Source organism: Narcine bancroftii, chromosome 2 (assembly GCF_036971445.1).
Source record: "Narcine bancroftii isolate sNarBan1 chromosome 2, sNarBan1.hap1, whole genome shotgun sequence".
NCBI classification, from domain to species: domain Eukaryota; kingdom Metazoa; phylum Chordata; class Chondrichthyes; order Torpediniformes; family Narcinidae; genus Narcine; species Narcine bancroftii.
In genome coordinates, this window is record NC_091470.1 from 371,636,661 (window position 1) to 371,707,788 (window position 71,128).

The following is a 71,128-nucleotide window of genomic DNA, read 5'->3' on the forward strand; positions in this document are numbered from 1 at the left end:
AATGAAATTATTGGTACTCAAGGTAAAATTTTGGCTAAAACTCTGTTTCAAAATAAGCTTTCTCCTATTACACTTACTAATCAACTTTTGAAGTTGTGGGATCAGAAAGGTATTAAATTGGTAGAAGATTATTATAAAGCAGGATATTTTATTTTGTTTCAAAGAATGAAAGAGAAATATGAAACATCTCCAAAAACTCTTTCTTTCTTATTATCAAATTAAAGCCTTATTGTTGGATAATTTTGGGCGTACGTTACGGCTACCCAGGCAGTCTAAATTTGAAAGTCTACTTACTGATGGTGGTAAGAAGGGATTTATATCTGAGATGTATGCTTTATTACAGAATAAAATTCTCAAGCCGGATATTTATAAATCTAGATTCAAATGGGAAAAAGATTTGTCTGTATCTATTTCTCAAGATGATTGGATGACTTTATGTGAGGATTGTGTGACTAAAATTGTAAATGTAAAATTGGTTCATGATCATTTTCTTCATCAGTTATACTTAACTCCAGAGAAATTGAGGAAATATAAGTTTATTTCTTTTGATTTATGTTTTAGATGTTGTAAGGAAATTGGTTCTTCCTTATATTCTACTGGGTCATGTGAGACAGTGAGGCCTTTTTGGAATAGAATTAAGAAACTTTTGGAAGCTATTTTTAAATTTAAAATTTCACTTAACCCTTTGGTATTTTTATTGGGTTATATTAAGAAATTGAGCTTGGAGTTGAAATTGAATAAATTTCAAATTGCTTTTTTGCGATTGGCTCGAGTTGTGGCTAGAAAATATTTGTCAATTACTTGGAAAAATTAGACTAACTTGAGTATTCAGAGATGGCATTTGGAAATAAAATCTTGTATTCCATTGGAAAAGGTAACATAATTTAGTAATAATTAATCTTGTTTTGTTAAAAAATTGGAATATATGTGGTTGAATCATTAATTTTCTTCCCATGCGTTGTTGGTGGTGCCCCAAACCATGGCAAAGAACTGAAGGGAGTTATATTAATTGATTTCCTCTTTCCTCCTTCTTCTTTCTTTTTTAGGGTAGTTAGAGGGGGGTTGGGAGGGTGGGGTGGGTTAGGGTAGGGGGTGGGGGGTTGTAAGGGGTAAAAAATATTATGTACTTGTTTGTATCTTTATTGTATGATTTATTATGATTAATAAATAATTTTTTTAAAAAAAGATTAGTTAAACATGACCTATCATGCACAAAGCCATGCTGATTGTCCTTAATCAGCCCATGACTGTCCAAATATATATATATCCTATCTTTCTCAGAACTCCTTCCAATAATTTACCCACTACTGTCTTCAGGGTCACCAGCCTATAATTAACTAGTTTACTTTTGGAGCCTTTTTTAAACAACAGGACAACATGAGCTACCCTCCAATCCTCCGGCACCTCACCCATGGCTAAGGACATTTTGAATATATCTGCCAGGGCCCCTGCAATTTCTACACTCGTCTCCTTCAAGGTCCAAGGGAATATCATATCCAGCCTGGGGATTGTCTTTCTTTATTCAATGTAAGGCAGCAAGAATTTCTTTCCCTGATGAGTAACGCCACTCCTCTCCTTTTCATCCCTCCCTGACTATCACGTCTGAAACAGTGCAACCCCAGAACATTGAGCTGCCAATCTGACCCTGCAACCAAGTCTCACCAATAACAATAGTGTCATAATCCCATTCGCCAATTCACGCCCTAAGTCATAATCTTTTCTGACAATACTCTTTGCATTAAAATAAATATACCTGAGAAAATTTCTATCACATACAACCCTTTGATTTCTGTCTCTACTGTAAGGTAAAACATCATGAGATGGGAATGTGTAAGGAGTTACCCTGTGCAGGGCTGTAACAAGATGTGAATGCATCCTTGTACTTACAAGATAAGAGAGACATTGATGGATTGAGAGGCAGGAAGCTAGCAGGGAAAGGATAGCAACAGTTTTAGTCATTGGACAAGTAATGATATGATGATGTTCTAAGCACGTATCCAAGGGTATAAAAAATCACCATTTTGCTGATAACGGCAGAATGCATTCTCCGACTAACATTGTTAGTTGCAAGTGTTACAATCCGGTAATAAAGAACAAAGAACCCTGATTTCGACTCAGTCTGGTGTTTGTCTCACTCATTCATGAACAAAGCAGACCTAACACTACATGCAGTCCTCACATGACCTTTACCCTCCTCCTTCTCATTAACCCCTCAAACACTCTGGTTCCCCTCCTCTGCAACCCATCAGGACCAGACCAACAAATCTACCTGCAAGGATATTAACCCTCTTCCAGTTCAAATACAATCTGTCCTGTCAGTACAGATCTAACCTTCCCTGTAATAGACCCCAGTGATCCAGAAACCTGAACCCCTCCTTCCTGCACCATATCTCCAGCCACATGTTAAGCTACATCATCCTCCTATTTCTAATCTCTCCAGCACATGGCATGGGAAGAAATCCTGAGATCACAACACTGGATTTCCTCTTCAACCTAGCACCAAACTCCCTGAACTCTCCTTGCAGGACCTCCTCACCCTTCCTACCCATGTCATGGGTCCTTACATGGACCACTACATCTGGCTGATCACCCTCCCACCTAAGAATGCTGTGAACTCAATCTGAGATATCACGGACCCTGGCACCAGGGAGGCAACATAGAACCTCCTCCACAGAATCTCTCATCTGTCCTCCCATCCCTTCTTAGCCACAGCACCAGACTCCATGCCAGATCGCTGTGGCTTGTACCCTCAAAATGTATGGGGTTATTAAGTTAATTGGTGTATTTTTGTGGGGGGGAGGGTAACAAACTTGTGGGCCAGAAGGGCCTCTTACCGTCCTGTATGTCTACATTTAAAATTTAATATACTGCACTTTGTCTCTGTAACACTAGCCTGAACTCTTTGACTTACTTTAACACCTCACCCCACCCTGATCTCCCATAGCCAACCATTTCAATTCTGGGTCACAGTCCCGCGCTCACATGTCTGTCCATGGCCTGTGTACAGTCCCTCCCTGACCACCCGCAGATTGGAGGAACAACACCTGATTTTCTGTCTGGGCCCCCTCCAGCCAGATGGCATTAACATCGACTTCTCTGCTTTCTGCTAAACCTGCTCACCTTCTCTTACCCTTCCCCCTTTCCAGTTCTCCTCTCCCTTCCCCCTTACCCACCCAGCCATCATCCCTCCTCCCCCTCATTGCTGCTGTTCCCTCCCTCCCTTCTCCATCTATCATCTCCTGCCTTTACCACCCCCACCCCCCTCTATTGTTCAGATGCCTGTTGGTTTTCTCTCATACCTTGATGAAGGGCTCAAGCCCAAAACGTGGGTTCAATATCTTTATCTTTGCTACATGACAGGCACTGTTTGACCTGCTGAGTTTCTCCAGCATTTTGTGTTTTTACCTCCACAATAATTGTTTAATTCCGTCACGTCTCCAGAATGGAGGACCATCGCCTTCCCAAGATCGTGTTATATGGCGAGCTCTCCACTGGCCACCGTGACAGAGGTGCACCAAAGAAAAGGTACAAGGACTGCCTAAAGAAATCTCTTGGTGCCTGCCACATTGACTACCGCCAGTGGGCTGATATCGCCTCAAACCGTGCATCTTGGCGCCTCACAGTTTGGCGGGCAGCAACCTCCTTTGAAGAAGACCGCAGAGCCCACCTCACTGACAAAAGGCAAAGGAGGAAAAACCCAACACCCAACCTCAACCAACCAATTTTCCCCTGCAGCCGCTGCAACCGTGTCTGCCTGTCCCGCATCGGACTTGTCAGCCACAAACGAGCCTGCAGCTGACGTGGACTTTTACCCCCTCCATAAATCTTCGTCCGCGAAGCCAAGCCAAAGAAGAAAAGAAGAATTGTTTAATTATTGTGCGACCTGCTGTACTTAAGTTGATTTGCCTGGCGGGCAGGGAAAATAAAGATTTTCTCTGCATCCCAGTACGTGGCGATAAACAATTCAATTGAAACCCAATGAAAGTGACTGCAGGAAACAGAGGCCAGAACCCAATTATTACCGCCCATTTTAGCAGGGATAACTGGAAATGTGTGTTTGCTCTCAGAATGAGAATTGGTCATGAAATTTGGTGTTTTGTGGCATCACCACAGTTAGACACTCGTGCACCATCTTACTTCAACATCACTGTGAGAAAATAACAATAATGTACAAGAGTAAAACAGTGTCTTTGGTTCATAACATTACTGATTATTCGAGAATCTGATACACAATCAGCAAACAAATTCCGTCAACAACTGATTGCGGTAATCGCCTCATGAGGAAATAATGCACTTTGAGCCTTATTTTGCAGCAAGAACCCCAGCACTGGTGAGAGAGGGAAAGAGGGGACGTGACAGAAGAGGGATCTAGAGAGGGTAGATTGTGGGACACGTCTGCCTATCAGGGAGAGATAAAACTAGAGCACAGAGATTCTAAGTGAAGGCAAAGAGAGTTGGAGCCGAACTCCTTCACCCGGAGGGTGGTAAGTACTGAAGGTGAGGGGAGGTGGGTCCCTGACAGAAGTGTCCAGACCAGCCTATGAGTCAGCAAAGTTTAAAGGATGATGGGCCAAGTGTCGGGCAGTGGGAATTAATACAGTTGGTCAGCAGGGATGGATCAGGCTGAGTGGCCTGTTTCCATGCGATACAATTCCATGGGTTCCAGTGAGGTTGCAGTAATGTGCTTGCTCTGTGTTCGAAGGGTTGAGGTAACTTGCCTGCAATCCCTTCACCAGAAACCAGTGTTTGGAAGCAGTGCGTAATGAGGCTTTTTCTCTGGTGTGCAGGTACCATGGGCAAACTTATACAGCTCTTGTTCCTTCTCCTGGATGCAGGGCTGCTGATCGCTTGTCCCCAGAAATGTTCCTGTTACTTGAAAATTGTTGACTGTCGCAGCGTCTCTCTGCAGAACCTACCAACTGACATTGACAAGGGAACAGAAACATTATTCCTGGATGGAAATGCTTTGGTCAGAATCCCTCCAAGTGCCTTTGAAAATTTAAAAAACCTGAGCTATCTTGGTTTATCGCAAAATCGCCTTGACCTGCACAACTACACATTTGATCTGCTGGTCTCCCTCCAAGCTCTGGACCTGTCTTCCAACCACTTGTCAGAGCTGCAGAAGGATATGTTGGCAAACCTTCCAAACCTCACCTGGTTAGTCCTGTCAAACAACAACTTTAAAACTCTACCCATGATGAGGTTTCACGAGAACCTGAGCTATTTAGATTTGTCCAACAACAAGCTCATGGAGCTCCAGGGAACATTCAACCAACTGCCTCGGCTGGACACACTCCTCCTCAGCAACAACTGTCTGGAAACGTTCCCAGCAACACTGGTTGACCGGTTACTTCTCCTCGATGTTCTAGACTTGTCTCACAACCAGCTGAGTTCCCTGCCTCTCCAACTCTTCAAGAACCATCGTAAGCTGACTGACTTGCGGCTGGACCACAACAGACTAAGGAACCTCACAGCTTCTTTGTTTGACCATCAGAGTAACTTACGGTACCTGACACTCTCTGGAAACCTCATCACTGATTTCCATCCTAACATTTTTGTAAACTTGACTAAACTCTCAATGCTCGACATATCTAACAATTCTCTGAAGTGTCTGCCCAATAATCTCTTCTCCACTCTCAAGGAACTGCAAACTGTGAAACTGTCTGACAACTTCATCCACGATTTGGCGAGTGAAACATTTCGACATAATCCGAACATGATGTTCTTGCACCTGGACAACAACCAGCTCAGCATTCTTCCTGTGTTTGAGGGACTTTCACAGCTGGAAGAACTGACGTGTTCCTTCAACAGACTCGAAGGTTTGCCTCGAGGATTTGCTGGCAATCTCCTCATGCTGAAATGCCTGCAGATCACTAATAACATCATTAGACGGTGGGACCCGGAGGTGGTGTTCCAAAACATCACATCGGTCCTCCTGAGCCACAATCCAATATGTTCAACTGTGGTGAAGGGGGCACCGGTGCGATCAACACACATTGACTGCACAAAGCAGCGGTGTTCCTGAAAGAATTTTCCTTTCGTTTAGAGAAGGTGATGGGAAGGTACAAACAACTGGAACTAACTGGGTGGGTTTTTAATGCTGGAAGATTTCAGCATCCATAGGAGGTAAAGAAATGTAACCAATGTTTCGGGTCTGAGCCCTTCTTTTCCCTCCTTTTATTGCCACGTGGTGATACATTAAAAAGGTCATTTACATGACAACTTCTGCCTGCCATAAGTATATCATAACATCACATGAGCATTGCCCAGCATCCCTAAAAATAGAAGGGAGTCCGTTCAGAGCCAGAATTTCCGTGGATTCACCTCCAGGGCCCCTTCAGCCTCTGAAGCCACAGACCCCCGTTCGATCCATTGGCCACCTGAGCTTCAGATCCAAACCTCCGAGATTACCATCACCCAAGGCCTTTTGGAAGACTTTCTTGCCCTCAGCACCCTCACGAATCCTTGAGTTCCTCCAGCATTTTAATGTGTTCACTACAATCACAGCTTCTGCACAGTTTTGCTTTTCACCTTCTGGACGAGTTTTTAAATGGGTCAGATTAAAGAGCAGCCATTACATTCCGTGTCGAAGTTCTGTTTGTTCCCCATGTATCTATCCCCGTCGTTGTGTTAGAATTAAACAGGTAATAGGTCAGTCTGCATTGCAAGAGACCATCCAAAGTCAGCAAGACCCCAATTCCTGTAGAACAACACACATGGTAAAGAATCCCCACAAACGGTAATGTTTTATCAACCAGATGATCCAGTCCGTGATGGTGTTGGGGATAAAGCTGGCCATGTTAATTTGCCTGTTCCTTGAAGTGGAGCAGTTGGGCAACACAGCAAACCCTTGCCCAGTGGTCCTTTACAGGAGCAGGTTTAAGGACCACATTTCAGGAGGCAGAGCGAAGATGATAGAAAGGTCAGAGTTGGAGGAGCGAAATCTCGAAGGGTCGTGGGTGCCTGGAGCTCACAAGGTCCAATGTGCCCTGCAAACCTCACATTCCCGAAGCCTTTTCTTTCAACACTGGACAAATACTGAACAACGTGAAAGAGTCTAATATGTGTGTCTAGGGTCACGTACAGGAGGGGTGGAAGGTGACATAGGCAATTGGGGAGTCAGCAGATTGGTTGGAAGGGTGCCAGAGGATCAGCGGGGGCTGCAAACAGCTCAGGTGGTGGGATAAAGGGCTGTATGCCTTGGGACGAGACTCCGCTGCATCTACCTTGTGACTGTGTCCTGGAACTTTATAGAATGAATTAAACTCCCAGTGCTGCATTGTTCCCTCTCACTCTGCCATGTTTATGATTCTGGGGCATCCCCCCCCCCCCCCCCCTCAAGCAGAAAAATTGGTGAGTAGGAGAGCTTCAGGGGCCAGCCACCTCAGCACGTGGGCCCAATCCCAGGCTCTGCATTTGTGTGTCCAGTGGGCAGAGCTGGTGACAAAACAGTGGAGGAACCTAGCGTCCATGGAGGGAAATGGTCAGTCCACGTTTCAGTTAAAACATTTTATTGAGACTAAAGTAGGAAAGGATGAGATTCAAAATTCCTTTATTGTCATGTAACAGTACAGAACATGTAATATTACATCAAATTGCCTTCTGCCTGTTGTAAAGAGTCACCACGAGTGTCGCTCAGTGCCCCAACAGAAAGAGAGCCAAAAGGGAGTCCCATCAGAGACACTGAGTGTCCGTGGATTCGCCTCAGCGCAGCCGCGCAGACTCCTGATCCATCCATTGGCCACCCCGAAATCCAGATCCACACCTCCAACATGATCAGTGCCCAAGGCCCTTCGGGAGCCCTTCTTGCCCTCTGCAACCTCTCAAATCCGGCTCCGATACCTGGTTCCCACGAGCCAGTCTCCAGCAGCCCGTGCGGGTCACCCAACTGCAAATCGCCCTCAGCCGGCATGGGCCCCTCAGTCACTGTGACCCTTGCTGGTCTGCTGCTGTGGTCACTTTCCTGTGGCATCATCTGCTTTGCTTCTCCTTTCCTACCAGGAGGGGTGCTCTCTGTAATACAGGTGACCTGCAACTGTCTGCTGCTTGCCCGGAGTCTGCAACCCCACATGGCCACCGCGGTTGCAGGATTTTACTTATTAATACCATAGGCTCCTTTAACAGGCTGTTTAAATCCTGAATGAAGCTGCCAGTGTTCGGACTGGGCAGTTGAACCCCTCGGAGCAGCGCTATGTCTCCGTGCTGCAAGTGTACAAGGTGGGTGGGTGGGGAGTGGTAGGGAATGAAAAATGATCTGGAAGAAGCTGAGGAGCTACGAGGTGATCAGGTATTGAATGAAAGGTGGGAGAGGTGGAGATGTGGAGAGGGAGAGACCGCTGGAGGGAGGAGAATGCTAGAATTATGAACGAATAGAATAAAAGACATAGTGGAAACTAGAACCAGAGGGATGCTGGAGAAACTCAGCAGGTCACGCAACATCCATGGGAAGTGAAGGGTAACCAATGTTTCGGGCCTGGGCCCTATGTCAGAAACATCGTTTCCCTTTTACTCTCCACAGACACTGCGTAACCTGCTGAGTTTCTCCAGCAGATTTGTGTGTTGTACACGACCCCAGCAGATGTAAACTTTTTTATTTACCTCCAACCAGATGGAGGTGTAACCTAAAATAAGGAGGTGATGTTTGTCCCATTAAGTTGAAGGCAGACAGAAGGAACATGATGTGTTGTTCCACTGTGGAGAGTCCACGCTCAATGCTGTTCCCATCAGCTCCAGGGCAGATCCCACGCCACGTGTGATGGTTAAGCCCATCTCCTGAACAAACAGTCTCAGGTACCCAGCTGTTGTGGATCATTTAATGGAAAGAACCCGTGCATCCCAATTTAAATATCACATTGCACAACCCCAGGGAGTCCCATAGCGCCCAACCAATGAGAACCCGTCCAGAAACTCCCATTCTCCATGGAAACGGTGCCAGCGCTGATGGAGGCGATAGCTTAGTGCAGGCCCCTTAGCAACACTTCCCCCACAGCGCTGAGATCCCTCGACTCTCCCCCCAGAGCACTGGTCCCTCAACACCCCCCCACAGCACTGATCCCTCAACACTCCCCCCCCTCAGCGCTGATGCCTCAACACTCCCCCCCCCCCCCCACAGCGCTGAGCTCCCTCAACACTGTGTTGAGTGTGGAACTGGATCCTGGGAGATCTCTGGAAGGCCCAACCCAGTGACCATCCACTGAAGTCTCTGTTCCTCAGGCACCACCCTCAGGAATCACCGCGGGGCCCATGGATCCACCTCCTCAGACCTGGCCTCCTGCTTGAAGTCGGGAGCGCCGTGAGTTGGCCTCCAGCTCCTCCATTCCCTCTCCAATCCGTTGTATCAGCATGTCATCGCCCTTCGCCTGTGCCTGCTTCAGGGCCTCCTCGTACACCTTCCTGGCCTCAGCGTAGTTCCCTGTTGGAAGAACAGGAGCCATGGGTGAAGAAACAGGGTCACACAACACAGAACAGGACCTTCGGCCCGACATCCATGCTGGCCCAGTTGACATTCTGGGCCAGTTCCATTTTCCTGCATTTGGTCCATATCCTTCCAAACCCTTCCTCTCTATATGTCTGTCCAAATGTCTTTTGAACATTGTGATCATACCCACTTCTACAGCTTCCTCTGGCAGCTCGTTCGAGATACAGACCCCAGTCTGAGTGAGATCCCCCTGAAATCTCTCTCCTCTCTCCTTTAAACCCACACCCCCTAGTTAGAGAATCCTGTTCTGCAGAAACAGACTGAGGACATTCACGCTATCTGTGCCCTATGGGCTTTTATAAACCTCCACAAGATCACGCCCCCTACCCCCAGCCTCCTTCGCTCCAGGGAATACAGACCCTGCCTATCGCTCTACCTCAAGTGTTGCAGTCCCAGCGACATATTGGCTCATCTCTTCTGTGCCCTTTCCTCCTTTGTGGAGGCTGCCTGTTGGTTGGGGAATATTGAAAATGACAACGAATATAATGTCGTACACATTGTACAACGTACGCATGCACCAAGATTCTTACTTGCTGCAGCCGAACAGTTTAAATTTAATTAAAACTTTTTTAATTTAGACAGACAGCAAGGTAACAGGCCACTTCGGCCCATGAGCCCATGCTGCACAATTTACACCCAATTAACCTACAACCCCTGGTACGTTTCAAATGGTGGGAGGAAACTGGAGCCCCCGGGGAAAACCGATGCAGATGCAGGGAGAGCAAACAAACTCCTTACAGACAGCGCAGGATTCGAACCCTTGTCCTGATCGCTGGCGCCGTAAAGGCGATGCACTAACTGCTACCCCAACCGTGTTAAAATGAAAGTCTGCAATAGTATCAATGAAATGAATTTAAAGAGACCATAAGACACAAGAGTACAAACAGGCCATTCAGCCCATTAATGCCACCCTGCCAGTTAATCATGAGCTGATCCATGTTCTCACTCAGCCCCACTGCCCGGCTGGTGGTCCTTCCTGAGGCAGCGACTCACAGAGATGTGTTTTATGGAGCCCGAGGTGGACCTGGCTAGGTTTGCTACCTTAATAGTAACCTCAGGACACAAAAGAAATCCCTTGTATCTTCAAGAAATAGTCTAATTGGATATCTGTGGCCTCTCTCCGGACAGTGCAGTTTTGTGCTGGGAATATGTTAGAGAAGACTCCAGTGGCTGTCATTCAGAACAGGGGTGTGTACCAAGAAATCTATATATAATTACAGCACAGAAACTGGCCAGTTTGGCCCTTCTAGTCCATGCTGAACACCTTTTCCCACCTAGTCCCATTGACCTGCACCCGGTCCATAAAGCCTCCACATCTAGGCATGAGACAGAGGCACTGATGCCGATGAACGGCTGTGACCGTGATGCAGAGTGCAACAGGCTCACAGGGTGAGATGGCTGTCACCTGCCACTCATTCTTAATCCCATGCCCCTTGTGAACGCAGACAGTCTAAGATCTGACCAGCTTGGAGAGGTGTGACTGGTTTTACCCCTGGGAAAGATCCAACAACTGACTCCCTCCCCCACCGTCTGCCTGGCCCTGCTCCCAGGAGTACAAGTGGCTTCAGGGCTCAGCCAGCCACCACACCCCCACCCCTGGTGCTGAGGTTACCTCTATGGGTGAGGATCCCGGCCAGATTACTGAGGATCAAGTACTCATCAGCATGGCCAGTCTCTCGTGCTAGGCTGGACGCCCTCTTCACGTACTCGTAGGCTTGGTCATGGCAGCCCTTCAAGTCCAGCACGGTGGCTAGGTCATTCATCAGCACCACGGTCTGTCAGATGGGGCAAGACATGGGGAGAGGGTCAGGACAAGGATCACCGGCCAAGTGGTGTACACACAGATACTTACATGGCACAGGAACAGCTGAACTGCCCTTCACGACAGAGCTGACAACCTCAGCTTCCTGCACCAGACCAGGAGCTGCCGGAGGAACGGGGTGATTCAGGCAGCCTCCGTGTTCTCAAGACTAGGACGGGAAGGGGGAATACAGCAAGCACAAAAGGATGTTGAGGGGGAACCACCAAGGACCAGGACGCTGGAGATAGGAAGGTGGGAGCGATGGAAAGAGAGGAACCGGTTTGTGCTGAAATTGGGAAATTCAACAATCGTGCCATTGGGTTCTAGGCCGCCCAGGCAGAACACATGAAGATATGGAGGACAGGCAGGTCAAGGGCATGGAAATGGTGGGGAATGGAATTCCAGCTAGGCCCTGCAGATGGAAAGTGTAGGGGCTTGGTGAAATAGCCCCCAATCTGCCAAGATCTGAAGTTGTTTTAGTCCGAGTTCGAGAGCTTCCCTGAGACATCTCATCCCCTGCTTTTTCCCAAAGTCCTTGAACCTTCAGGAAGGGTGGACGGCCAGCACCTTTTCTCCAGGGCAACAATGGCAAATACCAGAGCATATTTGTATAAGATGAGGGGAGGAAAGTTTAGAGGCGACGTCAGGATGTGGTGCTGCAAATATAACCTATTTAATGGTCTAAATCTTTCCTATCTCACACCCATAGCACTATTTTTCTTGCATTTATGTGTCTAAGAGTCTTTTAAATATCCCTATTCCACAACTCCTGGTAATGCATTCCAGGCACCCACAACCTTCTGAGTAAAATCCTACACCTGATGTCTCCCCTCCCCTCCCCTCACCCCCAGAATTTGCTATTGTCACCTTGGGAAACAGGTGCTGGCTGTCCACTCTATGCCTCTCATAATCTTGTAAACCTCTATTAAGCCCCCTCTCATCCTCCTTCACTCCAAAAAGAAAAGTCCCAGCTCTGTTAACCTTGACTCATAAGTCAAGATCTCCAGTCCAACCCACATTCTGGTAAATCTCCTCTACACCCTCTCCATAGCTTCCACATCTTTCTTGTAATGAGGTGACCAGAATTGAACACAAATTCCAAGTGTGGTTTAACAGAGATTTATAGAGCTCCAACATCACCTCACAACTCCTGAACTCAATTCCCGACTAATGAAGCCCAGCATCCCATAAGCCTTCTTCACTGGCCTATCAACTTGCATGGCAACCTTGAGAGATTCATGGATTTCGACCCCAAGGTCCCTCTGTTCTTCCACACTGTTAACAATCCTGCTGTTAACCAAGCTTGGCCCTCCAAAATCCATCACTTCACTCCATTGAACTCCATCTGCTACTTCTCTGCCCAACTCTGCATCCTGTCTTTATCCCGTGGTAACCTTCGACAACCTTCAACACTATCCACAACACCTTGAACTTTCATGTCATTCAAAAACTTACTGACTCATCCCTCCACTTCTTTCCCCAGGTCATTTGTCCCAGAACAGATCCCTGAGGAACTCCACTAGTCACTGACCTCCAGACAGATTATGTACCTTCTCCTGATACCCTCTGCTTTCTGCAGGTCAGCCAATTCAGAATCCAAGGTTCCATGGATTTCATGACTTTTTGAACAAATCTCTTAAGGGGGAATGCGTACTAAAATCCATATAGACTCCATCTACTGCCTTAACCTCATCAATTGTTACTTTCTCAAAAAAAGACTCAATTAGGCTCTTGAAGTATGATCTTCCCCTCACAAAGCCATGCTGACTATCCCCAAGACTATGCTTCTCTAAATGCTTGTAAACCCTGTGAAGGAATCCTCTCCAATAGTCTGCACACCACTAATTTAACTCCCAGGATCCTCCCATTACCTTTTGTTAAACAAGGGGAACCACATTTGCCATTCTCCAATCTCCAGCACCTCCCCTGTGGCCATGGATGATGCAAACATCATTGGTAAAGCCCCAGAAATCTCTTTCCTCCCTTCCCACAGGAACCTGGGGTTGATTGCCTCCAGTCCGAGGGACTTATCAAACAAATGTTCTTAAGATCCAGCATTTCCTTTCTTAACCTCAACATGGTCCAACACATAAGCTTGTTCTAGCCTGACCTCACCTTGACCAAGGTCCTTTTCTCTGGTAAACACTGAAGCAAAATATTCATTTAGGACCTTCCCAACCTTCTCCGCCTCCAGGCACATGTTGCCTCCTTTATCCTTTAGCGCCCCCACCTTCACTCTCGTCATCCTTCTGCTCTTCACGTACGCATAGAACATCTTGGGGTTCTCCTGAATCCTACATGGCCCCTTCAAGCCACGTTCTTACCTAAGTTCCTTCCTGGTTAGCGTATCATTTTCATGAACCGTTCCTGTTTCCTAAATCTAATGCGTACTTCCTTTTCTCTTAATTAGCTGCCTCACTTCTTTTGTCAACCACGGTTCCCTTTTCCAACCTTCTTTTCCCTGTCTCAGTGAGACAAACCTTTCCTGAACCCCATGTAAGTGGTCCCTAAACATCCTCCACATTACTTCTGTGCTTTTCCCCCGAGAACACCTGTTCCCAATTGTACCCTGTTGTAACCTGTGACAACTTTCTACACTATCCACAACACTTCCAACCTTTGTGTGATATGCAAACTTACTTGCCTATACTTCTTCCAGATCACTGATAAAGAGCAGGGGCCTCTACAGGAGGCCTGGTGCTTGCTGGTGGGGAGAAGAACGAGGATGTGTCCAAGAGCTGTTGTTTGGCCTCTGCAAGGAGAGGGCAAGTCCAGAGGATGACACTGGTGCCACCCTGTCTATGGTGTTGAAGATAAAGGAGGGATTGGTGTAAAGTGAGTGGGATGCTGTGTGTCTGGACAGGACGAGGGTGGAGGGGGTGAGAGGAGAGTGCAAGGGCTGGCTGGAGAGAGCACTGAGGGATCCGTGGAGCAGCAGCGGGGAGCCCCCTCACCTGTGGATGTGTTTCCCCGTGCACCTCCTCGGCGATGGCCAGTGCCTTCTGGTACATGCTGCCAGCCAGCTCCAGCTGCGCTCGGCTCACAAGATAGCGGGCACAACAGTCCAGGCTCATCCCCAACAGCAGCCGAGTATTCTCCTTCTCCTCCACTGCACACACAGAGCAAACACAGTGGTGATCCTCCACAAGGCCCAGCACCTCTTCACCACATCACTGGACAGGGTAGATGCAGTGAAAATGTTCCCAACGCTGGGTCTAGTCTTAGCCATTTCGGACAGAGATGAAGAGAACTTCTTCACAGAGCTATGAAGGCAATCGTATGGAGGAGCAGAAGGCCATTCCATCCATCAGTTCTGCCCCACCATTCCTTCATGAGCAGATGCATTGTCCAACTCAGCCCCAACTCCCCTGCCTTTTCCCTAACATTTGATACCCTGACTCTTCAGACACTTATCGATCTCTGCCTTAAATACACCCAATGACCTGGCCTGCACAGCAGCCCATGGTAGCAAATTCCAGAGGTTCATAAATCTGGCTAAAGAAATTCCTCCACATCTCTGTTTTAAAAGGGAACCCTTCAATCCTGAAGTTGTGCCCTCTTGTTCTGGACTCCCCCACCATGGGAGTTTCAACATTTGTATGTAGAAAGGTTCTAGCATTCTACAAATTCTTCCATAGCTCTGTGCTTGTGGAGCTCCCTGGCACAGTAAATTGTTGAGGCCATTTCATTAGATCTATTCAAAAGGGAGCTAGATGTGACCCAATTGGCTGAAGGGAGAAAGCAGGGATAGGGTACAGATCACATGATCAGTCTTGATGGTGTTGAATCGTGGAGCAGGCTCAAAGGGTTGAATGGCCTTCTGCTGCAGGTGTTTTCGTGATCCCACGGGGTGCAGAGCGTGATCCATGCAGCACAAGCTAGCTTTGACTGGATGGCCAGTGCTGGCAATACTGCAGAGGAGAGCAGAGACGACACACCCTGCTCTTCACAGCAGCATCGAGGGGGTGGTCTCACCCGCTGGAGAGCTGGGACTGTGGGATCTCATCTCACCGAGGCGCAGCGCCAGCCACTTTGCCGCACTCCTTCTCCACAGGGGGGGCCAGCAAAAGTCAGCAGAACCTGCCTCAGAGGAGGGGCACAAAGAAAAGAGTTCTGCAGACCTTCACTCAGAGGACAGAATGCCTGAAGAACTCAGTGGGCCGAACTCCATCCCAAGATGCCAGTTGATGTTTAGGGTCAAAAGCTCCCATCAGGACGCAGACAGAGGAGTATAACAGCCATTAGGTGGTGGAATGAGCTGGGGGGTGGGGGGGGATGATGAGCTCCAGATGGCCAGTGGGGTCAGAGTGCAGGTACTCTGGGAAACAGCCTCACTAATGCTCACTCCCTCGCAGTGGGACCAGGCAAATGTCCCCCATTGCCCCTGTGTTCTGTCCACAGCAGCCAACCTGATCTTCTGGCTTCTCATCATTATTCTCACTCTCTTACTGCCCTGTCCTTGACCATGCTCACTGCTACAGAGAAGCCCAACCTAAGTTCAAATCTGCTTGGGGAGATCACAGCCCAATGAGATAACCATTAAATTCACATGTCAGATAACGTGCACCCACTGGTGCTCCCCTCACACACTCACTGAGGATTCTCTTCCTTCATCCCATCCATCCACTCCCCACCTGTCTACCACCCTCTCCCTCCCCACCACCCTCTCCCCTCCCCCTCCCCCCAATCTGTCCACCAACCACCCCATCTCCCACCTGTCCACCACACTCCTCCTTCCCACCTGTCCACTGCATTCCCCCTTCCCATCTGTCCACCACCCTCCAAAACTCTCCCCCATCCATCCATCACTGTTACCCCCTCCCCACTCATCCACTACCCACCCCACCTGACCATCACCCTCCCCCAACTGGTTCCAGTCCCTCCCCCACCTGGTTCCCCCTCTCCTACCACCTGGTTCCCCCTCCCCTACCACCTGGTTCCCCCTCCTCCCCCCAAATGGATCCCCCTCCTCCCCCCAACTGGATCCCCCTCCTTCCCCCAACTGGATCCCCCTCCTCCCCCCCCAACTGGATCCCCCTCCTCCCCTCAACTGGTTCCCCCTCCCACCCCCAACTGGTTCCCCTTCCCCACTCCCCCCCACCTGGTTCCCCTCCCCTACCTGGTTTTGCCCCTTCCCCACCTGGTCCTCCCTGGTTCTCCCCCTCCATCGTCTAACTCCACCCACCGCCTCCTTGGGAAAGCAGCTAACGTGTTAAAGGAGCCACTCTCTTCTACCCCCCCCACCCCACTTGAGCGTGAGATCACGTATCACCAGAATGAAGGAGAGTCTGCTATCAGACTCCTGGATGAACTACGCATGTGTAAAATTGTGCAGCCTTTGCTCCATCCAAACTGATCTCTCTCATTAATCTTGTACATTAGTTCTGGTAAAAGCACAAAGCTGGAGAAACTCAGCAGCGCAAACAATGTATTTTATCGCACAAAGGTAAAGATACAGAACCAATGTTTCAGGCTTGAGCCCTTCATCAAGATAGGAGCAAATGCAGCCTGGCACCTGAATTATGTATTTTTATCTTTGCTACACAAAATGAGGGGAGATGAAGGGGACAGACAGAATAAATGTAGGTCGGCTTTTTCCATTGAGGTGAGATACAAACGAGAGGACATGGGTTAAGGGTGAAAGGGGAAAAATTTAAGGGGAACATGAGGGGGAACTTCTTCACACAGAGAGTGGTGGGGGTGTGGAACGAGCTGCCAGATGAAGTGGTGAATGTGGGATCAATTTTAACATTTAAGAGGAATTTGGACAGGTACATGGATGGGAGGGGTGTGGGGGGCTATGGACTGGGTAGAGGTCAGTGGGACTAGGCAAAAGAATGGTTGGGCACAGATTAGAAGGGCCAAAAGGGCCTGTTTGTGTACTGTAATGTTCAATGGTTCTAGCATTCTACACTGAGTTTCTCCAGCGCTGTGCTTTTCTTCAATCACAGTGTCTGCAGACTTCCATGTTTTACTACCTTAGTTCTGGTTCTTACTTGTACTATGTATGAGATGTCTAACTGGTCTCCTCTCAAAACAAACTATATCACTGTACTTTGGTATATGTGACTGTTAACTTGAACTGTTGCCATCCTGGTGCTGGTGGGGAAGAGCGGTCCAGGATTCCAACCTGGTGATGAAGGAGCAGTGAGGATTTTACTGCCAAGTTGAAGATGGTGGGTGATAGAGAGGAACCTGCAGGTGGTGGTGCCCCCCTGCTCCTGCTTCCCTTGCCATTCCTCATGAAACAAGCATAGAGATGGTGCATGGTATCCAAGTAACGGCAGGGCATTCTGTACATGGTGCGCACTGGAGTCTCCCTTCCCCACCCCCCAATCGAGGTGATCTACCGGGATCGTTGTCTGAAGAGGGCACGCAAAATCACTGAGGACCCCTTCCACCCTGCCCACAGCATCTTTCAGCTGCTTCTGATGGGGAAGAGATACAGGAGGATCAGAGCCAGCACCAGCAAGCTGAGGAGCAGCTTCTTCTCACAGACAGTGTGAGAATGCTGAACAACCAAAGGAATTGCTGTTACAGAGTTCTGTGTTGTGTATTGGCCTATGTGTTGTGTGGTTTTATGTTAAATAAAGTGACAGTTTGCCTTAGAGAGCCAAGGTGAAGGTGGACTGCTGAGAGAGTGGGAGAAAGACTGAGCATGTGCAGAAAATGATCTAAAAATTTCTGGACTTGGACGATAAACCACCACTGGAGTGGAAGAAGGCCCAGAGCATGAGTCATGGTCTAGAGGACAGTTTAGAATGTTGGGCATTTCATAAAGGGATGAACATTCCGAAGGCCGCTAGAAGGATCCGACCTTCTTGTTCCTCTCTCTGCAAGCAACACAACTTTCAATTTTGTGCTCTCCCTCTCAAAGATCTTTTGGCTTCAATTTACCAAACAAAATGAATTTTGTTTATGATCTTTGCTTCAGTTGAGATCGAAGTTTAGTGAGTCTTGTGTCTTTTGTGTTTGTTTTGTGTCAAAGATTTTCTGTGGGCTGGTTGGAAATATAATTTAATTACGTATGTTATATTTAGGCTGGGGAATTTATTAGTTTTACACTGTTATAGGAGATGTGGGGGGGCTGGTAGTCATGGTGGGGAGCTGGCTGATGGAGGACCTCAGTTTTCTTCAGGTTGACTTCCAGGCCAAACATTTTGGCAGTTTCCGCAAAACAGGACGTCAAGCGCTGAAGAGCTGGCAACATCTCCATCGGGCACACAAAACTCAAAACGGTCAACCAGTTTACCTATCTCGGCTACACCATTTCATCGGATGCAAGGATCGACAACGAGATAGACAACAGACTCGCCAAGGCAAATAGCGCCTTTGGAAGACTACACAAAAGAGTCTGGAAAAATCTCTTTCTTTGGCTTGGCTTCGCGGACGAAGATTTATGGAGGGGGTAAAAAGTCCACGTCAGCTGCAGGCTCGTTTGTGGCTGACCAGTCCGATGCGGGACAGGCAGACACGATTGCAGCGGTTGCAAGGGAAAATTGGTTGGTTGGGGTTGGGTGTTGGGTTTTTCCTCCTTTGCCTTTTGTCAGTGAGGTGGGCTCTGCGGTCTTCTTCAAAGGAGGCTGCTGCCCGCCAAACTGTGAGGCGCCAAGATGCACGGTTTGAGGCGTTATCAGCCCACTGGCGGTGGTCAATGTGGCAGGCACCAAGAGATTTCTTTAGGCAGTCCTTGTACCTTTTCTTTGGTGCACCTCTGTCACGGTGGCCAGTGGAGAGCTCGCCATATAATACGATCTTGGGAAGGCGATGGTCCTCCATTCTGGAGACGTGACCCATCCAGCGCAGCTGGATCTTCAGCAGCGTGGACTCGATGCTGTCGACCTCAGCCATCTCGAGTACCTCGACGTTAGGGGTGTGAGCGCTCCAATGGATGTTGAGGATGGAGCGGAGACAACGCTGGTGGAAGCGTTCTAGGAGCCGTAGGTGGTGCCGGTAGAGGACCCATGATTCGGAGCCGAACAGGAGTGTGGGTATGACAACGGCTCTGTATACGCTTATCTTTGTGAGGTTTTTCAGTTGGTTGTTTTTCCAGACTCTTTTGTGTAGTCTTCCAAAGGCGCTATTTGCCTTGGCGAGTCTGTTGTCTATCTCATTGTCGATCCTTGCATCTGATGAAATGGTGCAGCCGAGATAGGTAAACTGGTTGACCGTTTTGAGTTTTGTGTGCCCGATGGAGATGTGGGGGGGCTGGTAGTCATGGTGGGGAGCTGGCTGATGGAGGACCTCAGTTTTCTTCAGGCTGACTTCCAGGCCAAACATTTTGGCAGTTTCCGCAAAGCAGGACGTCAAGCACTGAAGAGCTGGCTCTGAATGGGCAACTAAAGCGGCATCATCTGCAAAGAGTAGTTCACGGACAAGTTTCTCTTGTGTCTTGGTGTGAGCTTGCAGGCGCCTCAGATTGAAGAGACTGCCATCCGTGTGGTACCGGATGTAAACAGCGTCTTCATTGTTGGGGTCTTTCATGGCTTGGTCTGGAAAAATAACCAACTGAAAAACCTCACAAAGATTAGCGTATACAGAGCCGTTGTCATACCCACACTCCTGTTCAGCTCCGAATCATGGGTCCTCTACCGGCATCACCTACGGCTCCTAGAACGCTTCCACCAGCGTTGTCTCCACTCCATCCTCAACATTCATTGGAGCGACTTCATCCCTAACATCGAAGTACTCGACATGGCAGAGGCCGATAGCATCGAATCCACGCTGCTGAAGATCCAACTGCGCTGGGCATGTCACGTCTCCAGAATGGAGGACCATCACCTTCCCAAGATCGTGTTATATGGCGTGCTCTCCACTGGCCACCGTGACAGAGGTGCACCAAAGAAGAGGTACAAGGACTGCCTAAAGAAATCTCTTGGTGCCTGCCACACTGACCACCACCAGTGGGCTGATATCGCCTCAAACCGTGCATCTTGGCGCCTCACAGTTTGGCGGGCAGCAACCTCCTTTGAAGAAGACCGCAGAGCCCACCTCACTGACAAAAGGCAAAGGAGGAAAAACCCAACACCCAACCTCAACCAACCAATTTTCCCCTGCAGCCGCTGCAACCGTGTCTGCCTGTCCCGCATCGGACTTGTCAGCCACAAACGAGCCTGCAGCTGACGTGGACATTACCCTTCCATAAATCTTCGTCCGCCAAGCCAAAGAGAAGAAGACACTGTTATAGAAATTTGCATAGTAACCAGTGGGCATTGTTATAAAGGGAGAAATTTGAATTAAAGTTTGAAGGTGAATTTTTTTGTTAATAAAGTAATTGTTCATCTTTACCCCTGTGTGATCTGACTTCTTTGTGATTGCTGGTTTGATCTTGTAACATAATTTGGGGGTATCGTCTGGGATCAAACCAATTTGGAAGCTTTAGGGGCGAATGACTTGTGCTTAGTTATCAGTCGTCTGAGTTTGACTCAACCTCCAGCTTGAAATTAAAAATAAACGGTGAGTGTATAAATGACCAGGAGAAAACCAGCAACTGTGAATATTGACCAGTTCATAGCGAACCCTTCAGTGGTTAATTTAAAAATGGCTAAAAAGTTAGAACTGATGGTTATAGTTGGCAAGTTAAAACTTACAGTAAGAACTGGTATGAAAAAAAGGAAATTTCCCGAAAGATTGTTAAGCACTATGTAGGAAAGGGGGTATTTGAAGAAGCTGCATTAGAACAGTTTACAAAGGAGAAAACTTCAGAGGAAGTAAAGTTGACTTTGAGAAAACTAGAGTTAGAGGAAAAAAGAGAGGCAGAAAGGAAAGCCGAACGGGAAGCAGTAAGGCAGGCAGAAATGGATGAGAGAGAGAAAGAATGGAAGCATGAGCTAGAACTAGCTAAATTAAAGCTGACCCTAACGCAAGGAGAGGGAGAAGTGCAAAACACACATGCTGGTCAGGAGGAGAGGTTTCTGGTCAGTAGAGAAGTGAGGTTAATTCCTCCATTTGAGGAAGCTGAAATAGACCAGTATTTTCAGCATTTTGAGAAAGTAGCTCTAAATTTAAACCAGTGGTCACTCCTGCTACAAAGTGTTCTTAAAGGGAAAGCCCAACAGGTGTACTCGTGTCTCACGGTACAACAAGCAGCTGATTATGAATTTGGAAAGCAGGCTATACTCCGATCTTATGAACTAGTTCTAGAGGATTATAGACAAAAGTTCAGAAGTTTAAAAAAAGCAGCAATCCAATATTACCGGGATTTTGCTTATAGGAAGGTTGTGTGTTTTGATCAGTGGTGTGTCGCAATGAAAGTAGAAAATAACTTTGATTTATTGAGGGAAATCATTCTGATTGAGGAGATTAAAAATTGTGTTCCTGATGATATTCAAGTGTACTTGGCAGAGAAAAATATAAAAACTTGGCAAGAATTGGCTAAATTTGCAGAGGAATATGCTTTAACCCACAAGTCTAAATGGACACCAGGGAAAACCTTTCAAAGGAATACTGCTGATAATCCACGTAGAGTAGAAAGAAAATCTAGAAGTGAGGTTAAAGGAAGAGAGGAAGAGAAATGGGTGAAGGAAAAATGTTTGAGTGTTATTTTCCATTATTGGAAGAAGCCAGGGCACATAATAGCAAATTGTCCTGGACTGAAAAGGAAGAAAGAGAAAGGGGTAGTACCAACTGCCTGTGTTCAGAGTGAGAAAGTTAGGGATATTTTTAAACCATTCATGACTGAAGGTTTCATTTTGGTTAAAGAAGGATCCAATCAAGTGCCAGTTAAAATCCTGCGGGATACTAAAGCAGCCCAATCGCTTGTATTAAGCAACGTTTTGAATTTTGGTGAGGAGACCGATACTGGAGATGTGAAGTTAATTAAAGACATTGGTGGTGAAGCAGAGTCTACACCTTCGCATAGAATAGTAATGAAATACACTTAGTTAATGGCCCGGTTACGATAGGGATAAGATCGAGTCTGCCGGTGGATGGAGTTTCTCTTTTGTTAGGGAATGATTTAGCAGAGGGTAAAGTCATACCTGCGGTGAAACTCACAAGTAAGCCATTGGTTTATGAGTCCGTAAAGGATTTGGAAATCTACCCTGCATGTGCCATTACTAGAGCCACGTCTAGAAAAAAGGTAGAGGTAGAGAAAGTATGTGATGATCCTGTAGAGGAGGGAAGCATTGAGGACAAACCTAAGGATCCAGCTTTGCTGTTGTCAAGAGCAGAATTAATAGCTAGACAAAAGCATGATCCTGATGTTGCTGGGATAAGAGATAAGATTCTGTCCTGAAAGTCAAGGGGCCTTGGAAAGGTTCCATTTAACTGTGAAAAATATGATGAGGGCTTATTGCATGGATTTAGAGAAGCAACTCAGGAGTCTCTTGGCTTTAGTCCATTTGAGTTGGAGTTTGGTCATGAAGTCAGGGGTCCATTACTATTGTTGAAGGAACAGTAGATACATAATGATATACAATCAAATCTGTTGGATTATGTTTTTAAATTTAAAAACAGATTACATCAAGCTTGCGAGATGGCAAGGAAAAATTTAAAAACTGCTCAGGGTAAAATGAAAATTCGGAATGATCAAAAAGCAAAAAATTAGGGACATTAAAGCTGGCAACAAAATATTGGTTTTGTTTCCAATGCAGTCAAACCCTTTGAGAGCTCAGTTTTCAGGACCATATAAGGTGAAATCAAAAATTAACCAGGTCACCTATGTCATTGAGACGCCTGATCGTTGAAGAGAGACACATGTGAACATGCTTAAATCTTACTTTGAGAAAATGACTGAGGAGGAGACTAGAATTCCAACCAAGGTGCTAGTTATAGAAGAAAGTAAGGAGGAGATAAGTTTCATGGAAGGTCATGGAGCACAGAAAGTGATAAGCCCCAGGCTGGAAAATTCTATAGTTTTGCAAAACTTAGACACCAAGTTAATGCATTTGACTAAATCAGAAAGGGAAGAAATGAAGACATTACTTATGAAATTTAAGGATATATTCCCAGGTGTTCCAAGAGGAACTACTGTAGTTTATCATGATGTGGAGGTCAGTGATGCTAAGCCTATTAAGCAGCATCCTTACCGAGTTAATCAGGAAAAGAGCAGATTGTTGGATCAAGAGGTGGATTATATGCTTATGTGTTTTGTGTCTAAGTTTTTCTGTGGGCTGGTTGGAAATATATCTTAGACTTTAATTACATATGTTATATTTAGGCTGGGGAATTTATTAGTTTTACACTAGGAATTTGCATAGTCACCAGTGGGCATTATTATAAAAGGGGGGATTTTGAATTAAAGTTTGAAGGTGAATTTTTGTTAATAAAGTAATTGTTCATCTTTACCCCTGTGTGATATGCCTTCTTTGTGGTTGCTGGTTTGATCTTGTAGCACTGCTCACACTAATCATCTGAGCCTCTCATATTCATGAAAAACAACTGTGGCTGGGGTTCAAATCCCACACTGATGTAGAGAGTTTGTACGTTCTCCCTGTGTCTGCGTGGGGTTTCCCTGGGGGTTCCGGTTTCCTCCCATCCTTCAAAAAACATGCCGGGGGTTGTAGGCCAACTGGGTGGCATGAGCTCATGGGCCAGAAGGGCCTGTTACCGTGCTGCATGTCATGTCTAAATTAAAAGAAAAATGAAATCTAAATATTTATTTATTCATACATATGAATATTTGTCTTGTACAGGTGCACAATCCTTTATCTGGAACCCTTGGGGGACAGTGTGTTCCGAATTTTGTTTTTTTCCGGATTTCGGAAAGCCAAATTTAAACCTACCCGAATTGTGCTGCCGTATCCACGCCCACCTCTTTCCAGTTGCGCTGCCGTCTCTCCCCCCCCCCCCACCCCAGCGCTGCATGTCTCTCCCCCTCACTCGCCCGACTCGTGATGCCGGTCTCTCCCCCTCATCTGCCCGACTTGTGCTGTGTCTCTCTCCCCACTTGCCGGATTTTTGGAGCTTTCCGGATTTTAGATATCCAGATAACGGAATGTGTACCTGTATATGAAATATTTGTCTGTATGTGTGCTCTGTCTGGTTGTGCGTCTGCGTGTTTTGCACTGAGGACCAGAGAAAGCTGTTTTGTTAGGGTTTACTTGTACAATCAGTTGACAATAAACTGTGCTGCTACTGGTGGGGGCTGGGGGTTGAATGTGAGCATGGTGGAGCAGGCTGACCTCATGGCGATGCAGGAAACATTGGGTGGGGGCGAGGCTGGAATCAATCCCACTGACCCACCATCCTACCTGACAAAGCTTCCTCAGGAGCTGCTCCCTCACGCTGAAGTTTCTCCTCCAGCGAATCAATGCACCACTTGTACCCCTCCACAGCCAAATTGTGCCTGTGTCAGAGAGGGAAGGAGCACAGGGATCAGTCAGTCGGACTGCTTTAATGGGAGACGCAGGGCATGCCTGACCAAGGCGATGAGCTGTGAGCAGCCGATGGGCTACAGAAGCCCCCGCACCCCAGTAGAAATAAGATAAGTCACATGGTACTTCACAATTTGAACTCTTTCCATCTCCCCCCCCCCCCCCGCCCCCCCATCATCATGCCAAAAAATGCTGCTGGTGTTGGGGAAGGAGCAGGGGTGGGGTGGGGGGGGGGTTAATAGAGTCAGTCATACAGTGTGGAAACGGGCCCTTCAGCCGAACTTGCCCACGCCACCCACTCTAATCCCATCTGCCAGCATTTGGCCCATATCCCTTTATAAATCTATCCTATCTACATATCCTTCCAATTTTCTTCTTAAACATTTCAATAGCACCTGCCTCAACCACCTCCTGTAGCCTGTTCCATATACCCACTACCCTCTGTATAAAAAAGGTACCCCCCAGGTTCCTGTTAAATCTCTTCCCCCCACCTCACCTTAAACCCATGTCCTCTGGTTACTGATTCCCCTTCTCTTGGCAAAAGACTCTCTGCGTTCACCCAATCTATTTCTCTCTGGATTCCGTCTACCTCTGTGAGATCGCCCGTCATCCTCTTATGCTCCAACGAATAAAGCCCTAGCCTGCTCCACCTCTCCCTGTGGCTCACCCTCTCCAAGACCCATGGTGGAGGTTCTTGCCCCTGCCCCTTTCCAACCCCAAAGGGGGTCAGTGCCAAGAGACCCCATCTCCCAGGGAGCCTGCCCCTGGTTCCCAATCTGGGCTGCTGGAGGACATGGGATGGAAGGGGGTGGGGAGACTAGTTTCCCCGTCAAAGGGCAGTTTTGCTGCTCCCCATTGACGAACTCACCGCTCAGTGGATGCGTAGATGCTGATCAACTTGAGGGACATCTCGATGAGTGCATTATCGTCCTGCAGAGGCAGAGGAGCATCGGAGAAAGGGATAAAGGGAAGAGGGAAAGCAAAAGAAATTGAAAGGAAGAAAGGGAAAGAAGAGAAAGAGCAAGAGAAAAATGCAAGGGGGAAAGAAAGAAAAATAGAGATAAAGATGGATGTGAGAGAGAGAGTGAGTGTCTACTACCCTTACATTGCTTTAGTGAAGCAAAGGGGAAGGGGGCCATGGACACTGGACTGTAACACTCAACAGGACCAAAAATTTGTCTGCTCAGCCTTCAATCCAGCCCCCCAACATTCCAGGCCTCCACCACCAGGCTATAGGAGCACCATCTACATAATGCACCAGGTTCTCTCCCAGCCACCTGCAGCACCACCCAAATTCAACATCTAAGCCCCCTCCCACCCAGGAGGATGAAGGCAGCGGGAACACCACCATCAGCTGATTACCCTCCAAGAGGTGCACCATGCACCATCTTGCCACCAGTAGTGGGGGATCCTTCACCAGTATGACTCCCACCCATCCTTGGGCAATGAGGAATGTGCTTCAGAGGCTGGCCTTGTCAGCTGCACGTGGTGTAATTACCTTGGTCAGGATCTGCTCACTCACCTGCCGCCTCCCTGAACTCAGTAACTGCCTCATGGTTGCCTTGTAGAGTTCCTCAGCCTGTGAGAGAGACAGCGAGTACTCAGACATGTGGGGCAGAGCGATGCCTCATGGGATGCTGGACCCAAGGTCAACAGGTCCAGGAAGTCCAAGCTCGATGGTTGTACGGGGTGGGAACATGCGGAGTCAGTGTACATGGGCCGGGAAGCTCAAGGAGGGGCGGGTCAGGGTACCATTGTCAATCTCACTTACACTGAGCAGGTCTCCGCGCAGGTAGGCCAGGTTCGCCATCTACAGAGGAGGACAAAGGAAGCAGCATCAGGAAGTGTACAGTCCACAGTGCCCACGTCACGGGTCCCGGGACACCAACGGTGTGTCGCACTCAACCCCCTCACCCCTCCACCTGCAGCCAGACCGCTATCTATTCCTAACCCCAACACACCTCTGGCATCGAATCAGGAGTCCATGCCTGTTCTCAATGGACAGCCCATACCCCCCTGCTGCACAGACCCTTCCTATTATTCAAGAAGAGAAGCAGAAAGGAAATTATTACATTTAGTCCTACAGCATGGTAACCGGCCCCTTCAGTCCACAAGCCTGTGCCGCCCAATTGACCTACAACCTCCCGTATGTTTTTGAATGGAGCCCCTGGAGGAAACCCAAGTGGACAGGAGGAGAACATACCAACTCCTTAAGGAAAGTGCCAGATTTGATCCCTGGTCACTGGCTCTGTTACAATGGTGCATTAATCGCTACACTAGCCATGCCGCCTGATACAGACCAATTATAATAAACAGAAATTATAGACTGGTTCGCCTGACGTAAGTGGTTGAGAAGATGTAGGATACAACGGTCAAAGATAAGGTTGCAGAGTATTTGGATTCATATGACAAATCCAAAACCTTGCCTGACAAACCCTATTGGAATTCTTTGAGGAAGGGGCTGGCAGGATAAGGGAGATACAGTGGATGTGGCAAATTTGGATTTTCAGAAGGCCTTTGACAAGGTGCCACACAAGGCTACTTTTTTTAAAAAGGTATTTTATTGAAGCAAAAAAAAGCTAGATTTTTATAAACAGATACACATAAGGAAAAAAAGCAAACAAACAAAATGTTCCATCCCACCCCCCTCTCACAACCCTGGTATGGTAGAAATGCTCCCTCCCACCCTCGGTATGGTAGAAATGCTCCCTCCCATTCCCCCCTCCCATTCCCCCCTCCCACTCCCCTGGTATGGTGGAAATGCTCCCTCCCACTCCCCTCCACATCCCTGGTATGGTAGAAATGCTTCCTGCCACTCCCCTCCCACATCCCTGGTATGGTAGAAATGCTCCTTGCCACTCCCCTCCCACATCCCTGGTATGGTAGAAATGCTCCCTGCCACACCCCTCCCACATCCTTGATATGGTAGAAATGCTCCCTCCCACAACCCTGGTATGGTAGAAATGCTCTGTCCCTCCCTCCTCCCACAACCCTGGTATGGTAGAAATTTCTCCCATGTTCACAACTGAAAAATAGCTGAAATAAAATCAGGTATGAAGTCCTAATGTATATTAATCAGGTATATATTACTACATTAAGCAGACATTAACGCTTCCACCAGGGTTGTCTCCGCTCCATCCTCAACATTCATTGGAGCGACTTCATCCCTAACATCGAAGTACTCGACATGGCAGAGGCCGACAGCATCGAATCCACGCTGCTGAAGATCCAACTACGTTGGGTAGGTCACGTCTCTAGAATGGAGGACCATCGCCTTCCCAAGATCATGTTATATGGCAAGCTCTCCACTGGCCACCGAGGCAGAAGTGCACCAAAGAAGAGGTACAAGGACTGCCTAAAGAAATCTCTTGGTGCCTGCCACATTGACCACCGCCAGTGGGCTGATCTCACCTCAAACCGTGCATCTTGGCGCCTCACAGTTCGGCGGGCAGCAACCTCCTTTGAAGAAGACCGCAGAGCCCACCTCACTGACAAAAGACAAAGGAGGAAAAACCCAACACCCAACCCCAACCCACCAATTTTACCCTGCAACCGCTGCAATCGTGTCTGCCTGTCCCGCATCGGACTTGTCAGCCACAAATGAGCCTGCAGCTGACGTGGACATTACCCCTCCATAAATCTTCATCTGTGAAGCCAAGTCAAAGAAGAAGCAGACAGTAGGACACGAGGCTACTTTACAAGAACCCATGGTATAATAGGAATCATACAAGCAAGGGTACAGCATTGGCTGATTGGCAGAAGCAGAGAATCAATAAGATAGAAAGAGGGCAGAGAAGATTTACTAGGATGTTGCCCGGACTTCAGGAACTGAGTTACAGGGAAAGGTTAAACAGGTTAGGACTTTATTCCCTGGAGCATAGAAGAATGAGGGGAGATTTGATGGAGGGATTTAAAATTATGGAGATAGAGTAAATGTAGAGAGGGTTTTTAAACTGAGGTTAGGTGAGATACAAACCAGAGGCTTTGGGTAAAGGGTGAAATGGGAAATGTTTAGGGGAACATGAGGGCGAACTTCTTCACACTGACAGTGGTGGAAGTGTGGACTGAGCTGCCTGTTGAAATGGTGAATGGGGGCTCAATTTTAACATTTAAGAAGAATTTCACGATAAAGGAACAGGAAGTAGGATATTCAGTCCATCAAGTCTGCTCTGCCACTCCATCTAGTTCCAAATTCCAGCCTTTTTCCCATAGCCCTTGATCCCCTGACTAATTAGATACCCATCACATCCCTTCTAAGGTAAGGGGCCCAAAACTGCACACAGTTCTCCAAACGAGATCTCACCAGTGCCCCATAGAGCCTCATCAACACCTCTTTACTCTTATACACTATTCCCCTTGAAATGAATCCCAACACAGCTTTCGCTTTCTTTACTGCCGATCCAACCTGGTGGTTAACCTTCAGGTTATCCTGCACGAAGACCCCCAAGTCCTTTTGCACTTTCGAATTTTGAATTTTCTCCCCATCCAAATAATAATCTGCCTGTTTATTTCCTCTTCCAAAATGTCCAACTGGACATTTCTCCGCATTGGATCTCATCTGCCGTTTCTTTTCCCATTCTCCTAAACTGTCCAAGTCTCTCTGCAACCTTTCGGTATCTTCCACACTTCCTACTCCACCACCTATCTTGGTGTCATCTGCAAACTTTGCCATAAAACTATTCAGCCAATAATCTAAATCATTGATATACATTGTAAAAAGAAACGGCTCCAACACTGACCCCTGTGGAACACCACTAGTAACTGGCAACCCACCAGAACAGGATCCCTTTATTCCCATCCTTTGCTTCCTGCCTATCAGCCAATGCTCCACCCAGTCTAATACCTTTCCTATCATTCCATGTGCTCTCATCTCATTAAGCAGCCTCCTTATCAAAGGACTTTTGAAAATCCAAATACACAACATCCACATCCTCTCCCTTGTCCTTCCTAATTGAGATTTCCCCAAAAATTCCACTAGATGGGTCAGGCAGGATCTTCCCTTCATGAACCCATGATGGCTTGGACCTATCATGTCATGCACCTCTACATATTTCATAACCTTGTCCTTGAGGATCGACTCCAATAACTTTCCAACCACCAACGTCAGACTAATAGGCCTATAATTTCCTTTTTTCTGCTTCCCTCCTTTCTTAAACAGCAGAACTACATTTGCAACCTTCCAATCCTCCGGAACCATGCCTGAGCCTATTGATTTCTGGAAAATCATTTCCAATCTCCAAAGCCACTTCCTTCAGAACCCATGGGTCACCTCATCTGGTCCCGGAGACTTATCTACTTTTAGTCCATTCATCTTACTAAGCTCTGTCTCTCTAGTAATCCTGACTATTCTTCTATTCTTAATTCTACTCCCTGAGGACTCTGACTATCAGGTATATTTCTATTGTCTTCCTCAGTGAAGACGCAAAATAGTCATTTAGTTACTCTGCCATCTCTTTGTTACCCACTATAATTTCTCCAGGATCATTTTCATTCGGTCCCATATCTACCCATGTCTCTCTTTAACTCTTTATATATATTTTTAAAAAATTCTTAGTATCCTTTTTGTATGTAATTTGCCAACTTTCTTTCATAATTCATCTTTTCTTTCTTAATGCCTTTCTTTGTCCCTTTCTGTGAGTTTTTAAAAGTTTCCCGGTCCGCTGTTTTCCCACTAATTTTTGCTTCCTTGTCTGCCCTCCCTTTTGCTTTTATTTTAGCCAAAACCTCTCTTGTGAGAGAGACATTTGTTCCATTTTTCCATTCATAATTTTCTTCTTTCTTGGAATATATCTATCCTGAATCTTCTTTATTTCTTGTAAAAATATCATCCAATTCTGCTCTGCCATCCCTCCATTGAGCTTACTTTTCCAGTCAACTTGGACCAGTTCCTCTCTCTGTAATTTCCTTTGTTCCACTGAAATATTGACAAACCTGATATCAACTTTTCCTATTCAAATTTGAAACTGAACTCTATCATGTTATGATCACTACTCCCCAAGGGTTCCATTACCTTTACATAGAAACATAGAAAATAGGAGTAGGAGTAGGCCATTTGGCCCATCAAGCCTACACCACCATTCATTTTGATCATGGCTGATCATCCATTCAGTATCCTGTTCCAGCTCTCTCTCCATACCCCCCTGATCCCCCTAGTCACAAGTACTAAATGTAACTCTCTCTTAAATATAGTTATCGAACTGGCCTCAATCACTTCCTGTGGCAGAGAATTCCATAAATTCACCACCCTCTGAGTGACAAAATTCTTCCTCATCTCAGTCCTAAAGGACTTCCCCTTTATCCTTAAACTGTGACCCCTGGTTTTAGACTTGTTCAACATTGGGAACAATCTTCCTGCATCTAGCCTGTCAAATCCCTTAAGAATTTTAAACGTTTCTATTAAATCTCCTCTTAATTGTCTAAACTCCAGCGAGTACAAGCCCAGTCGTTCTAGCCTTTCTTCATATGCAAGTCCCGCCATCCCTGGTATCAATCTTTAATTCCCTAATCACCACATCACCCAATCTAAAACTGCCAATCCCCTGGTGGGCTTATCGACAAGCTGCGCTAGTGATTTAAAATCATTGCTTTCCATCAGGGCCACGCCACCCCCCTTATCGTTCCTTTACATTGTGTACCCTTGGACATTCAGCTCCCAATCACATCCCCTCATTAAGCCATGTCTCCGTGATGGCCACAACGTCATATCTTTCAATCTGTAGCTGTACAACAAGCTCATTTACTTTTTTCCTAATGCTCCGTGCATTTACGTACAGTTCCCTTAGACCAGTATCTGTTACTGATTTTGCTGTATTTCTATAGTAAATGATCGCGTCTTTTCACCTGCCCGTCCTTTTTATCATCTTTGCTGCACATCATTTTTGACTTTTTTCTATTTCCTCTTTCTCAACCTAACATCCTGGTTCCCTTCTACCCTAATCTCTGCCCTCACATTCTGATTCCCAACCCCCCCCCCCCCCCCGCCAAACTAGTTGAAACCCTCCCCAACAGCTCTATCAAACCTGCCTGCCAGGATATTGGTCCCCCTCCAGTTAAGGTACAGCCCGTCCTTTTTGTACAGGTCAGATCTTCCCCAGAAGAGATCTCAATGATCCAGAAATCTGAACCCCTGCTCCCTGCACCAACTCTTCAGCCACGCATTCATCTGCCATAACTTCCTGTTCCTACCCTCTGACCTGTGGCACAGTCAGCGATCCTGAGATTACCATCCTTGAGGACCTGCTTTTTAACTTTCTTCCTCACTCCCTATATTCCCTCTTCAGGACCTCATCCCTACTCCTATCCATGTCATTGGTCCCCACATGGACCATGACATCTGGCTGCTTGCCCTTCCCCTCCAGAATGCTGTGAACTTGATCAGAGACATCCCTGACCCTGGCACCTAGGAGGCAACAGTTCATCTGGGAGCCTTGATCTCGTTCACAGAACCTCCTATCCACTTGTTTAACCAACGAGTTCCAATCACCATCGCTCTCCTCTTCTCCCCCTTTCCCTTCTGAGCCAGGGAGCCAGCCTCTGTCCTGGAGACGTGACCACCTCGACTTGTCCCTCATAGCTTGTATCCACCAACAATATCCAAAATGGGACATCTGTTGTTGATGGGAATGGCCACAGGGGTACTCTGCATTGTCTGCATCTTCCCCTTCCCTCTCCTGACAGACACCTAGATACCTGCCCCCTTGAATTTTGGGGGTGACTGCCTCCCTGAAACTCTAGTCTACAACTACCTCTGCCTCCTTCAAGATGCACAGTTCATCTAACTCCAGCTGCAGTTCCCTAACTCGGTTTGTAAGGAGCTGTAGCTGGATGCACCTTCTGCAGCTGTAATCGTCAGGGACAAGTACACTGTCCCAAATTTCCCACATCCTGCAACCAGAGCAACCCACTGCCTTAGCTGTCTCCATTATCCAAATTTAATTAAATAATTTAAATTTCATCACCTGGCCTTACCTCTCTGGTAGCAAGCAAGCTCGTTCTCAGCCTCTGCTCGCCAAAGCCACAAGCCACAGCCTCAAGCTCCACTCCTTCCCTGTGCTACTCACACACTGGGCCACTCCTCACTCGCTGCCAATGAACTCAATTACCCAATTATTCACTCCCACATGTGCATGGATGAGAGAGATATGGAGCGCTGTGTAGGGCAGTGGAACTAGGGCAGCATGGTTGTCGTAACGGTTAGCATAATGCTGTTACAGCACCAGTGATTAAGGCTGGGGTTCGAATCCCGCACTGTCTTTAAGGAGTTTGTACGTTCTCCCCGTATCTGTGTGGGTTTTCCCCAGGGCCTCTGGTTTCCTACAACCATTCGAAACGTACTGGGGGTTATAGGTTAATTGAGTGTAATTGCGTGGTACAGGCTCATGGGCCAAAATGGCTTGTTACAAATATTTTTAAATTAAAATGGTTTGGCATAGACTAGAAGGGCCGAAGGGGCCTATTTTTGTGCTGTAATATTTTATGGTTCTAATCGGAATATAGGGATGATATTCTGACTGGCTGCCGGTTACTAATAGTGTTCCACAGGGGTCGGTGTTGAGGTTCCTTCTTTTTACATTGTATATTAATGATCTGGATTATGGAATGAATTGCTTTATGGAGGAACAGGTAGTGAGTGAGGTCACTGTGGGAGGGGCAATGCTGAGGGGGTCACTGTAGGAGGGGCAGTGCTGAAGGGGGGGTCACTGTAGGAGGGGTGTTATTGAAGGAGGGTCACTGCAGAAGGACTCAGATGAAGAGAATGAGCAGAAAAGTGCAAATTAAATCTAATGTCGGAAGTGTATTGGTCATGCATTTTGGTAGAAAAAATAGGCTATTTTCTCAATGGAGAGAAAACTCCCAGGTGCAAAGGGATCTGGGAGTTCTTGTGCAAGATTGACTGAACGTAAACCTGCAGATTGAGTTGGTGGTGAAGAAGGCAAATGCAATTCTGGCATTCAAGAGGAATAAAATACAAGAGCTTGGATGTGATGTTGAGGCTTTATAAGGTACTGGCGAGACCTCACGGTGTATTGAGAGCAGATTTGGGCTCCTCATTTAAGAAAGGATATGTTGACGTTAGAGAGGGTTCAGAGGTTCACAAGGATGATTCTGGGAATGAAAGGGTTATCATATGAGAGTTTGACAGCTCTTGGCCTGGACTCATTGGAATTTAGGAAAATGGTGGGGCGGGGATCTCATTGAAACATTTCAAATGCTGAAAGGCCTGGACAGAGTAAATGCAGAAAGCTTGTTTCCCAGAGTGGGAGAGTCTAGGACAAGGGGGATTGAGGGGCGTCCACTATGAACAGAGATACGAAGTAATTTATTTAGCCAGAAGGTGGTGAATCTGCCCGCCTCTGCAATGACGTAATAGGTGACATGTTATGCACTCACAGCCAACCCCACAGGGAACCCCCTGTTCTTTCTGTTCCCTTTCTGTTTGAAGTTTTTGTTACCTTTCTGTTTAAAATAAAATTCTCCTAAACAACCCCCATCCATCCATCACCCCCTCCTCCCAGCCATCAGCTGCCCCCCCCACCTAATTCCCCCCATCTAAATCCCGACTTGGCATCAGGGGTGCAGTGCTGCCAAGCAGTGTAGCCAGATGCCCAAATAATTTAAACCCCAGTCAGGCATTAAAATCACCCAAAGCCAGCCCAAACGGTGGGGTGGGTGCTATCACGAACGGGAGGGGAAGGGAAGTGGGAGGGTGCTAACGCAAATGGGGGGGGAGGGGCAAGGTGCTGCCTCGACGTGCCGCTCCAGTTCGCGGTTACAGCTCCATTCGGGAGCAATGGCTGTCTTCATTACCCAGCATCAGAGAGTTCCAGGGGTGTGGGGAATTATGGGTAAGGAAGATAGCCATTGAGCCAGCTGGGGGGATTCAAGCGCTGATGTCACCAGATTAACCGGCTGAGCCATTTGCTCATTCAAATCGGCAGAGGAGGATGTCCCAGGTAAGTTTTACTGGGTCTCCTGACCACCTCCAAGGTAGGTCTGAGACCTGGGTGGATTTTGACCGGGCTTGCCCAGTCGGCCTTTTCAAATCGCCCGTACCTGGGTCTTCAACCCAGTAATTTGCCCAGTTAACCCCATTTTACCAGGAAATTTAAAAGGGCCTCCAATTTGTTGCCACAGGTGGTTGTGGAGACTAAATCATTGGGTGTATTTAAGGCAGAGAATGATAAGTTCTTGATTAGCCAGGGCATCAAAGGTTATGAGGAGAAGGCCGTTAGTGAGGCTGAGTGGGAAATGGATCAGCTCATGATTAAATGGTGGGGCTGAATGGCCTATTTCTGCTCCTATTTCTTATGGTCTTACTCTCACCTGAGCATAGGTGTAGCTGAGAGCCTGGTCGTTGTGTGACTGCTGGGCCAGGTGAAGGGCTTGGTGCAAAAACCGCTCAGCCTCCTCGAGCTCGCCCTTGATCGCACTCAGCTGCAGAGGGACAGAAAGGGTTAAAAGTCCACACTCACCTTTCACTGCAACTCACTGAAGGTCACCATGAGCAGCAACTGGTCCACCAACACCAACAATGGAGCTCAGTCAGCGACTGTGCCCTATTAACATTGCCCTTTCCCCAGTATGAAACTCCCTCAATACTGCCCCTCCCACAGTGACCTCGCTCAGCACTGCCCCTCCCACAATGACCCCCCCTCAATACCACACCTCCCACAGTGACCCTCCTTCAATAACACCCCTCCCACAGTGACCTCACTCGGCAGTGCCCCTCCCACAATGACCCCCCCTTCAGCACTGCCCCTCCTACAGTGACCCCCTCAGCATTGCCCCTCCCACAGTGACCTCGCTCAGCACTGCCCCTCCCACAGTGAACCCCCTCTTCAGCACTGCCCCTCCTACAGTGACCCCCTCAGCATTGCTCCTCCCACAGTGATCCTCACTCAGTGCTGCCACCTTTTCTGTGGCCTTGACCCTTGGTGGTGGGGGGGGGGGGAACCATTCCCAGAGACCTGTGACCACTGAGTGTTCCTTCTCCAGTGATAATGGCCACACAGGTGCGTCAGGCAGTCAGTCCGAGCTGAACCAGATGGCATTAAATTTCCTTTTGCACAGACAAAACAGAGCTGCTCTACCAATCCAGCTGAACCCTCGACTGTCCGTTGCCTGGACCCATAGATTGCCATCTCGGCCAGGCCCACTACCAGATCGATGAGGACAACCCTCGATCGACCCTCCCTTCTCCATACCAGGTGCCCAAAGCCCAGGAGCGTGGGGCTGAAATCCAGCTAAAACTTGAGGAGCAACTCCTTCAAGTCCACAAGCAGGGGCTGCACTCTTTCACACTCCAAGTCTCTGTGAAACACGGTCTCAACCAAGTCGCTGAAGTGACAGACGGCCGGTGAGTCTATGAATCGATCAACTCGTGACTAGACCCACCGCCTTCGCGTTTTGTAGGCAAATCATGGATTTTCCCCTCCATTTTCACACTCGCTGTAACGCCCGGGGTCCCATCACTCCCCTTCATAGCCTTTGTGCATTTTCCAACCATGATATTTGGGAGCAAGTATCACGACCACATTCCCATCTTCCAGTGATGTGAAAGTATTCCTGGACACAGGGGTCTTTGAAGAAGCTGGCCCTGCAGGACCCAGGCCTTTCGGGGAATGGGTCTGGCATATTTACAAAATACAAACTAGACCACTGTTTAAAACAATAGTTCACCACAGTCGTGCCCTTCTCACAGGGTGACCCTCCCACAGTACTACCAGGAGAGGGTGAGACCCCAGGGGTCGAGCAGGACGGTTGAACCATTGACTGAGGGAGGATGAATTGTGGCCAGGGTGAGACATCCTCACCTCCACCAGGTATCTGAGTGGACACTGCCACCCTCAGGAGAGCCACACCTTTGCTTGCTTGAGGAGGAGGATGATCTGGTCCTCGTCTGTCTCCGCCTGCTTCTCTCCCCACCGAAAAAGGCCAAAGGCAGCGAGCAGAGCTGGAGGGGGAGCGGAAAACACGACATCAGTGAGGAAGGAGTGGATGGAGTGAGTGTGAGGGCCTGAGGATCACGCAGTGTTTGACGTCATGGATGGACTGAGGGCAGGGTCCAGACGGGATGGATAGAGGGTGATCGAGAGAGGTGGGGTCTGGGGGAGAGGATGACAGATGCTGAGGGGTGGAGTGAGTGGAGGGGTCTGGGTGAGTGAAGGTCCCCAAGGATGGGGTCTGGAGGGGCGGGGTCTGTGAGATGGACAGGTCTGGGTGATTGACGGGTCTGGAGGGGCGGAGTCTGTGAGATGGACAGGTCTGGGTGATTGACGGGTCTGGAGGGGCGGGGTCTGTGAGATGGACAGATCTGGGTGATTGATGGGTCTGGCGGAGGGGCGGGGTCTGGGTGATTGACATGTCCCAAGGGGCGGAGTCTGGGTGATGAACTGTCCCCCAAGGGACAGAGTCTGGGTGATTGACATGCCCGAGGGGCGGGGTCTCGATGATTGACATGCCTGAGGGGCGGGGTCTCGGTGATTGGCATACCCAAGGGGCGGGGTCTAGGGAATTGACAGGTCCGGGGCGGGGTCTGGGTGATTGACGGGTCTGGAGGGGCGGGGTCTGTGAGATGGACAGGTCTGGGTGATTGACGGGTCTGGAGGGGCGGGGTCTGTGAGATGGACAGATCTGGGTGATTGATGGGTCTGGCGGAGGGGCGGGGTCTGGGTGATTGACATGTCCCAAGGGGCGGAGTCTGGGTGATGAACTGTCCCCCAAGGGACAGAGTCTGGGTGATTGACATGCCCGAGGGGCGGGGTCTCGATGATTGACATACCTGAGGGGCGGGGTCTCGGTGATTGGCATACCCAAGGGGCGGGGTCTAGGGAATTGACAGGTCCGGGGCGGGGTCTGGGTGATTGACGGGTCTGGAGGGGCGGGGTCTGTGAGATGGACAGGTCTGGGTGATTGACGGGTCTGGAGGGGCGGGGTCTGTGAGATGGACAGATCTGGGTGATTGATGGGTCTGGCGGAGGGGCGGGGTCTGGGTGATTGACATGTCCCAAGGGGCGGAGTCTGGGTGATGAACTGTCCCCCAAGGGACAGAGTCTGGGTGATTGACATGCCCGAGGGGCGGGGTCTCGATGATTGACATGCCTGAGGGGCGGGGTCTCGGTGATTGGCATACCCAAGGGGCGGGGTCTAGGGAATTGACAGGTCCGGGGCGGGGTCTGGGTGATTGACGGGTCTGGAGGGGCGGGGTCTGTGAGATGGACAGGTCTGGGTGATTGACGGGTCTGGAGGGGCGGGGTCTGTGAGATGGACAGATCTGGGTGATTGATGGGTCTGGCGGAGGGGCGGGGTCTGGGTGATTGACATGTCCCAAGGGGCGGAGTCTGGGTGATGAACTGTCCCCCAAGGGACAGAGTCTGGGTGATTGACATGCCCGAGGGGCGGGGTCTCGATGATTGACATGCCTGAGGGGCGGGGTCTCGGTGATTGGTATACCCAAGGGGCGGGGTCTAGGGAATTGACAGGTCCGGGGCGGGGTCTGGGTGATTGACGGGTCTGGAGGGGCGGGGTCTGTGAGATGGACAGGTCTGGGTGATTGACGGGTCTGGAGGGGCGGGGTCTGTGAGATGGACAGATCTGGGTGATTGATGGGTCTGGCGGAGGGGCGGGGTCTGGGTGATTGACATGTCCCAAGGGGCGGAGTCTGGGTGATGAACTGTCCCCCAAGGGACAGAGTCTGGGTGATTGACATGCCCGAGGGGCGGGGTCTCGATGATTGACATGCCTGAGGGGCGGGGTCTCGGTGATTGGCATACCCAAGGGGCGGGGTCTAGGGAATTGACAGGTCCGGGGCGGGGTCTGGGTGATTGACGGGTCTGGAGGGGCGGGGTCTGTGAGATGGACAGGTCTGGGTGATTGACGGGTCTGGAGGGGCGGTCTGAAGGAGGGGCGGGGTCTGGGTGATTGACATGCCCCAAGGGGCGGGGTCTCGGTGATTGGCATGCCCAAGGGGCAGGGTCTGGGTGATGAACTGTCCCCCAAGGGACAGAGTCTGGGTGATTGACAGGTCCGGGGCGGGATCTGGGTGATTGACGGGTCTGGAGGGGCGGGGTCTGAGATGGACAGGTCTGGGTGATTGACGGGTCTGGAGGGGCGGTCTGGAGGAGGGGCGGGGTCTGGGTGATTGACATGCCCAAGGAGCGGGGTCTCGGTGATTGACATGCCAGAGGGGCGGGTCTGGGTGATTGACATGCCAGAGGGGCGGGGTCTCGGTGATTGGCATGCCCAATGGGCGGGGTCTGGGTGATGAACCGTTCCCCAAGGGACGGAGTCTGGGTGATTGACGGGTCTGGAGGGGCGGTCTGGAGGAGGGGCGGGGTCTGGGTGATTGACATGCCAAAGGAGCGGGGTCTCGGTGATTGACATGCCCAAGGAGCGGGGTCTAGGGAATTGACAGGTCCGGGGCGGGGTCTGGGTGATTGACGGGTCTGGAGGGGCGGGGTCTGTGAGATGGACAGGTCTGGGTGATTGACGGGTCTGGAGGGGCGGGGTCTGTGAGATGGACAGATCTGGGTGATTGATGGGTCTGGCGGAGGGGCGGGGTCTGGGTGATTGACATGTCCCAAGGGGCGGAGTCTGGGTGATGAACTGTCCCCCAAGGGACAGAGTCTGGGTGATTGACATGCCCGAGGGGCGGGGTCTCGATGATTGACATGCCTGAGGGGCGGGGTCTCGGTGATTGGCATACCCAAGGGGCGGGGTCTAGGGAATTGACAGGTCCGGGGCGGGGTCTGGGTGATTGACGGGTCTGGAGGGGCGGGGTCTGTGAGATGGACAGGTCTGGGTGATTGACGGGTCTGGAGGGGCGGGGTCTGTGAGATGGACAGATCTGGGTGATTGATGGGTCTGGCGGAGGGGCGGGGTCTGGGTGATTGACATGTCCCAAGGGGCGGAGTCTGGGTGATGAACTGTCCCCCAAGGGACAGAGTCTGGGTGATTGACATGCCCGAGGGGCGGGGTCTCGATGATTGACATACCTGAGGGGCGGGGTCTCGGTGATTGGCATACCCAAGGGGCGGGGTCTAGGGAATTGACAGGTCCGGGGCGGGGTCTGGGTGATTGACGGGTCTGGAGGGGCGGGGTCTGTGAGATGGACAGGTCTGAGTGATTGACGGGTCTGGAGGGGCGGTCTGAAGGAGGGGCGGGGTCTGGGTGATTGACATGCCCCAAGGGGCGGGGTCTCGGTGATTGGCATACCCAAGGGGCGGGGTCTAGGGAATTGACAGGTCCGGGGCGGGGTCTGGGTGATTGACGGGTCTGGAGGGGCGGGGTCTGTGAGATGGACAGGTCTGGGTGATTGACGGGTCTGGAGGGGCGGTCTGAAGGAGGGGCGGGGTCTGGGTGATTGACATGCCCCAAGGGGCGGGGTCTCGGTGATTGGCATGCCCAAGGGGCAGGGTCTGGGTGATGAACTGTCCCCCAAGGGACAGAGTCTGGGTGATTGACAGGTCCGGGGCGGGATCTGGGTGATTGACGGGTCTGGAGGGGCGGGGTCTGAGATGGACAGGTCTGGGTGATTGACGGGTCTGGAGGGGCGGTCTGGAGGAGGGGCGGGGTCTGGGTGATTGACATGCCAAAGGAGCGGGGTCTCGGTGATTGACATGCCCAAGGAGCGGGGTCTCGGTGATTGACATGCCAGAGGGGCGGGTCTGGGTGATTGACATGCCAGAGGGGCGGGGTCTGGGTGATTGACATGCCAGAGGGGCTGGGTCTCGGTGATTGGCATGCCCAATGGGCGGGGTCTGGGTGATGAACCGTTCCCCAAGGGACGGTCTGGGTGATTGACGGGTCCGGGGGGCGGGGTCTAGGTGATTGACGTGCCCCTAAGGGCGGGGTCTGCCCTCTCACCCAGTGACGCTGCCCTCCGGGGCCCGGGGCCTCCGCTCTCCCACTGAGCCGTGGGCCGAGCAGGGACGCGCTGCGAGTCAGGAGCCTGGCGTCGCGGTGCTCCGGGAGCCCCTTGGCTCGACCGGCAGCCGGGGGTTCGGACCCAGAGCCAGCGGCCGGCGCACAGGCCGCGGCTTCCTGCTGTCCGCAGCATCGTCGCCGTCGCCCGCCCGGAGAGGACTCCGACCACGTGACTCGCTCCTTCGCGGGCCATGCCCCGCCACGTTAAAGGGACAGGCGCAGGAGGGGCTGAAGGGCCTGTGGCCATGGACTAGAGCAGGGGAGCGCCACCACTTTCCCTTGGATCTGAGCCTGGAACTCCCTCCCCACCAGCACATCACCAGGACTCCAATGTTTCAGGCCACCCCAGACATCCCAAGAGAGAAGAAAGCAGCCATTCAGTCCATCAGCTGGAGGGAAGCAAATTGATGGGAGTTTGTTTTCGATGATGATGGGAAGCTGAGGGGGAACTTCCAGTTGGCACATCATGTTTGCAGACCATCCAGCCTTGCCTTTTGTGCTCAGCCAGCTCCTCCTCACCTTAGCTCGATAATTCATGGCTAGATAGGGAGGACTGGAAAGATTGGACCCAAACTGGAGCTCAACAAGAACATCTGCAATACACAAACATGCTGGAAAAACTCAGCAGGACGTGAAAGAAAAGGTTTCGGGCCTGAGCCCGAACATCGATTGCCTTTTAAGTAAATGCTGCATGACCTGCTGAGATTTACCAGCATGTTTGTGTGTTGCATTTGGTCCAGTGATCACTTGCCTCTTTTAGGTATAGACCTGTAGCGCTATCAATCAACCACATTAGACAGAGGGAGTTGTGTTTAATAGGCTTTAATCACCTTAAGACATTAGCACATCTCACATGTTGCTAGCCCAGTTCCAAGGCAGATACTGAGGGAGGAGTCTGGGTATAACAGCCTTTTTGGGCATTTCCGGGAGGGAGGAATCACAGGTTCGGGGAGCAGGCCAGCCTGTACAGTAAATGCTTAGAATGATTGCACCACATTCATCCCTTCTTTTGAAACAAAGTCCAGCTGGGTGAGGTGAGTCAATGTTCATTACAGGTTCAGCCTGTCCAGTGATCTCGTCTGTCACTGCAACTGTCATAAGGTTTGCTGTGGTTCGTCTGCTGGTTCCCAGGCGGTGTCTCGCATGTTGGCCTGTGGCTGAGGGGGGTTAGTAGGACCATGGGGTTACTCGGTCTGGGGTTGGGGTGCTGTCGGGTGCAATTAGTGGGGCCGGTTGGCTAGGGTTACCACATGAGGATGTTAATTGGTGGGTCAAGGTGTCCCCTGCATGCGCCAGGTATTGGATGGAAACAGTGTCCTGCCGCCCATCCTGGTACTCCATGTAAGCGTATTGGGGGTTTGCGTAGAGGAGGTGGACCTTCTCGGTCAGAGAGTCAGTCTGTGGCTTTGGTGTAGTACAAGGTTAGGGGTCGTCAGCCAGGACGGCAGTGTGGTTCCCGACGCCAACTTCCTGGGGAAAGAAAAGAGCCTTTCATGTGGTGTAGCAGAAAAGAGGAGAAATCTGGTGGTGCAGAGTGCCTCAGGGAAGACTTCTTGCCACCAGCAGATGGGCAGGCCTTTCGACCTGAGGGCTAGGAGGATTGCCTTCCAGATGTGGCGTTCTCCCTTTCTATCTGGCCATTCCCCCGGGGACTATAACCCATGGTCCTGCTTGTGGCCATGCCCTTGGACAGCAGGTACTGGCGCAGCTCTTTGTTCATAAACAAGGATCCCCAGTCACTATGGATATAGCAGGGGTGTCTGAACAGAATGAATATGGGGCGCAGTGCCTTTATGACTGTGGCCGTGGTCATGTCCGGGCAGGGGATGGCAAAGGGGAAGCGGGAGAATTCATCAATGATATTCAGAAAGTATTTGTTCCTGTTAGTGGAGGGGAGGGGGCCCTTGAAATCCATGCTCAGGTGCTTGAGGGAATGGGTGGCTTTGATGAGGTGGGTTTTATTTGGCTGATAGATTTGGGGTTTACACTCGGCACAGACCGGGCAACTTCGGGTCAGCTCCCTGATACCTTCAACCCTGGGGTGGCAGAAGTTGTTGTGGAGGCCTTGGAAGTGGTCAAACTGCTCATTGGCATATGTCCCCCAGTTCATGGCATTGGGAGGCTCGTGCACCTTCCTGAGCCAATACAAGATTTCATAGATGTAGGTGGATAGGTCAATTCTCCACCTCACAGTCTTGTGCTTAATTTTTCCCCGCTGTTTGTCATTGCACATAAAAGTATCTGCACGTTGGTCACTCAGCAGGGTGAACAGTTTTCTGGCCAGGTAGTGCCTCCTGTGGCACACAGCTTCCACTAAGGCCTGGGCCTCCTTTTTTGATGGCTGAGTCCTGGAGTTCTGGGCCCTGGAGGGTTCAGGAAAAAAATGCCATGGCCTGGTTGAGTATAGCTGCCAGGGCAAAGTCAGACTCATCACTCTCCACCTGGATCAGGATGGGATTCATCCATAGCGTGCATCACTGCCTTGGCAATGTTGCCATTGATGGTGACCGGCTTGCAGTTGGGGGTGAGGTTCTCGAACAGGGGCAGTGGAGGGACCCGGAGGGTGGAGAGACCATGGGTCATGTTCAGGGGTGGGGGGGAGGTCAGATGGTTTAAGAATTTGCAGTTGCAGACTGTGGGGGGTGGGGGGGTGGTGTGTGGGGCCTATCAAACTGCATTTGGACGCTCTTGAGCTAGCACTGGAAGTCCAGTCCCAGTATGATTGGTGTGTAGAGCTGTGGTATGATAAGGAGTTTAAAGTTCCTGTACACCGTGCCTCGTGCAGTCAGTATCATGGTGCAGCTGCTGTGGATCTTGGCCAAGTGGGATTTGGATACCAGGGAAACTCTATTATTGTGCCGGGGTTACCGCGATGGAGTAGAATGGCTCTGTGCCCGGGTGAATGAAGCTCTCTGTGCTCCCTGTATCAAATAGGCAGTTCGTTACTCAACCATGTATCTCGATGTCCATCATAGCCCTGGCCAATTGATGTGGCTGTTAATCAAGGCCAACGTCTGGCCACAGTCTGAATGACTGTTGTAGTACTGGTTCAGGGGTGCTCTCCAAAATGGTTGCCCTCATGCTGCACATGCGGTGTTGCTCTTCACTGTCAGAAGTGGTGCCATCTTGGTTTTCCACCCCCATGGTCCTGCCGAGCCGTTTCCCGCAACCTGAAGTGATGCTGGAGGTGAAGCTGGAAGTGGCGCAGTCCAAGATGGAGGCATCTGTCGGCCGCACGCAGCGCTGCTGGAGGAGGGTTGGGACCTACATACCTTCCTGTAACCATATCATTTACAGCATGGAAACAGGCCATATCGGCTCTTTGAATCCGTGCTGGTTCATTTGAACAACTCCATTAGCTTCCCCTTCCTGCTCTCTGCCCATAACCCTCCAACCCCCTCATATCCAACCTTCTCTTAAATGACAGAAGGGACCCTGCCGCAACTATCTCCTCTGGAAGATCATTCCATTCTGCCACCACTCTCTGAGTGAAAAAACATCCTCTAATATTTCTCCTAAAGTTTTTCCCCCCTTACCCTTAACTTATGCCCTCTTGTTCCAACCTCCCCTGCCTTTTCCTGCAGGTTGAGCATGTAGCGTTTCAGGCCGGGCAGCTCTTTCAGGGATGCTTTGTGTGTCTGCAAAAGTAGAACTTTAGGTGCTCAATGGAGGCAGTGGTGACTTGGGACCCCATGTCCCAAGATGGCGGCACCCAAGCTCCCCACGTGACAGCCACGTTCCCTGAGGAGAAGAATTCTTCATTCAGCTGCACTGTCTCGAGTGCTTTAGCCAGGTTGACTACTTCTTGGGGGCTTCGATCGCCCTTTTCCAGGAATCTCCGTCTGATGTGATCAGACTTTAACCCAACCACATGTGCATCACATATCAATTCTTCTAAGTAGGCAACACCAGAGACCTCTTTGCAGCCGCAGGCTCGCCCTAGTTCCCACAGGGCCCACATGTATTCATCCAGAGGCTTGTCTACAACTACCCAGAAGATACTTGGTGTAGATAACATTGGTCAGAGTCCGACACTGTTCCTGCAGGAGCTTCATTGTGACCAAGTCAATAGTGCAGTCCCTGATCATCTGGAAAACTCGGTGGCCAACCTGAGTGAAGAGTAGATCTCGTTTGTCTTCCTCACTCTGCATGACGTTGCTTCTCATGAAAGCCTTGAGGCTGGGCAACCATTGATCAAATTTGACTGAGGCCTCCAGATCTTTAGTTTATCCACCCATGTTGCCTTGTCCATGGCCTAAAAGTGATTAAATTGAGGCACCATTGATCAACCACTTTCGACAGAGTTGTGATTAATAGGCTTTAATCACCTTAAGACATCAGCACATCTCATATGTTGCTGGCCCCGTTTCAAGGCAGGCAATGAGGGAGGAGTTTGGGGATTTCCGCAGGGAGGAATCACAGGTTCAGGGGGTGGGCCAGCTCATGAAAGATTTTACACCTATTGACATTCAAGTGTGGAGATTGAATAACTCAGGATCAGGGTCTTGTGATGCAACCACTGTAGAGCTATTAGCACTGTTTGTATATATGTACTGGTGTGGTCACCAACCTGTATGGGCGTTACGTCTGCTTCTATCTTTAGTAACTGCCATGCCCGCCATCTTTGAGTGATCAATTTAATTACCTTTTAAACATAAATCTTTAAATTTACCAGCTTCATTGATCTATATTCTGTTACCTGGGATATTATTTAATTAATATTTTAAAGCTTTTAAAACAGGGGGCACAGTTAATGTAGCGGTTCGGTCGACGCTGTTACAGGACCAGTCACCCAGGTTTGAACCTGGCACTGTTTGTACGTTCTGCCCGTGTCATGAGTTTTCCCCGGGGGATCAGGTTTCCTCTCACGTTCCAAAGACCTATGGAGTTGGTAGGTTCATTGGTCACATGGGTGTATTTGGGCGGTAGGGGCCCGTAGATCAGAAGGGGTCGATACCCTGCTAAAATTAAAAAATATATGGGTGTTCGTTATTAACAGCTAAATAAATCCAACTTGTATATTTGTCTTCACACAGTGTTCAAACCTGCTTTACATGTTGCCATTTTTCCCTGTGTGAATCTAAAGATTTCCCCCCCTTTTTATTAGCATGGTTCATGATCCTCGAAGCACGTTTCTCTGCCCTCAGTGTGACGAGTCAGAAGATGAAATATGGTTTACTTGTGACCATCTTCCTGAGCAGGTTGCCTGTGAAGTGGAGGATGCCTTAGTGGATCTTAGGTGGTTATTTTGCTGTGTACTCAGCCACCTAGGGAGACTCGTATTGCCCAATTACGAGCTGACGACAACTTAGACAATAGGCAACCATCATAGATGTGGAGGAGGTGGTGCAGGCAAGCGGGAACAGACCTTATTGAAGGTGATTTTTGGAAACAGGCTCCTTCGATGTTTACTTTATCATATTCAAGAGCATTTGGTGAGTGTCTTTCAAATGTCCACCCTCAATCTGTTGGCGGATCGTGCCAATCTCATTATGTCCACGACCTCTACATTGAAGGTAGAAGGATTAGCATCTTCCCCTAGTCAACAGGAGTAGATGGAACTGAAATACCTGCTTGTGAATCGCCAGCACCTTCTTAAACAAAGGTAGCGCCAGCACCATGTCAATCGAAGGTAACTGAGTTGGAGCAGCAAATGTTAGGTCCAGGCTTTGGGCGTGCAATGGAATTCCTTCCATCGACCTGGTTGGAATCGTGGTGGTCGAGGACATGGTAGAGCATAGATTCAAAGTGGGATGTGGGAATATTTTGGTGCGGCATGGGGCTTAAGAATATTTTAGAGGGGCATAGGAATATTTTGGGAAATAATTAAAAAGTTGCTTTGAAAAAATAAACTCGTTATGTTAGTGTAAAAGATCTGACTTGGCAACACTGTCAGTTCAACACAATTGTAACTTCCAAGTAAAATCACTTGGTTCTTTTTATTTTCATAATGTGTTTTTGCTCTTCCGATGTTTCTCTGATGTTTCTACAATAGTCTTCTTGGGCACCGGAATGATTGACGCCCATTTGAAACTGGTGGGTCCCATGCCCTGCTGGAGTGAGATATTGAAGATATCCGTGGACACCATGGTAAGTTGATCAGTACAGATTTTTTAATACTCAGCCAGATGCTTTCCTTGGATTCACTCTCCTGAAGGCAGCACACACGTCACCCTTCAATACACGCAGGATGGGATCATCAGGGGACATTGGGGTGTGAAGGGTGGCCCTTCACTGTTACTGCCATCAAATAGTGTGTAGAAGGTGTTGAGTTCCTCTGGGAGAGAAGCTTTGCCATCTGCTACTTTACCAAATTTGGTTTTGTAACAGATTATGGGATTTAGGCCCTGCCACAGCTGGGTATAAGTAACAGGCAGGCAAGCACCTGACTTAAAAGGCTGGAGAGAGGGGAAGAATGGTTAGGGGGAGGAGAGCAGACCACAGGCAAAAGGTTAATTATTACTCAGCTGGCACAAGGACAGCCTCTTCCTCGCTGCCATCAGATTCCATACATGTAATTGTAGCCAAATACAAAATAATCAAATATTCATATCGTGAAGGTATAAAAACCCCAAACCCTGCCCCTAAACAAGACCCCCAAGAAAGAAATAGAAAAAGCATAGAGAACAAGGAAAAGTAGAGAAATGAATGGAGGCCTGGCTGCCAGAGGACAGCCCTCACCACACAGCTCTGACCATTTATATCTTTCAATACTTCCAGGAGCTTAACGAGGTTACGAAGTTTAGGGAAAACATTCTTAAATTAATTCCCGCAATGTGTAAATATGGGCACCAAATGTTCAAAAACTTATATTTATTTCTCAGATCAAGTAATCTTATCCAGAGGAGCGTAGCCATGCATTTCTGCGTTTGATCGCTCCATACCTAAATGAGAGTCCAATTTCCTCGTTACTGCTAGACATACTGCTAAGGAAATCTTTACAATTTCTTTTTGATATTTAGATAATTTCAATTTTGGTCTTCTCCCTTCAATATTACCAAATAAAAATAACATTGGGTTTTGTGGGAATTTAATTCCTGTAACCTGTTCTAAAAAAGTTAGGTGAGAGAAAGTGTTCAGCATGGACAAGAAAGGCCAAGTTGGCCTGTTTCTACGCTGTAATTGTTATATGGTTTATCCAAAAGGGTCTCACTTTAGGACAGGACCAAGTAGAATGTAAAAAAGAACCTGTCTCCTGGCCACATCTAAAACACTGCTCTGATAAGTCTAATTTCAATCTATTTAACTTCGGTGGTGTGAGATATAATTTTGCAAAAAATTAGAGTGAACTAATCTGTATCGAGCATTGATAGTGTTTGTCAAGCTATCTTGACATAACTTTGACCAATTTTGTTTATTAATATTAATAATTTTGTATATCATATTCTTTAATTGTTCAAATGCCATTAAATTTCTTCCTTTGTAACAATCTTCTATTTAATTCCTTTCCGAGGCCAAATGTTTAAAAGTTGATTATCCATCCAGAATGGAGTAAGTCGATTTTGTATCGAAGGCACTTTAGGCAGGAGAATCCCCCTCGTTCGTTGTTTACTTGGCCATCAGATTCCTGAATAAACAGTGAACCACAGACTGCCTTTTTTTTGCACTATCTGTATTTATTGTTGTAGGGTGGATTATGTAAATGTGATGCTGCCACAAACAAAAAAATTCATGGCATGTTCATGAACAATAAATTCAGATTCTGACCCTAATTGGATATGGAGAGGACAGGAAAGGAAAGGTGAGAATTGACTGAGGGAGGATGGGTTGTTTTTGGCTCTGTGGAAGCAGAGCTGGGGGAAAGACGATAGAGGGAAGAGAAAGAGAGAGAGAGAGAGGAAAGGAGGCATAAGGAAACTTGGGGAGGGGTGGGGAAACTAACGGAAGCTGCCGAAGTCGATGTTAATGCCATCCTCTCGGGAATATGAGGTATGGTCGACAGAGAAAGAGTTCGGCATCATGGTGTGTGCAGAACTCACTGAGGTGCGGGCGAAGGGGGACGAAGATGAGGCCTCTGGCGGAAGAAGAGTTCAGCATCATGGCCAAAGATCAGTGAAGGTCAAGGAAATTCAGGTGCAGGAATCTCGAGCAAAAGTAAACTGCTGGAAGAAAGCTGCAGGTTAATCAGCATCTGTGGAGGTGGAGGGTTAGTTAACATTTCAGATTGAGGGTTCTGTTGCAGGGTCTCCACCTAAAACATTGACCATCCCTTTGACTCCACAGATGCTGATTGTCAGGCTGAGTTCCTTCGGCAGTTGATTTTTTATCCCTGAAGGTGGCAGCACCGGTCGATAGAACAGTGAAGGAAGAGCAGGGAGGTCTTCTAACATGGCAAAGTTAGTTAAACCACAGTCGTAGATAGTCGCAGCTGAAATATTGTGTGCAGTTCTGGTCGCCATCACGTGAGACAGGAGCAGAATTAGGTTATCCAGCCCATCGAGTCTGCTTTGCCATTCAATCAAGGCTGAAGTATTTTTTCTCTCAACCTTTGATGCCCTCACTAATCAAGAATCTATCAACCTCTGCTTTAAATGAAATGGTTTGAGAGGTTGGTCATGGCTAAAATGAACTTGTACCTAATACCTGGACCCACAGTAATTTGCCAATCGCCACGATCATTCCACAGCAGATCCAAATTCCTCAGTTCTTCACTCAGTCAGAGGTCACCTAGATAACATCAACACGGACATCACACCTAGATAACATCAACACGGACATCACACCTAGATAACATCAACACGGACATCAGGCTGCTTTTCATCAACTGCAGGTTAGGTTTCAACATGATCATACCCTCAGTACTGGTCAGCAAGCTTCAAATAACTGGACTTCTCCACCTCCCTCTGCAACCGGATCCTTGGCTTCCTAATAGGAAAACCACAGTTAGTGCAAATCGGTAATGATGTCTCCTCCTCACTGACACCCAACACAGGCACATGTAACAGGCCTAGAGGACCCCAAAACCCAACAGTAATAGAAATTCACCAAGATAAATAGTTACTTCAACAAAAGTTACTTTTCATTTTCTTTAAACATAAAAACAGGATCAAACTTTAACTTATTACTATTAACTTAACCCCCTTCTAATTCTAAGCGCAATGTTCAGAAAAATTCTTTCATTTACAGTCCAATTTCACTTCTCACTCCTCCAAGTTCACCGGTATCAGGAAATACTTATACTATGCACAGAATTTAACATGTATAAAGTTCACCAGGCTTTGGTGGAAACGGTTAAATGGTTACCGCTCAGGAAGGTTCTTGTTGGTTTCAGAGAGAGATTTGCTGCTTGTTTGACACATACACAAACTGATTTACTTCCATCAGTTACTTCAGTGTCTTGCCGAAGAAACTTGCCCCATCAGGGTTTTCCAAATGATAACTTCTTCTGGAGGTCACCACAAAGTTCCTCTTTGTTTCCCTTACTTCAAGTGAAACATTATACAGCCAGCCATTTCCTCTTGTATGCACCACATAGGTTTTAAACAGGCTGCCAGCTTGCCATGCTGAAGAAACCAGTTCTCTCTCTCTCTCTCTCTCTCTCTCTGAGAAAGTTAGAGAAAGCCTGTTTGATCTCCTCTCCCTCTCTCTGTCTCAGTTTGCAAAACCACATGACCTTGAAGGAACAGCAAACTGCATTCAGACAGACTGCAGCACCAGACCTAAGCCCGTTCATCTGTTGTTTTCCAAAACTAATAATCCATTACTCCATTGCATGTCTAATTAACACCTACTTGTGAAGTCCTTCAGCAAAGCAGTTTCCATTGTCTTTACAAAGGTACTGGGAGCCTGGACTGTGGTTTGAGCAGAGCTCTTGCATTTTAAATGAGATCTGTTTGTGTGTTAAATGACCTACACTACTCCCACAATCTATCTCCTTCAAAAACATATCTATATACAATATAAAATATGATATAATCCATCATACACCCCCCAAGGATACATGCTTAGCCCACTGCTCTACTCTCTCTACACATGACTGTGTGACCAGGCACAATTCAAATGATGAGCCCAAACCTTGAGTACTGTGTGAAGTTTTGGTTTCCTAATCTGAGGAAGGACATTCTTCCTCTATGAGGGGAGGGGGGGGGGGGAGGAAGGGTGCAGAGAAGGTTCCAGACTGACCCTGGAATGGCAGGACAGACAGACGAAGAAAGACCGGATAGATGAAGGCTATACTCACTAGACTAGAATGTAGAAGAATGAGAGGGGATTTCATTGAGACATATAAAGTTCTGACAGGACAAGACAGAATGTTCCCGATGTTGGGAAGTCCAGAACAAGGGGACACTGTCTAAGGAGAATGAGAAGCCATTTGGGGCGTAGCTGAATAGAAATGTCTTCACTCAAAGAATTGTGAACGTGGGGAACTCCCTGCCACAGAAGGCTGTTGAGGCCGGTTCGTTATTCAGAAGGGAGTTGGATGTGGCCCTTCTGGCTAAAGGAATCCAAGGGGTTGGAGAAAAAGCAGAAAAAGGGTATTAAAGTTGTACGATCATCCTTAATGAACGGTGGAGAAGAGCTGAATGGCCTCCTGCCCTTATTTTCTCTGTTCTCCATTACTCTTAATTCCCCTATTCTTCAAAAATCTACCTTTGTGTCTTCAAACAAGGCAACAAACAACAAATTACTGGAGGGAGTCAACAGGACAGACAGCATTTATGGGGTAGAAATGGTCAGTCAACATTTCAGACCAGAACCTTTTATTCCAGAACTCAGGATCCAAACCCGAAATATTCACTGACCATTTCTACTGACGGGCCCTGGCTGACCTGCTGAGTCCCTCTGGCGCTTCCTTGCTCAAGATTTCAGTGTCTGTAATCTTTGTGTTAACTTTAACTGAGGCAGATTTGAGGGGCCAAGTGCCCTGCTCCTATTTTCTTGTGTTCAGACGGGTCGGAAATTATGGGGCAGAGATTTAAAAGTACAATACGCAAACATGCCGGAGAAGTTCCGCAGGTCATGCAGCATCAATGGGAAATAAAGAGTAACTAGCGTTCGGGTCTGGGTCCTTCAACAGGTATAAGCAAAACCATGCAGCTGCCTGAATAAAGAGGTGGGGGAGGGTGGAGGAGAGGAGGGAGGAAGGGGAAGGTGGACGAGTACAGGTTACAGGTGGATCCAGGTCTGGATATGGAGACCTGGAGGAGAGGGTAGCTCTCTGAATGGAGAGGGAAGGAAAAGGGGTGGGGAGCTAGAGGAGAAGGGATGGAGAAGGGGGAGACTAGGATAGAGTAGGTTAATGGAAACTGGAGAAATTCATACTAATGCTGTCTGGTGGAGACTGCCAAGACGGAATATCTGGAGTTGTTCCTCCAAAGAAATTTTAAATGTTTAAAGAGGAGAAGAGGGAAGTTTTATCCACCAAAGGGAGTGGAATCCAGTGCCTGGAAGGGTGGGAGAGGCAGAATCCCTTTCACAGTTAAACAGTCCTGGAATGAGGACGAAGAGCTGAGACCTAGAGTTATGGGGCCTGTCCCCATAAAAATCTGCGCTGATCAACTTCCCAAAGTATTCGCGGATATCTTCAATATCTCACTCCAGCAGGGCGTGGGATACCTGTTTCAAACAGGCGTCGATCAACCCAAGGAGAGTGCAGTAACCTGCCTTAATGACTATCGGCCAGTAGCATTTACATCAACTGTGATGAAGTGATTTGAAAAGCTGGTGGTGAAGCAGATCAACTCCTGTCTGATCAGTGACATGGATACATTCCAGTTTGCCTGTTGTAGCAATAGGTCTACGGTGGATGCCATCTCACTGGCTCTACACAAAGCCCTGGAACTCCTGGATAGCAAAGATACATCAAGATGCTCTTTATCGACTACAATTTGGGATTTAACACCATCATCCCCTCAAAACTGATCAGAAAACTCCAAGACCTGATTCTATAGTTCTATTAGGGATTCATTTTCTCCTCCACAATCTTCATCAGTACCAGAGAACCACAGGGCTGTGTTCTTAGCCCCCTGTTCTTTTTTAATATAATTTTTTATTTTTCATACTGTGAACCATATCAACCAAAATATATACGAACGTTTCTCATTAAATATACACAGTGGCATTTTCTCCCTTTTTTCCCTCCTACCTTCCCTCCCCCCTTCCCACCCCCTCCAAAACCAATAAATATTCAACATATACAATACAATAAAACCATTAAGCAATGTAATCACACAATGAAAATAAACAAGAAAAATGTGTCATCTACTTTTACACACTGGATCAAGTAGTTTTGTCTTCTTATCATTTTAGGGGGTGGAGGTCCAAGGCGAGCCCTCTCTATTGTGTTCCATGTACGGTTCCCAAATTTGTTCAAATAATGTGACTTTATTTTTTAAATTATATGTTATTTTTTCCAATGGAATACATTTATTCATTTCTATGTACCATTGCTGTATTCTCAGGCTCTCTTCTATTTTCCAAGTTGATATTATACATTATTTTGCTACAGCTAAGGCTATAATAAATCTTTTTTGCACTTTATCCAATTTGAGGTCTAATTCCTTACTTCTTATATACTTAGAAGAAAGATCTCTGGATTTTTTGGTTTGTTGCTTTTTGTGATTTTATTTATTATTTGATTTAGATCTTCCCAAAACATTTTCACTTTCGTACATGCCCAAATTGCATATATTTGTTGTTCCCATTTCCTTCTTACAGCAAAAACATATATCTGATCGTGTTGGATCCCATCTATGTTGGGTCCCATTTATTTAACTTTTGGGGCATGATATATACCCTGTGTAACCAACTATACTGTATCATGTAAACCTTGTGTTTATTATATTCTTCATAGTTCCAGAACATAACTTTTCCCTTGTTTCATTTTTTATCTTTATGTTTAAATCCTTTTCCCACTTTTGTTTGGGTTTATAGCTTATTTCATCATTTTCCTTCTCTTGCAGCTTAATGTACATGTTCGTTATAAATTTTTTTATTATCATTGTTTCTGTAATCACATATTCAAAGCTGCTTCCTTCTGGTAATCTCAGTCTGTTTACTAATTTATCCTTTAAATAAGCTTTCAGTTGATGATATGCAAACATTGTTCCATGAGTTATTCCATATTTGTACTTCAACTGTTCAAATGTTAATAAATTATTTCCCAAAAAACAAATTTCTATTCTTTTATTTCCTTTTCTCTCCCATTCTTTAAAGGAAAGGTTATCTATTATAAAAGGGATTAGTGGATTTTGCATCAGTAGTAATATTGGTAGTTGGTAATTTGTTTTTTTCCTTGCTAAATGAATCTTCTTCCATATATTGAGTAAATGATGCAGTACCGGTGAGCTTTTATATTGCACCAGCTTTTCATCCCACTTATAAAGTATATGTTCCGGTACCTTTCCCCTATTTTATCTAGTTCTATCTTAGTCCAGTCTGGTTTTTCCCTTGTCTGGTTTTTTAAAGTTTGGTAACTGTAAACCAGCTTGGTTGTACCTCTCTGTTAATTCATCTAACGCTATCCTCGGTTTCCTCCCCTTTTCACAAGAATTTCCTTGTTATTTTCTTTAGTCGATTAAAAAATTTCTCTGTTAAAGGAATTGGTAATGATTGAAATAATTATTTTGTATCCTTGGGAACACGTTCATTTTTAATGCAGTTTACCCTCCCTATCAATGTTAGCGGTAATTCTTTCCAATGTTCCAAGTCTTCCTGCAATTTCTTTATTAGTGGCTGATAATTTAATTTGTACAAGAGGCTTAAGTTATTATCTAACCTAATACCTAGGTATCTGATTGCTTGTGTTTGCCATTTAAATAGTGATTCTTTTTTTAAAGTTCTGTATAATCCGCGTTACTCATTGACATCACTTCACTTTTATTTGCGTTGATCTTGTACCCCGATATTTCTCCATATTCCTTCAATTTCTTATGTAATTCTTTTATTGATATTTCTGGTTCTGTTAATTATACTATGATGTCATCTGCAAATAAACTGATTTTATACTCCTTCTCCTTTATTTTTATCCCTTTTATTTTATTTTCTGTTCTTATCAGTTCTGCCAATGGTTCTATTGCTAAAGCGAACAGTGAGGGGGATAATGGACATCCCTGTCTAGTTGACCTACTTAATTTAAATGGGTTCGATATATATCCATTTACTTTTACCTTCACTAATTATCCATATTATAATGCTTTAAACCAATTAATATATTTTACTGGTAGATTGAACCTCTGTAATACTTTGAATAAATAATTCCATTCTACTCTGTCAAAGGCTTTTCCTGCGTCTAAAGCACACATGTCAAACTCTGGCCCGCGAGCCCTTGATCCCCCTCATCAATGTATGAGCGAAAGTCTGTGGTTCTCGTAAAAACACCAGAAGGGAGAAACTCAGCAGGTCAAAGGGGGATCCGGGAGAAACTCAGCAGGTCAAAGGGGGATCCGGGAGAAACTCAGCAGGTCAAAGGGGGGTCCGAGGGAAACTCAGCAGGTCAAGGGGAGGGGGTCCGGGAGAAACTCAGCGGGTCAAGGGGGGTCCGGAGAAACTCAACAGGTCAAGGGAGGTCTGGGAGAAACTCAACAGGTCAAGGGGGGTCCGGAAGAAACTCAGCAGGTCAAGGGGGGTCCGGCAGAAACTCAGCAGGTCAAGGGGGGTCCGGGAGAAACTCAGCAGGTCAAGGGGGGTCCGGCAGAAACTCAGGGGGCCTGACCTCGCCAGGACCATTGCCCACTCCCCCTCCCTGCCGCAGGCCGACCCGCGACTCACGGTGACGGGGCCGCTGATCCACCGAGATGCCGCCCTGCAGCGAGAGCCGATGCCCCCGCACTGTCATTGTCCAACCCGATCGCCCGCAAACCCCGCCCTCCCGCACACAGGCCTGAGTAAGTATTATGAACTTTAATCTCAGGATAAAACGATCTTCCAATATATTCCTGGTTAAAAATGGTCCTGCACCTGGATACAAGCTCATTAGGCATAAAACTTGAAAAGTGTGTCAATCAAAGGATATCTGTACCAATGGAAAAAGGGCATGGCAAATAACCCTGCTAGAGTTCATGCCCACAATCAGTCACCCATTTGATTGTTTCAGGAATCATGTTATTCTCCCACATTCTCAATAGCCCTCAGATTTTACTATTCGACAGCACACTAGCAACATTTGACAAATCCTCTATAAAGAAATATTATTTATTGAATATTTTATTTCTCATTTGTTAATGCTTCTGGAAAGAGTTTATCCAAAACTATTATTAAACATTTATTTTAATAAGAAAAAGTTTAACATTACATATGTTGAAAGAAGAGAAAACATGCAGATGTTGTTGAAAATTTTCAATAAATATTTAGTTCAGCCCTCGACTTAGTCCAAGTTTTTAATTTTGGCCCTCCGTGAATTTGAGTTTGACACCCCTGGTCTAAAGCAACAGCCACTGTTGGCTTCTTATTTCCTTGAACTGCATGAATTAAATTAATAAATTTACAAACATTATCAGCTGTTCGTCTTTTCTTAATAAATCCCGTTTAATCTTGTTTTATTATTTTTGGTACACAATCAGCCAATCTGTTCGCTCATAATTTTGCTATTATCTTATAATCTGAATTAAGTAGAGATATTGGTCTATATGATGCTGGTGTTAGTGGATCCTTCCCAGTCTTTGGTAGTACTGTAATTATTGCTGCCTTACATGAATCTGGCAAGTTTTGTGTTTCTTCTATTTGGTTCATTATTTCCAGGAGAGGAGGAATTAATAACTCTTTAAATGTTTTATAGAATTCTATTGGAAATCCATCCTCTCCAGGTGCTTTATTGTTCAGCAGCTTTTTAAATATGTCCTGTACTTCCTCTATTTCAAATGGTTTTATCAGTTTGTTTTGTTCCTCCTCTTGCAATTTTAGCAGTTCAATTTTAGCTAAAAACTCTTCTACTTTATCATCTTTCCCCTCGTTCTCAGTTTGGTATAATTGTTCATAGAATTCCTTAAAGTTCTCATTAATCTCTCTTGGATTATATGTAATTTGTTTGTCCTTTTTCCTTGATGCCAATACAGTTCTTTTAGCTTGTTCTATTTTAAGTTGCCAGGCTAATATTTTATGTGTTTTTTCTCCTAGTTCATAATACTTTTGCTTTATTTTCACCTTATACATTTGTAATGTTTCGTGTTTTATTTTTTTGTCTGCCAATTCTCTCCTTTTTGTTATATCTTCCCTTTTTACTAGTTCCTTTTCTGTACTTACTATCTCCCTTTCCAACTGCTCTATTACCCGATTGTATTCCTTTTTCATCTTAGTTACATAACATTATCTGCCCTCTAATGAAGGCTTTCGTTGCGTCCCATAATATAAATTTGTCTTTCACTGATTCTGTATTTATTTCAAATTTTGTTTTAATTTGACATTCAATAAACACTCTAAATTCCTGTCTTTTAAGTAGCATGGAGTTTAACCTCCAACTATATGTTCTTGGTGGGATGTCCTCCAGTTCTATTGCTAATAACAGGGGTGAATGATCAGATAGCAATCTAGCTTTATATTCAGTTTTCCTAACTCTCCCTTGAATATGGGTTGACAACAAAAAACATATCAATCCTTGAGTATGTTTACTTCCATTTCTACAGCCGTTTTTTGTTCTTCCACATTTTCTACTCTTTTCCCTATTTCTGTCGTGACTAGTTCTAATCTTTGCATTTTATCTTCTGCTCTTTTCATTTTTCTTTTAATTGCACTAAATTGTAATGATAACCATTCTTTTAATGCTCTACTTTGGTCTTCAAAAAAGGCTCTATATTCTGTCCATCTGTTCTACCTTCTATCTCTCTGTGAAGATCTTGGTCTTCCTCTTCTTCTGTGTTTGTATCTTCTTCTCTTCTTTATATCTGTGTCTCTTCTGACTTTCCTGATAAGCTGTTTGTCTCACTTTGTTGGGCCTCTTCTTGCTGGGCCTCTTGCTGTTGGTCCCCTTCTTCTGAGTTGCTCATCTGTGGAGCCTCCTGTTACTAGTCTTCTTTCCTTTCACCCCGTCGACTTTCCTCCTCTTCTTCCAGCTGAGAGCCCTGCTGTCGGACGTCCCTCAGCTGGTCGCGTTGTGGTTGCCCGCTCCTCGGCTGAGACCCCCTCCCATCAGTGTTTTCCTTCTCCTTAGTTTGCGCACTGCACATTTTTGTTTGGCTCAGAGAGCCATTTTTGCAGTCCAGCGGTCGGGGGGGGGGGGGTCGCGACTCCATGGGGTCATCACCAACCTCGGAGATCAGGCGCTCTTCTCCATGACGGCTCCCTGTTTCTTTGTGCAGGTAAGGCCTTCTTTCTTTTCCGGCGTCTTTTTTTCCCCGTTGTTTTTACTTTTTCCGTCTTGGGTGCCTTTTTCTTTCTTTTCTCTACAACTTTATCTTTTATTTCTTATATTTTGTATCTATTGAACTTTGTCTTTTCTTGACTTATTTTCTTCTTTTCTGGAGAGGGCTGGTTTTACCCTACTGGCCACTACTCCATCACGTAACTCTTCTACTCACTTTACACCTACGAATCTGTAGCTCAGTATAACAGCATAACCATTGTATTTTCCAATGAAACCACGGTAGTCGGTTGTATAAAGGAAGAGAATGAGTCAAGCAATAGGATGGAGATTGAAAACTTGTCCGAATGGTGCACCAACAACAACTTCACACTCAAGCTTTTCTTTTGGGCTCCTGTACCTTTTCCCTGATGGTAGCAGAGTGAAGAGGGCATGGCCTGGGTGGTGGGGGTCCTTGAGGATAGAGGCTGCTTTTTTAATTCACTGCCTCATGTAGACATCCTCGATGGAGTGAAGTCTGTGCCTGTGATGCTGCAGGCTGAGTTAACAACCCTCTGGGGTTTATTCTTGTTCTGAGAGTTGGCGCCTCCATTCCAGGCAGTGATGCAACCAGCCAGAATGCTCTCCACGGTATACCTGTCGAAGTTTACAAGAGTCTTTGGTGATGTACAGAATCTCCTCAAACACCTCGCAAAGTATAGCCGCTGGCGAGCCTTCTTTGTGATTGGATGAACATGGAGGCCCCAGGACAGATCCTCAGAGATGCTGACGCCCAGGAATTTGACATTCTTGGCCCTCTCCACAACTAAGTCCTTGATGAGGACTGGGTCCTGTTCCCCTGACTTCCTCCTTAAATCCACAATTATCTCCTGGTTTTGCTAATGTTGTGTGCAAGGTTGTTGTCATTACACCATTCAACGAGCTGATCTATCTCCCTCCTGTACACTTCCTCATTGCCATTTGTGATTCTGCCAACAACTGTGGTCTCATCAGGAAAACTTGTAGATGGCACTGGAATTGTGCCTGGCCAGACAGTCATGGGTGTATAATGAATAGAGCAGTGGGCTAAGCACGCATTCTTAGGGTGTGCCTGTGTTGATAATCAGTGAGGAGGAGATGTTGTTTCTAATTTGTACTGACTGTGGTTTTTCAATGAGAAAGTCAAGGATCCAGTTGCAGAGGGGGGTACAGAAGCCTAGAGTCTGTATTTTATAGCACAGCAAGAGGCCATTCAGCTCACAATTCCTGTTCTGACCCTAATGCCTTGGGGAAATGCTTCCTAGAAGTCTACATTTTCCATAACCCTCATTATTTTTATATATTTCTACTGTGTCCCATTCTAACATCCCACGCTCCAGGGAGAACAGACCCAGCCTTTCCAGGCTCTCTTAACCAAACTGGACTGTTCCAGGCAACATGCTGGTCAATCTCCTCTGTTTCCTCTCCAGCAGGATTACATCCTCCTGATAGCATATGTATGCGGAGGGAGTGGACCCTGCCGAAGGCATACCATCATTGGATACTGCTGGGGGGAACAGCCTATCAGGGATGAGTTGTGGGGGTCAGGTCTCTGGCACAGGGACTGCCCCTGAGGCTCAGAAGGGAAGGAGGGATAAGAACAGGGTAATTGTGGTTGGGGACTCACTTGTCAGAGGGACGGATAGGAGGTTTGTTGGACGAGATCGGGGATCCAGGTTGGTCTGTTGCCTCCCTGGTACTAGGGTCCGGGATGTCTCTGATCGAGTTCACATAATTCTGCAAGGGGAAGGAGAACAGCCAGAAGTCGTGGTCCATGTGGGGACCAATGACTTAGTTAGAAGTGGGGATGAGGTCCTGATAAAATTAGGCAGGAAGTTAAAAAACAGGACCTCTAAGGTAGTAATCTCTGGATTGCTACCAGTGCCACGTGCTAGAGAAGGTAGAAATAGGAGGATGTGGAGGATGAATGCGTGGCTCAAGAGTTGGTGCAGGGGGCAGGGGATAAGATTTTTGGATCATTGGGATCTCTTCTGGGGAAGGTCAGACCTGTACAAAAGAGACAGACTCCACTTGAACTGGAGGGGGACCAATATCCTGGCAAGCAGATTTGCTAGAGCTGTGGGGGAGGGTTTAAACTAGTTTGGCAGGGGGGTGGGGAGCAGAGTTTGCGAGCAGTGTCTAGGATGCATGGCCACCTAGTTAAGAATGATAAAGATAACAAAGGAAGGATGGAGGTTAAGGTAAAAGGTAGAATAGGGAATATATGTGAAGGTCATTCTCTGAAATGCATGTACTTTAATGCAAGAAGCATAGTGAACAAGGTAGATGAGCTTCGAGCATGGATTGGCACTTGGAATCATGATGTGGTGGCAATTAGTGAGACCTGGCTACATGAGGGTCAGGACTGGCAACTAAATATTCCAGAATACAAATGTTTTAGATGTGATAGATCAGGGGGTAAAAAAGGGAGAGGAGTTGCTCTGCTTGTTAAGGAGGACATTACTGCCGTGAGGTGGGAGGATGGTTTGGAGGGATCGTCCAGTGAGGCTGTTTGGGTGGAATTGAGGGGTGGAGGAGGCATGAGGGTGCTAATAGGGGTGTATTACAGACCACCAAATGGACCAAGAAAATTGGAGGAACAAATTTGTAAGGAGATAGCATATATGTGTAATAAACATAAGGTAGTGATCATGGGAGATTTTAACTTCCCTCACATTGATTGGGATACCCATACATTTAGAGGGCTGGATGGGCTCGAGTTTGTCAAATGTGTACAAGATAGTTTTCTTAATCAATACGTAGAGGAACCGACTCAGGACTGTGTAATACTGGATCTCCTGTTAGGGAACGAGATAGGTCAGGTGTCTGAGGTTAATGTTGGAGAACCAATTGGGTTCTATTAGTTTTAGGGTAGTTTTAGGGAAGAGCAAAGAAGGGCCTAAAGTTGAGGTTCTGGATTGGAGAAAAGCAAATTTCGAAGGAATAAGAATGGATTTGGGGAGTATTGAGTGGGACATGATTTTTTTCAGGAAAGGATATAAATGAAAAATGAGAATATTCAAAGAAGAAATTTTGAGGGTACAGAGTAGATATGTCCCAGTGAGGATCAAAGGAAAGGTTGGAAATCATAGGGAGGCTTGGTTTTTGAGGAATATTGGAAATTTGGTTAGGAGAAAGAGGGAGGTGTACAAGAGGTATAAAGAGCAGGGTGATGAGAAATTGAAAGAGGACTACAAGGAGTGTAGAAAAAATCTTAAGAAAGAAATTAGAAAGGCCAAAAAGAGGCACGAAGAGGCTTTGGCAGACAGAGTAAAAATAAATCCAAAGGGTTTCTATAGGTACATTAAAAGTAAAAGATTAGTGAGGGATAAAATTGGACCCCTTGTAGATAGTGAGGGTAGGCTGAGTGAGAAGTCAGAGGAGATGGGGGAAATTTTAAATGATTTTTCCTCGGTATTCACTAGCGAAAAAAATATTGTACCAGTTGAAGTAAAGAAAAATAGTGGGGAGGTCATGAATCATATAAGGATAACCGAGGAGGTAGTAATGGCTGTGTTAAAAAAGATAAAAGTGGACAAATCTCAGGGTCCGGACAAAGTATTCCCAAGGACACTCAGGGAGGCTAGTGGACAGATAGTGGGGCCATTAACAGAGATATTTAGGATGTCACTGGTCACGGGGGTAGTGCCAGAGGATTGGAGGGTGGCGCATGTGGTTCCGCTGTTTAAGAAAGGGTTCAAATGTAAATCTGGGAATTATAGGCCTGTAAGTCTGACGTCTGTGGTGGGCAAGTTGATGGAAAGTGTTCTGAGGGATGGCATTTACAAATATTTGGAAGTACAGGGATTGATAGGTAGTAGTCAGCATGGTTTTGTCAGGGGTAGATCATGCTTAGCAAACCTTATAGAGTTTTTCGAGGGGGTTACGAAAAAGATTGATGAAGGGAAGGCTGTGGATGTTGTCTGTTTAGACTTTAGTAAAGCTTTTGACAAAGTTCCCCACAGGAGGTTAGGTAAAAAGGTGGAGGCATTAGGTATAAATAAAAAAGTAGTGAAATGGATTCAGCAATGTTTGGATGGGAGGTGTCAGAGAGTAGTGGTAGAAAATTGTTTGTCAAATTGGAGGCCGGTGACTAGTGGAGTTCCTCAGGGTTCGGTCCTGGGTCCACTATTGTTTGTTATATATATTAACGATCTGGAATAAGGGGTGGTGAATTAGATAAGTAGATGATACAAAGATTGGTGGTATTGTGGATAGTGAGGAAGATTACCGTAGCTTAAAAAGAGATAGAGGAAAGCTAGAGAATGGGCTGAGAAATGGCTGATGGAATTTAATACGGATAAGTGTGAAGTGTTGCATTTTGGAAAGGCAAATCTAAATAGGTCATATGCATTAAATGGTAGACAATTGAGGAGTGCAGAGCAACAAAGAGATTTAGGAGTTATGGTAAATAGTACCCTCAAGGCTGATACTCAGGTAGATGGTGTGGTGAAGAAGGCATTTGGAATGTTGGCCTTCATAAATCGGAGTATTGAATTCAAGAGTAGGGAGGTTATGATGAAATTGTACAAAGCATTGGTGAGGCCAAATTTGGAGTACTGTGTACAGTTTTGGTCACCAAATTATAGGAAGGATATAAACAAAATAGAGAGAGTGCAGAGAAGGTTCACGAGAATGTTGACAGGATGTCCGGGTTTGAGTTACAGAGAAAGGTTGAGTAGCCTGGAGATTTTTTCTCTGGAGCGTAGAAGATTGAGGGGGGATTTGATGGAGGTGTTCAAGATTTTAAAAGAGATAGAGAGAGTCAATGTGGATAGGCTTTTTAAATTAAGAGTGAGGGATATTCAAACCAGAGGCCATGGTTTGAGATTGAAAGGGGAAAATTATAAGGGGAACTTGAGGGGAAATTTCTTCACGCAGAGGGTGGTTGGGATGTAGAATAAACTTCCGGCAGAGGTGGTTGAAGCAAGGACATTATTTATGTTTAAGGAAAATTACATGGAGGGGAGAGGATTGGAGGGGTATGGATCAGGTGCTGGTCAGTGGAACTAGGAGGGTGGGGATTTGTTCCAGCATGGACTAGTAGGGCCAAACTGGCCTATTCTGTGCTGTATATGGTTATATGGTTATATCACTAGACACATATTCCCCTCTCCTCCTTCCACAGGGTCCGCTCCTTCAGTGACTACCTTGTCCTCTCCTTCCTCCCCACCAATCGTCGCTTTGGGACCTACCCCTGTGACCGCAGGAGATGCTCCACATGCGCCCACACCTCCTCAGCACCATTCAGGGCCCCAAGCAGTCCTTCCAAGTGAAGCAACATTTCACTTACGAATCTGCAGGGATCACCTACTCCATCCAGTGCTCCTGTTATGATCTCCTTTACTTTGGAGAGACTGGGTGCAGTCTAGGAGATCACTTTATTGAGCACCTCAGCTCTGTACAATGTCCGCTGCAGTAGCGTGGATCTTCCAGTGACCACCCTCTTCAATTTCCCATCCCATTCCCTTGCTGAGATGTCTGCCCGTGGTCTCCTTTACTCCTAGACTGAGTCCACCTGCATATAACCGGACAGCATTAATATCGACTTTGCTGGTTTTCATTACGCCCCCCCCCCCACTTCATCCCTGTCACCTTCCCCCAGCTCCGTCTCTCCCATCCCTGTCTCCTTTCACAGACATGATCAATTCTCACCTTTCTCTTTATCATATCCACTGAGCACCTTTTGTTGGCCTGGATTCCTTCCTCCCCTGGCCCAGCATGGTCTGAATTCTGAGATCCTGCTTATTGGCTTATTCTGCTTTTTCCTTGAAGAAGGACTCAAGCCCAAAATGTCAGCAAAATATCTTTGTCTTTTATGGATGTTGAAAGACCGGCTGAGTTCCTCCAGCATTTTGGTCTGATTTTACATTGTGCTCATACCTTGATGAAGGGCTCAAGCCCGAAACATTCGTTACATTTCTTTACTCAATAAAGTACCCTGTTTGGCCTGCTGAGTTTCTCCAGGATTGTGTTTTTACTTCAGTCAAGGTGTCTGCAGCCTGCAGTGTTTGACCGCTGTCTCTGTATTTATGTGCCAGTTCCCCATCACCTTCAATTCTTTGATCTTTCAAATATTTGACTAGATCTGGCCTACACTGGCCTCGGTGGGGGAGGGATAGAGGATTCCTCTGACAGAAGGAATTTCTACACACCCCAGTTTTTAATGGCCCTTTGGGCAAGACTCCCCCATTAGTAAAAGCATTTCTGCCTGATGAATTTTGTGGGAACTTTGAAACAAGCTTTACTGTTAAAATAGAAAATGAAAAGGTTTAATGTTGAAATGAAAGGGCCAGTAAATGATTGACAGTTTCAGATCCACCTCTGGGTGACAATTGGCTGTGCTTGGCTGCTTCCCTTTCACCTAAGTGGTTGGATTCCTTGAGGGTGTGGTGGGTCTCCTGTCTGGTATAAAGCAAGGAAGGAGGGTGGGGTGGTGCCATTGAGTTGTTTTGCCCTGTCTTGTAAGGTAAGAGAACGATGAAGGTTCTGATTCTACCTGTGAATGGTGTTTGCTTGGGCGTGGTTTGAGTCCGTTTTGTTTGGTTTGTGTTGTGGAATCTGAGTGATTTGGGAGCTGTGCTTGTGTCTCACTGTAAAACGGTGCTTCTCTCTGTTTCAGTCACCTCCTGCTCACTGTAAACCATGGCCGAGGATGAGATTGCTGCGCTGGTGGTCGACAATGGGTCTGGGATGTGCAAGGCTGGGTTTGCAGGGGACGATGCCCCCAGAGCCGTGTTTCCCTCCATCGTGGGGCGGCCTCGGCACCAGGTGAGTGCTCTCAGCTGAGTGATTCCACTTGTGTCCCTGTCTGTGAGTTAACTTACTCTCCTGTCTAAAGTGTTATTTGTGCCTTGTAAACCACAGCCTATTCAAGTATGTATATGTTTGAGAGGGGGTCCCTCTGTGCAATGTGGCTGTGTCCTTTGGACTGAATGGTCATCTGGTAAAATAAGAAGGGCTGATCACTTTGGGGTTATAAATGCCCCTCAGTAGTTGATGGGAATTCGAAGAGCAAATATGTAGAGAAATCACAGATAGCTCCAAAGATATTAAAACTGTAATAGATAGCTTTAACTTCCCTGATATTGAATGGGCCTGCCCCAGAGATAAGGGTTTAGATGGAGTAGAATTAGAGTGTCCAGGAAAGTTTTCTCAAGCATTATGGAGGTGGTTCTACTAGAATGGGGCAACTCTACTCCCTTTTGGGAGATGAGGCAGGACAAGTGACAGTAGGGGGAACACTCGGGTCCTTATCTGAGGTTTCATTTGCTTGCGGTCAACCGTGGTCCGAAAATATTAAATAGGTAATCCAGAAATAAACAATTCATAAGTTTTAAATTGCACGCTGCTCTGAGTAGTGGGGTGAAATTGTGCGGTGTCTCACCCGGGATGTGAGTCATCCCTTTGTCCAGCGTATCCACGCTGTATAAACTACCTGCCCATTAGTCAGTTAGTAGCCGTCTTGGTTATCACAACGACATGGCCTATAAAGGGTTTGGCACTATCCGCAATTTCAGGCATCCGCTGGGGGGTCTTGGATAAGGGGGTTCTACTGTACTGTACCACAACTGAAATGTCGGTTACCCTTTACTTCAGTGTGACCTGCTGAGTTTTTCCAGCATGGCTCTGTGTTGCTCTCGACCCCAGCATCTGCAGTCTTTCCAGTTTAACTCCAGCAACCACAATAGTTACAGTAAGAATTATGTGGTCCGCAAGTTGAAGCTCTAAATTGGGGCCAGGTATATTTTGACAAGAACTTGCCAGACATCCTGATACCTGCAAACAATCTCTTTCACCTTGCCTTTATAAGTGGTAAGCATTTGAAAACTAAGGATGGGAGAATGTGGGGGGATTATTTACCTGTGAAGACAAGGGTGGTGGATGCTGTGATTGTAGTTTAATGCACAAGTGCTGGAGAAACTTAGCAGGTCGTGCAGCATTCTTGGTGGTAAAGCTATTTAACCAGCGTTTTTTCATCAAGGAACAAGGTGCCTGAATAAAATGGGGAAGGGACTGGTCATCAGGCAAAAGGTTCTGGGTGAATATGGGTGGGAGGGCACAAGGTGAGGTGATCGGGGGAGGATAGCTGAATGGAGAGGGAAGGGTGTGGGGATTGGGAGGAAAGGGGAGGTGAGGGGGGGGGGGACAGAAACCTGAGACATTGATGTTAATGTCATCCTGTTGGAGAGTCCTCAGACGGAATATTAGGTGTTGTTTCTCCAATTTGCCGTTTCCTCCATCCTATTTGGCCTACTATTTCCTCCGTAACTTTCCCAAACAGAACTGGCCTGGCATACTGCAATATTTTCTGCTCTTGCCTCACTTGTACCGTAATACTCTCCTGTTTCCTTCTCCCACCCCCCATCCCCCATCCAGTCCCTTCCCACCCACATCCAAGACTCTATTCGTCCTCTCCACCTCTTTGAAAATTGGCCCCCAGCAGCTCACCCTTCAACCCATCCATTCTCCATCAGGCCCACTGTTTCTTTTCTGGATGCAGAACCATCCACTTGATCTTCCAACACTCTCCTCTGCTTGGTCGAACTCTTCCTTAGCCATAACAACTCTTCCATCTCCGACTCTTCCCACTTTCTTCAGATCCATAGGCACCAGCTACATTGGCCTTCTTGTATGTGGATTGGTCCCCATTCCAGTAGTACTCTGTCACCACTCCCCAACACCTCCTTCACCATGTTGATGGCTGCATTGGTTCTGCCTCTTGTGCCTTGTACAATTTCAACAACTTTAGTGCCGAAATCCATCCTGCTCTTTAATTTACCTGGGCTGTTTCTGACACCAGATTCTCCTTTCTGAACTTCTGTCTCCATCACAGGAGATAATTATGGATATCTACTTCAAACCCACTGACCCCATAACTACCTGGTTGTACTCTTCCCATTTGAGTCTTGTAAGGATGCTGTCTATTTCCCCTAATTCCTCCCTCTCTGGCACATAGAACCATAGAATGTTACAGCATGGAAAACAGGCTATTTGACCCTTCTGGTCTGTGCCAACTAATAAAATTAGCTCGTCCCATTGACCTGCTCTCATTCCATAACCCTCCAGACCCCTCCAATCCAGGTATTGATCCAATTTATTTTTACAACTCAAGATTGAATCTGCATTCACCTCATCTATTCCCAAGACAAGACCTTCTACTCCAGGATGTCAGAAGTGTTCTGAATCAAGGTGGACTTCCCATTGTAAATATCCATATCTCCACTATTTCTAGTGGTTCTACCCTCACTCCTTCCTTTCCGCACCACCCACCCTCCCAAGCAGAACAAGGACAGAGCCACTCTAGTCCTCACTTTCCACCCCACCAGTCTCTTCATCTAGCACATTATCCTCCGACAGTTCCATCAACTTAAGTGCCATCCCACCAGCCCTCTCCACCCTATCTCCTTTTTGCATGGATCAGTCTCTCCATGACTCCATGGGTCACTCTTCGCTCCCCACTCACCCTACCACTATCTCAGGCACTTCCTGCTGTAATCACAGAGAACCCAGCACTTGTCCATACATCTCCAACCAGGTTCCACTACGCCTGGTATACTTGGTGTGGCCTCCTCTACATCGGTGAACTGGGTACCCACTTCTCTGAACATCTGCACCCTGTCTGCAGGTCTAAGGGAGAACTCCTTTTTCTCTTCTGCCCTATCCATATCCAATTATCACCTTTTATCTGATGGTCTGTACTCCTCCCCCCTGCCCTTTTCTCCCTTCTCCCCAGCCTTTTTAATTCGGGCGCCTGCCTGCTTTTTGCTCATACCTTGAAGAAAGGCGTGGGCCTTTCTTTACCTCCTGTGGACGCTGCGAGAGCTGCTGAGTTCTTCCAGCATTTCTGTGTTTTTACTGCCAACACAGCGTCTGCAGACTCTCATGTTTCAACTCTCAATAGCCAACCATTTCACTTCCTCCTTTATTCACAATATTTTTATTAAATTTAACACAACAATCCATACACAAAATATTAAAAAAGCAAGGCAGAATTAATAATATGTACATAATATAAAATTAAACTAATTACACACTCTGCCATATTTTAAATTCCATCCCTTATTATTAAATGTGATTATCTGTTAAAATAATTATACATATAAATCAATTAAATTTTTCTTTGGCTTGGCTTCGCGGACGAAGATTTATGGAGGGGGTAAAAAGTCCACGTCAGCTGCAGGCTCGTTTGTGGCTGACAAGTCCGATGCGGGACAGGCAGACACGATTGCAGCGGTTGCAGGGGAAAATTGGTTGGTTGGGTGTTGGGTTTTTCCTCCTTTGCCTTTTGTCAGTGAGGTGGGCTCTGCGGTCTTCTTCAAAGGAGGTTGCTGCCCGCCAAACTGTGAGGCGCCAAGATGCACGGTTTGAGGCGTTATCAGCCCACTGGCGGTGGTCAATGTGGCAGGCACCAAGAGATTTCTTTAGGCAGTCCTTGTACCTTTTCTTTGGTGCACCTCTGTCACGATGGCCAGTGGAGAGCTCGCCATATAACACGATCTTGGGAAGGCGATGGTCCTCCATTCTGGAGACGTGACCCATCCAGCACAGCTGGATCTTCAACAGCGTGGACTTGATGCTGTCGACCTCTGCCATCTCGAGTACTTCGACGTTAGGGATGTAAGCACTCCAATGGATGTTGAGGATGGAGCGGAGACAACGCTGGTGGAAGCGTTCTAGGAGCCGTAGGTGGTGCCGGTAGAGGACCCATGATTCGGAGCCGAACAGGAGTGTGGGTATGACAACGGCTCTGTATACGCTTATCTTTGTGAGGTTTTTCAGTTGGTTGTTTTTCCAGACTCTTTTGTGTAGTCTTCCAAAGGCGCTATTTGCCTTGGCGAGTCTGTTGTCTATCTCATTGTCGATCCTTGCATCTGATGAAATGGTGCAGCTGAGATAGGTAAACTGATTGACCGTTTTGAGTTTTGTGTGCCCGATGGAGATGTGGGGGGGCTGGTAATCATGGTGGGGAGCTGGCTGATGGAGGACCTCAGTTTTCTTCAGGCTGACTTCCAGGCCAAACATTTTGGCAGTTTCCGCAAAGCAGGACGTCAAGCGCTGAAGAGCTGGCTCTGAATGGGCAACTAAAGCGGCATCATCTGCAAAGAGTAGTTCACGGACAAGTTTCTCTTGTGTCTTGGTGTGAGCTTGCAGGCGCCTCAGATTGAAGAGACTGCCATCCGTGCGGTACCGGATGTAAACAGCGTATTCATTGTTGGGGTCTTTCATGGCTTGGTTCAGCATCATGCTGAAGAAGATTGAAAAGAGGGTTGGTGCGAGAACACAGCCTTGCTTCACGCCATTGTTAATGGAGAAGGGTTCAGAGAGCTCATTGCTGTATCTGACCCGACCTTGTTGGTTTTCGTGCAGTTGGATAATCATGTTGAGGAACTTTGGGGGACATCCGATGCGCTCTAGTATTTGCCAGAGTCCTTTCCTACTCACGGTGTCGAAGGCTTTGGTGAGGTCAACAAAGGTGATGTAGAGTCCTTTGTTTTGTTCTCTGCACTTTTCTTGGAGCTGTCTGAGGGCAAAGACCATGGGAGTAGTTCCTCTGTTTGCGCGAAAGCCGCATTGTGATTCTGGGAGGACATTTTCGGCGACACTAGGTATTATTCTATAACAAATCACATATCTTAATAAGGTCTTAAAAAATGGATATTATACAGGATAATTATAATTAAACCAACAAATCCATTTATCTAAAAGAAAAAGAAAAAAGAAGCCCTAAATCTGAAACTAATCTACCCCCTCCTTCTAATTAAGGTTACAAAAAAAAAAGATGGATCAGGCCGCGACCTCTGGATGTCGGACGGATCAGCCCCAGGGCACCCAAATCACCTACCACTGGCAACGATAATAATATGTAGTAAATGGCCCCACACCTTGTCAAACTGAAACTTTTTCTCTTTAGTGCTATACCTGATCTTCTCTAAGCTTAGATATGACGTGACATCATTCAGCCACGGGGCATTATCCTGTTTCTACACGGACGTTGATCCATTTTGTGAAAAGTGTAAGATTTTTGAAGCCTCGCTGATTCATATGTTTTGGGAATGTCCTAAATTAGAAAGTTAATGGCAGAATATTTTTAATTCTTTGTCAATGACTTTTAAGATTAAGTTAGATGCCCTGCTTGGTTTTATCATCATCTTAAGAGAAAGTTGGAGCTTTGAGCAGGTTGATGGGCAGACGAGCAACTTTAATGAAATGGAAAGATGAACTCTCACTGACTTAATTATTTCACTTCCTACACGGTACATCTGTCCTCAACCTCATCCATTACAGGGGTGAGGCCAAACGTAAACTTGGGAAACAACATTTTTCCTACTGGACAGCCTTAAACCCAAAGGCATGAACATTGATTTCTTTTCCACCTCCATTTAGTTACACTGTTTCTTTAACTACTCCTGTTCTTTTCTTGTTAATCATTATTCCTCCAGCCACCACCACCACAGCGGCCTCTCCCTGTCTCTCCACCTCCCTCATCTTCTGTCGATATCTGATCACCTCTTACAGGTTCTTCCACCCCTTGATTCTGTTGATGTCTCCCTTTCCCACTTTAGTCATGATAAAGGGTCCCGACTCAAAACGCTGACTGACCATTTCTCCCCATGGACGTTGCCTGACCTGTTGAGTTCCTTCAGCAGCTCGTTGCTTGCTGGAAAGAATAGGCTCCATTTGTGTGGAAGCGCGAGAGATGGGTGTGGTCTTAATTTAATATTTTGAATTTGTATTTATTGTGGAGATGGTCATAGAAAATATTAGGGGAAATAAATAGTGAAGTCTTGGCACATAACCATATTACAAAGGAGGGACTGGATGTCTTGAAGCAGTTGAAGGTGGATAAATCACTTGGGCTTATCCTTTGTCTTTGGGAGAAGCTAGAAAATAAACTGCAGTGACCTGGCAGAGGTATTTGCATTAACTTCAGTTACAGGAAAAACCCTCCCCACTATCGAGTACATCTACAGGGAACGCTGCCATCAGAGAGCAGCAGCAATTATCTAGGATCCACATCACCCACTTCCACACGCTCTGTTCTCACTGCTGCCATCAGGAAAGAGGTGTAGGTGCCACAAGACTCGCACCAGCAGGTTCAGGAACAGATGCTACCCCTCCCCCACAGATTCCTCAACGACAAACTTGATCAGGGACTCATTTAAGGATTCTTACCTGCACTTTATTGATTTTCTTTTTTATTCTCTCTGTCTTGCACAGTCAGTTTGTTTACATTTGTTATCTGTTTACAGTTCTTTATTTGTTTATATGTTTACGCTGTGTACAGTTCATTTTTTGCACGACCAATAAGCAGTAATTCTGCCGCACCCGCAGAGAAAAGGATCTCAGGGTTGTAT

General features: G+C 47.1%; 3 protein-coding genes across 5 annotated transcripts in view; 2 read left to right on the plus strand and 1 right to left on the minus strand.

The window, feature by feature from the left end:
- Positions 1-4,297: 4,297 nt before the first annotated feature.
- On the plus strand, positions 4,298-6,222 carry LOC138755873 (leucine-rich repeat-containing protein 15-like). 2 transcript variants are annotated; one of them, XM_069922617.1, is made up of 2 exons: positions 4,298-4,484; positions 4,788-6,222. In XM_069922617.1, exon 2 carries the CDS (start codon positions 4,793-4,795, stop codon positions 6,023-6,025), a length of 1,233 nt encoding a protein of 410 aa, XP_069778718.1. In that variant the 5' UTR covers positions 4,298-4,484; positions 4,788-4,792; the 3' UTR covers positions 6,026-6,222. The 2 variants fall into 2 exon arrangements, with proteins under 2 accessions (XP_069778718.1, XP_069778719.1); XM_069922618.1 differs by having other exon boundaries at positions 4,306-4,330.
- A 2,886-nt stretch (positions 6,223-9,108) lies between these two features.
- ttc19 (tetratricopeptide repeat domain 19) lies at positions 9,109-40,781 on the minus strand. The gene is made up of 10 exons (XM_069922615.1): positions 40,460-40,781; positions 36,457-36,548; positions 34,919-35,029; positions 26,367-26,405; positions 26,118-26,174; positions 25,464-25,525; positions 24,473-24,567; positions 14,234-14,388; positions 11,091-11,253; positions 9,109-9,412 (listed from the first exon to the last, which is right to left on the minus strand). The coding sequence occupies exons 1-10, from the start codon at positions 40,764-40,766 to the stop codon at positions 9,258-9,260; spliced, it is 1,236 nt and encodes a 411-aa protein (XP_069778716.1). The 5' UTR covers positions 40,767-40,781; the 3' UTR covers positions 9,109-9,257.
- A 5,803-nt stretch (positions 40,782-46,584) lies between these two features.
- LOC138755874 (actin, non-muscle 6.2-like) overlaps positions 46,585-71,128 on the plus strand; it is a 33,355-nt gene continuing 8,811 nt past the window's right edge. The window contains exons 1-2 of one of the 2 annotated variants that reach the window (XM_069922620.1): positions 46,585-46,609; positions 64,393-64,541. In XM_069922620.1, the coding sequence (XP_069778721.1) occupies positions 64,416-64,541 (126 nt within the window). In that variant the 5' untranslated portion in view covers positions 46,585-46,609; positions 64,393-64,415. Of the gene's footprint in view, positions 46,610-64,168; positions 64,240-64,392; positions 64,542-71,128 lie in introns of those variants that run through there. The other variant, XM_069922619.1, reaches the window with a different exon arrangement.

Coding starts and splice junctions, on each gene's coding strand:
- ttc19 (XM_069922615.1), bottom strand. CDS start 40,766: ATGGCCACAGGCCCTTCAGCCCCTCCTGCGCCTGTCCCTTTAACGTGG. Junction 36,549..40,459: donor CCGGAGGGCAGCGTCACTGG/GTGAGAGGGCAG, acceptor CTCCCCCTCCAG/CTCTGCTCGCTGCCTTTGGC. Junction 9,413..11,090: donor CGGGATCCTCACCCATAGAG/GTAACCTCAGCA, acceptor TTCTTCCAACAG/GGAACTACGCTGAGGCCAGG.
- LOC138755873 (XM_069922617.1), top strand. CDS start 4,793: ATGGGCAAACTTATACAGCTCTTGTTCCTTCTCCTGGATGCAGGGCTG.